The 71,354-nt window shown below is 44.2% G+C and overlaps 1 protein-coding gene and 2 long non-coding RNA genes across 8 annotated transcripts; 2 read left to right on the top strand and 1 right to left on the bottom strand.

Moving 5' to 3' along the window:
* Positions 1-9,185: 9,185 nt before the first annotated feature.
* LOC140654851 (uncharacterized) lies at positions 9,186-14,641 on the bottom strand. Of its 2 annotated transcripts, none has more exons than XR_012043549.1 (3): positions 14,477-14,641; positions 13,959-14,386; positions 9,186-9,541 (listed from the first exon to the last, which is right to left on the bottom strand). It is a non-coding gene; the product is annotated as an uncharacterized lncRNA (long non-coding RNA). The 2 variants fall into 2 exon arrangements; XR_012043550.1 differs by having other exon boundaries at positions 14,298-14,386.
* A 6,213-nt stretch (positions 14,642-20,854) lies between these two features.
* LOC140654850 (uncharacterized) lies at positions 20,855-26,119 on the top strand. Its single transcript, XR_012043548.1, has 3 exons — positions 20,855-21,100; positions 21,889-22,016; positions 23,749-26,119. It is a non-coding gene; the product is annotated as an uncharacterized lncRNA (long non-coding RNA).
* A 10,887-nt stretch (positions 26,120-37,006) lies between these two features.
* On the top strand, positions 37,007-68,142 carry TSC22D2 (TSC22 domain family member 2). Of its 5 annotated transcripts, XM_072866989.1 has the most exons (5): positions 37,007-39,710; positions 52,664-52,737; positions 56,443-56,514; positions 65,758-65,809; positions 66,605-66,744. In XM_072866989.1, exons 1-4 carry the CDS (start codon positions 37,717-37,719, stop codon positions 65,796-65,798), a joined length of 2,181 nt encoding a protein of 726 aa, XP_072723090.1. In that variant the 5' UTR covers positions 37,007-37,716; the 3' UTR covers positions 65,799-65,809; positions 66,605-66,744. The 5 variants fall into 5 exon arrangements, with proteins under 5 accessions (XP_072723090.1, XP_072723088.1, XP_072723091.1 ...); XM_072866987.1 differs by lacking the exon at positions 52,664-52,737 and having other exon boundaries at positions 37,008-39,710; positions 66,605-68,142; XM_072866990.1 differs by lacking the exon at positions 56,443-56,514 and having other exon boundaries at positions 37,008-39,710.
* Positions 68,143-71,354: the final 3,212 nt, after the last annotated feature.

The raw sequence follows: 71,354 nt of genomic DNA, 5'->3' as shown, positions 1-71,354 counted from the left end.
AACACGGAGGAAATTGTCAGCGTTAACCTTCCCATGTCTCTTTTTGCGTCGTCTCATTTGTGCAACGCACGTGTCAGTGCACCCTTTAACGCTGCAACGACGACAGCGGGATCCGAGCCCCCCGGTCCCAAAGTGCGAGTCCCGGCGGGAGCCATGCGGCTGTGGCCAGCAGCGTGCCGGGCTGCCTCCCTCCTGCCGCGCAGCCGGTACGCAGGCAAGGGATAACCGTGAAAAACGAGATTTACAGGTGTGATTTCTGAGCTCTAATGCAGTCTCTCTCCTCACCGTGCGGCTGGCACAGTAAAGTCAACAACACACAGAGAAATTCTACGCGGTACGGTTCTTCAGATCCCTCTGTTGTGCACTGGTTTGCAATGGCTGGGTAATGGATGAGACTGGTTATCAGGAAGGAAAACGATGGAACATAAATCGTGCAAGACATGCGGGTAACATGGCAAAAAAGGCCTGAAAATGACAACAGGATTTTTGTGTGTTTGATACAGCCTGTTAGAAAAGACCCTGTTAATAGCACTGCCTGTAATTCTGCTTCCAGTCAGCTCAGCTTCATCCTCCTCCAGGACTTAGCCTGTGATATTTCAGAAGAACGCTATTAGTAGATCTCAGAAGCGTTTGAATTTCAGTGTGGAGCTGGTACAAGGACGGTCTGGTTGCTCTGACAGTGCTCTCGAAGGCAGAACAACAAGGAAAAAGATCTGCATTTTGCCTTAGCAGACTGGAGCGTGTATTTATACCATTACTGCTGGAGCAGGAGGGGACATGGAATACAAGGAGGGTTTCTGCATGGCTCACACTTTTGTTGTGGCCCCCTTTTCTGCTTGGGAAGCTTCCTTGGTTTTTCAGTGGCATCTGTAGCGCTGGAAGCTGGCAGCAAGTTTCCCACTCGATGTTACATTATGAAATAGTTAATAACATTTTTAGGAGTGGAGGGGAGCTGTTTATAAAGAGCTTTTGTGTCTTTCACGTTTCTTATTTCCCTGTTAGTGTTAGAGTAATTGTATTTGTGACTGCTCGATGAACGCAGGCACGGTGCTACCTGGAGTAAAGCGGTTGCTGCAGGTCTCCGCTGTGTGACCCAACGCGCCGGCCCTGGCTCTCCGCTCCCCGGACAGCCGGATCTCTGGGTGCGTCAGGCAGCGATGACGTACGTGCAGGGAACGCAGAGTTTCTACCAAGGATGTGTCAGCTCCTGGTTCTTGCATCACTCCTAAAATCCTAGTATAATAGAATAATAAAATCCTAAAATAGTATTACAGAGTTTCTTGGGAAAGTTCTTACATGTGTAACTACATGTGTTGATGAATCACACATTCCTTCTGGACCTACAGAAACGTCTCTCTGTGAGAGATGCAAATTCAGCATTCCCAAATGGTGGCACGTTCTTCTCATCAAAACCAAATGGTCTGGTGACAAGAAGGCACCAAGCAAATCCCCCAGATCTGAAGATGTCTTTATCTGATATTCAAAGCAAGCAGTCACGTCCCTGGAGAGGTGAATTCCTGTGTCTGCTCTCCATCCTCTCGGTGCTGAGAAGCTGTCTTCTAAAGGAGCCCAGCTCTTTATCCCAGGAAGCCCCAGGCCTGCTGCGAGGGAGGGACCAGCCAGGCAGGTGGAGGGAGGGCCGGTGGCACGCACGAGGGGCTCGGTGGGAATGAGCGGGGCCAGGCGGGGGGGGAGAGGGAGCAGCTGCCACCAGGGAGGGAGCCTGGGAGGCCAGTGTGAATGTCAAGGGGCAAAGGAAGAAGGCAAGAAATGGCACAGCGGAGGAGAAGGAGGGCAAGGAGGGCAGGGAGGAGAGGAAGAAGGAGCACTGCAGTCTTGGGGTGAGGAGAGGCGCCAAGGAAAGGACCATGCTCATCGTGACATGGAAACTGTCCTCTGTTCATGTTGTCCAACCTTTCAGGCTTCACCACTCCTCTCTGTGCCAAGGCTTTCCCATTCCTCCTCTCCTAGAAGCTGTCCCTCGTCCTCCTCCTGAGCTTACTTACCAGAGCTGAAGGGACGTGCTGTGTCACCAGTCAAATGCACGTCCATCCCTGAATCAGGCTTTTCTTCATCTGTCTACCGCCGACTTAATACGGGCAAAGGCAGAGGAGGCTAGAGGATATTAACAACTGTTGAACCGCCAGGTAAACCTGCTAGTTTGAAAACTCATATAACGGCAGAGTATACTAGGTGTGCAGCTCTTCAAAAGCAAACATCCATTTACAGCAGGATCATAAAAATCTTTGAGGCACTCAACAGCAAGTTGCCTGTGGCTTTTCACCCTTGTATCTCCAGGAGTTATTGCTCAGTGATGGGGTATGTGGTGTTTTGTGTGAACCGAGAGGTAATTGTGAGCAGTTACTTAAATAGCCCTAATTATGTTTAGAGAAGGCTGTTCCCTGAAAGCAGCTAGAATCTGTGAATAAACATATTGCCACAGGTGACCACCTGATCTGTGCATATGGGCCTAAAAAAAGCCAGTTTGCTAAGTTTAAATACCTCAAAATAAAGCTGAGCAGACACCAGACGCCAATAGCCGTGCCTGCTGCGTGCACGTTACCAAAAGCAGCATTGTACAGGGGCTTTGTAGCGGAGGAGAGTGCAGCTCAGGTCCTTGTGGCATTGCAGACGACCACATAACGTTTAGCCAGCCCATAATGCACTCCTGAGGGGACCAGCGGGCTTAAAATACAGGCCTTGAAATACCACACGGACAAAGCAAGATGAAGAAGTGCCTTGGCCCCGTGAACGGGGGGATGAAGAAACCCAACGGCTCATTTAGCTTAATCCTTTGGCAAGCACGCTCGACGTCTGCTGAAGTCCAGCGGCAGCCCCTGCCGTTGCGAGTGCCGCCCCGCGCAGCCGGCCTGGAGCTCCCTGGGCACGGTGGGCACCCGCTCCCTGCCCCCAGCCAATGGGGCTGGGTGGGGGCAGCCTCGGCCCCCACGTTACCCCCTCGTGAGTAACGCGCGGAGGCTGCGAGACCTTTTTGGGGCACCTGAACACATGCGCTTTCTTTCTCTGGACAGGGTCTCTCTCTCTCCACCAAAGGTGCCCACCCGGGGCCAGGAACGTGGCTTAGGCAGCCCCCGGCCCCCCGGCCGTGCCTGAGCGTTGGGAGGATCCAGAGGAGCATCCCTGCTCAGCTCAGACCGGCAGCGCGGTCGCCCTGCAGCTCGGCCGTGTCTCCGGGAGGTAGGACTGGACAGCGGGAGCCCTCCCCAGCCTCCTGGCAAAGCTTAGCGCTTCAGGCAGCGTCGAACCCGTCCCGCGCGCGGGCACCGCCAGCCTGGAGTCTGGCCCTTGGGGAGGGCTGGGACCTGCTCGGCTCTGCCGGGCCCGCTGCCGGCCAGAGAGGTCAGGAGCCCGGGGGTCAGGGGGAAACAGCGACCTCCGCCATTGCTTTGCAGCAGTTGGGCAGTGAGCTGGCGAGGGGCGCTCAGGCGAGCGGGGCTCAGCCGAGGGGGCTCAGGTGAGGGGGCTCAGCCGAGGGGGCTCAGGTGAGGGGGGCTCAGGTGAGGGGGCTCAGCCGAGGGGCGCTCAGGTGAGGGGGCTCAGGCGAGCGGGGCTCAGGTGAGGGGCTCAGGTGAGGGGGCTCAGGTGAGGGGGCTCAGGTGAGGGGGCTCAGCCGAGGGGGCTCAGCCGAGGGGCGCTCAGGCGAGCGGGGCTCAGGTGAGGGGGCTCAGGTGAGCGGGGCTCAGGTGAGGGGGCTCAGGTGAGGGGGCTCAGCCGAGGGGGCTCAGGCGAGGGGGCTCAGGTGAGGGGGCTCAGGGGGCTCAGGTGAGGGGCGCTCAGGTGAGGGGGCTCAGGTGAGCGGGGCTCAGGTGAGGGGGCTCAGGTGAGGGGGCTCAGGTGAGCGGGGCTCAGGCGAGGGGGCTCAGGTGAGGGGGCTCAGGCGAGCGGGGCTCAGGTGAGGGGCGCTCAGCCGAGGGGGGCTCAGGTGAGGGGCGCTCAGGCGAGCGGGGCTCAGCCGAGGGGGCTCAGGTGAGGCGCTCAGGTGAGCGGGGCTCAGGCGAGGGGGCTCAGGTGAGGGGGGCTCAGCCGAGCGGGGCTCAGGCGAGGGGGGGCTCAGGTGAGGGGGGCTCAGCCGAGGGGCGCTCAGGTGAGGGGCGCTCAGGTGAGGGGGGTTCAGGCGAGCGGGGCTCAGGCGAGCGGGGCTCAGCCGAGGGGGGCTCAGGTGAGGGGGGCTCAGGCGAGCGGTGCTCAGCCGAGGGCGCTCAGGCGAGCGGGGCTCAGGCGAGGGGGCTCAGGTGAGGGGGCTCAGGCGAGCGGGGCTCAGCCGAGGGGTGCTCAGGTGAGGGGCGCTCAGGTGAGGGGGGCTCAGGTGAGGGGGCTCAGGTGAGGGGGCTCAGCCGAGGGGGCTCAGGTGAGGGGGCTCAGGTGAGTGGGGCTCAGGCGAGGGGGCTCAGGCGAGCGGGGCTCAGGCAAGGGGGGCTCAGGCAAGGGGCGCTCAGGTGAGGGGGGCTCAGGTGAGGGGGGCTCAGGCGAGCGGGGCTCAGCCGAGGGGGGCTCAGGTGAGGGGGACTCAGGCAAGGGGGGCTCAGGCGAGGGGGGCTCAGGCGAGCGGGGCTCAGCCCACAGGACCCAGCTTCCAGCTTAGCCGCAGCCCTACACTGCCAGGATTTTTGAAAGAGAAAGTCCATGACAGAGAGGACAGACGTGAAGCTGTTTAACGTCTGTGCGGGTTGAAGAGTTCACGGTGACAGCTGAGATAATGCCGGGCCTGGCCCCGGGCCCGAGCCCGCCCTGCACCGCCAGCCTTCTCCTCCTCCTGGAGCGAGCGCCCAGCTGCCTCACCCCACCATTAACCACGTGTGGCTTCAGCGTGACTTAAAATTAACAGCTATGCATAAAATCGGTACATAATTATTATATATTATGACATGGAAGTACAGTAGGTCTAGAAATAAACTCTGTGCCTTTTTGAATTAACCCGGCGGCTCTCTGAACAGCTAGAAAAAAATTCTTAATATTCGTGGTAGTCAGTCACGTTTTCTTCCTCTTTGTTCTGTTTTGATCAGTAATTGCTTTCAGCACTCCTCGTGCACAGCCGCGGGAGGCGGCATGCTCGGAGCCCCGGCCCCCTTCCCCGGGGCACGCAGTCCTGCTGGCAGCGCAGGGGACCCGAGGGGACACCACCTCCTCCGCGGCTCCTCTGGGCAGGTGACGGTGACGCCAATTGCCGCAAGAAGCTCCTAGCATTGCCCTGTACATGACGGGCTCACCTTGTGCGCAGCACCTACCCGTTCTGGCACCAGCCACCCCGCCATCAACCCGGGCTGAGAGGACCCCCCGCCCCGCGCACCCCCCAGGCAGGCGCCAGCTCCTGCTGCTGCTTTCTTCACTGCGGCGCTGGCGGGACGTGTCCATGCCAAAGGTCCTCCTCACCCGCCGCTGGGCCCCCAGCTTTCCCCCTTCTCCTTCGACTCCCCGTCTCTGCATGTTTCTCTGCATCGCTCCCCTCCGGTATCATCCTGGTGTGTCTCTGGCCTTCAGCTCGCTCTGCGGGGAGCCATGCAGAGCCTCTGCTCTGGGAGCAGCAGAGGGATGGGGCACATACCCTCGTGGCACCTCTAGAAGCTGGCACAGCACGGTAAGTTTAAAGGCCTTTTCCGAGGAAATTAGGGACAGGCAGAGGATTGCCGTCGACACTTGGCTACCACCAGCGCCAGCTCCAGGCAAAGGAATGGCTGGACGAGGATGCCACCTGCGGAGGGCAGAAGCCTCACGAGCCCTTTTAGCAAACTCCTCTGATGTCCCGGGGCTTTAACTGGAAACTGCGGCTCAGGACGGCTGGAAAGCTGTGCAAGACAGACAGCGCTGCCCACTCGCTCCATCATTCCGAGCTGGGGGCCTGTCTCCCCCGGAGCCCCTGTGCCACGGCTCCCCGCTGCCCCACGGCCCCACCGCCTCCCGGCAGCGCAGCGGAGACACGAGAGGTTCAGCTCCCAGCACAATGAGGACGAGCTCTGCTACTCAGAGCGATGGCTGAGCTTGCCCAGCATTTAGCCTATACCAGTCTCTTGCCTTGCACACAAAAAGTGCAGGATTCGGTCAGCTTTCAGATTTTTTGATTATTTTTTATAACACTTGTAAAAGAAATCCTTAGGAATACAATCTAAAATACACCGTAGACAAAACTTTTTGGTAGCAAACTTTTAAAGAGATTTTACAGAACTGTTTTAGAGCAATTGTGGAATTACAGTTGAGGTAACTTAGGAAAGAAATATAGATGGAAGGGAAAAAACAGTATCTCCATTCTAATAATAATAAGGTGGGAATGAGAATAAAGGTAAGTTTTAGAGAGATGAGTAATATGTGCCGGAGAGATGAAGGATTGGCACAAGTCCTCTGGATGATCAGAGTTTGTCGGGGTCTTCAGTCGGGGCAGCCCTGGCGCCTGGCAAAGCCATCGCCTGTTGCAGCGGATCGGGGCCGGCTTCAGAAGGGTGCGGAGCTGTGCTGGTCTGTGTTACACAGCTTGCACTCGCGGCTCGGAGGCTTTCACAGCCCTGCTACCTCGCTGCTTATGGCTTGCAGTGACGCCACTATCACCTCGGCTATGGGGAGAGAAAGTCCATTGAACCACGTTGCCTCTCTGCTAAACAAAACCCAGAAAGATGCCGCACACCTGAAATGCGAGGGTTTTCCTGGCAGCTTCCAAACAATCACTTCATTTTGTGCCTGCGCATCACTCGGTGAACTTCCGAGAGAACAGGTGACAATTATGAATCAAAATATCTGGTGTTTCCTTTGCAACCACAGAAGCTTCCAGCAGAGCTTTGTGCACGTTGCAGCAGGCGGGAGAACAGCCACTGTGTGACTCTGTGGTCGGCTAAAAGCTGTGCCATGAGAGGACAGCTGAATCGCTAGTCCTAACTGGGTGAAACTACAATGAAAAACACACAGCACACCAGAACACAGTGACTTCCAGTGACCGTGCAGGCGTGAACCCAACGTGCTAAGGCAGTCACTGCTTAAATAAGGCACTGTTCAGCAGGACATCTTTTCTGACGCTATTCCTGAGACCAGAGACCCACGACGTTAGCGTATGAAAGCAAATCTGTCTCCCAGCTTGTTTACACAGACTCTCACATCCGTGAGCGTCAGTGATGGCTCCGAGCAGTGGCTCTAAATATCCACAACCAGCACCGCGCCCCTCTTTCAGAGAAGTGTTTTGAAACACTCGTCCAGACTTTTCAGCAAGGAGCGACAATTATCAGAAGGGGAATAGCAACGCTAAAGTAGAAAAAAGCAAGCTGCGGTGGAAGGGGTAGGCTACCTGAATCTTCAGCTGCGTGTCAGAGATTTGTCGTGCTCTTAGCGGAGTCTTGGCTACGTTTCTGCAGGCAGAAGGCCTAGAGACTGGGTATGTGTCAATGGCTGTGTACTTCTCATAGGTTTAGTCTCGGGGTAGCAACTGCAGCCATCTCAGCAACGGCAAGGCCACGTGGTGACGAGCTGGATCGCTTAACATGCTTCTTCCCTCTTCATGCATACTTTGAACCCAACCCAGAGACATTTTTTGCTGCCTGATCCTCACTGGGTCCCTGCTAGAGATCAGTCTTGTTTTTCTTCCCTGGCTTCTCTATAATTATAGAGCGTGAAGCGGGTAAATGGGATACAGGATTGCTGCTGGCCAAGTCCCTGTGCTGAAGGCGTGCAGGCAGAGGCAGGGCTGTCCGTACCGACTCTTGTGAAGGACGGTATTCAGTGCCTTAATAAGCCTGTCATGGTGCAGTCGGATGATGATTCATGTGCGGCGGTGGACTGAGCTGCACGCCCAAAGCTCTTAGGACCACAGGCTGCCTTCCACATCACTCTCTCGGAGGCTGCTGGCCCTAAAGCAAGAAGAGACGAGTAGGAGACACAGCAGCCTCTGAAAAGCCACACTTCATAGTCTGGTGTACGATGTAACACAGACCAAACTGCATCAGACCAAGGCCCCTGTTAGTCCGGTGTCCTCTCTCCCAACCCAGCTGCAAGCAGATACCTACAAAACAGTAAGAAAATGGCAAACATATCTATTTTTCCCCTGCTAATCTTCCAGCCTTTAGTATTTTCAGTTCAGGGGATTTTATAAGCTGGTTGTGGTCTCTTTGGTAATTCCCACTGGCTCTGTTCCACTTACTTGTCCATTTTCCCTTGAGTCCCCGAGAAGTTTTTGCATGTTTTTGCAAACGCCCTTTGCAAAGCATTCTGCAGGGCTAGTGCTGCTGCATGAGGAATGACCTCCTCTGATTTGTTTTCGCACTATCTAGCACAAGCTCAAGGCCTGACTCCTGCCTGGTGATGGTCAGCTCATTTTTTATAGGTGAAGCTATAATTTTTTCTAGTTACATCACTTTACAGTTATAGACATTAACTATAATTTCCTGTTGTATTGCCCTGTACTCAGTTTGGCTAGGGTCTTACGCGTTTCTTCATAGTCAACTCTTACTACTGCAATATATTGAAATAAGGGCTAGTAATCTTTAATGCTGTAAGCTGTACTGAGTCAGGAGCTGCTGGAAGTCCTGTTCAGCACTTTCCCTCCGGGGTTAGCAACATCCAAGAGAGTCAAGGCAGGAAACTGGAGGTGGTTACAGCATCACTCATCTCCGTTTAATTTACTGTCAGATGTAAATCAATGCCTTAATCCCACTGTGATAAAAATCTTTATGATCTCTGCAGTGGATAAAGCTGTTTGGTCAGGCCAAGTAACCAATTTTAAACCAGCCACTATAATCCCCTTTTTCACCAAAGCAGGTGATTTTGTAATCACTGTATATACTAGATCCCACCAGGAAATCATTATTCTAGAACGTTAGCTGCAACACTAAATTTACTTTGGACTTTGCTAGAATACATGATGGAGTTGTTAGTTTGCTTCATTCTCGCATCTCAAACTGCACTGACACGTAACATACAGAGCTAAGTTTCTTTGCACTGTTATGTGAACAAAAAAGATGACAGTAGCATCTTTTTCAAGACTGATGAGCAAGCATCTTTACTTAGATGAAGACGGGAAGTCTTGTGGTTAGACACCCACTTAGGAGCCACAGGACTTGGCTTGTTTCCAGTCCTGAACAGATTTTTTTTTTATATTATCTTTGAGCCCCAGCTTCCCCATTCAGGAATCTTGTGAAGTTCAAGTGATTCATATTTCCTAAATTGATTTCTCCCTTCCTTCTATAACCATTTTGGCTGACTAGGCTTGTTCTTCTTCTCTTGCAACAATTAGGTTTAAATATGAGTCAGCCTGGAATAAATCAGTAGCACAGGATGCACTAGCTTTTACCCAGAGAATACCCCCAAGTGCATACATTTAAAGAATTAAAGTTTAGTTGTGGTGTTATGGCACTGTCCACATACAACGTCAACTTCGCTTTTCTCAGCTGACACAAATCTGTCCGTTCAGAAAAGCCGGGGACTCGGCAGACAACCGCCGTGATGACGTTCACGTTCCTCTTGGGTAGGGATATGCAAAGCTCCTGTAAAGGAACGACTAACATGCTCTTCTCCTGGCGCGTTACAGCAGCTTTCCAAGGATCAACGCCTGCGAACAAAAGAACTCATGAGACAAGTACCATGAGCCTCTAGACCCCTCACTTATTCCCAGGAAACTTTATTACTGACATTCATAGCGATGAGAACCTCCTTTGCATTCCTCCGGGCACATCTACTGAAGGATATGATTCAGAGGTGGCCTCTTATTGTGGACAGGATGGCATTTCTTAGCTTTCACAATAACCAGACATTAAAACATAGATGACTGTACCAGAGCAGCCCTTTTTTTTTGAACAGTAATGATAACATTTGGCACATACCTCACATTTCTAACAAAAAGCCCTCATTGCATTACCCCAGAGCAGAGTACAGCGTGTGCTTCCCCTTCCTCCTGATGGGCCCATTTCCCACCACGCTGCCCAGTGCCAGGCAGGCACCTGCAGCGCCTCTGGGTACTGCAGGGGGGGAATACATCCCAGGAGGCTCTGGGCACCGTGCACTCACTCCCTCCACATCAGCAGACCTGGGTTAGTGACAAGACACACAAAAAAATAAGGCCCAAATCTGGCAGGCACCCAGTGCAACCACTGAAGATGTCTGCTTTCAGTAGGTGAATCTGGCTGGCTTTTTTAAGGAACTAAAAATCCTGCCTGGTAGTAAACATCTTAAGTTACCACACAGCAAAAGAAAAAAAAAAAAAAAAAAGAAACCCCAAACATCAATCACCTAGCCAAGTCTTTGGGATGGAAAAATCTTGAAAGCCTAGATGACATGGACGCAGCATGTCTCCTGCCTGGAATACCCGGGAGCGTTTGTTGGTAGCATGCCTGATCGTGTACCGCTGGTCAGAGCCGGGGCCAAGCCCACAGCCGTTCCCCCGCCAGCTGCGTGATCCCTGTCCCTCCTCCGGCTGCGGGAGAAGCAGGTGACGCCTGGGTGGGACAACTGCCAGGCATGAGGAAAGACCACTTACACCTATGGCTCTTCTCCCAGGCAAGGCATAGCTCGTTCCCAGGCGCGAAGCACTGGCTGCGGCCAGCACGTCCACCGCCGCGCTGTGACTGTTCTCAGGAGCGTGCTACAGCACAGGGGGACTGTGAAAGACAATGAAGCAAGTAAGGTGAACGGCACCGAACTTTCTGGGGGGAAGCAGTTTTGGTGCAATGTTGACCACCCATACTTCAGAGTCATTCTTTGCAGCGAGGTGACGTGGGCAGGCAGAGCGGCATTCACGTGTGGGTTGTGCAGGTCCCTTTGGTATGCCACAGCTGAAGCACTTACGATGAAGAAAGGGAGACTCGCGACTCAGTCGCAGGGCTGAAAAGGTGGGTTCAGATCCTGCCACAGCTTTGACTCGCAACCTGACAGACTCCGTACATTTCAAGTTGCAGAACTCCAGCTTTTCATATTTCAGCTTTACGAATGCTAGACAGTGTTTTTGCCACATTTCATCTATCAGATTTCTCAGTTTTATCCACTTTCCATCAGACTAAACTAAACCCCTAATTTTGCTGCCTTTCCTCGCTTGTAAGAGGGTGACAAGGAGGTCAGCTTCAGAGAGGCCTTGTGAAGAGGAGGGTGGTAATAGCTGTGAAGTGCCCTGTCTGGTGAAGTCTCAAATGAAAGACAGGCTGGCTGTGCAAGGCATTATAAAGTCTTTGAAAATTAAGATAATAACAAGGCAGGCCCGTATCTTTTGCTAGCGTGCGAGATTCAGAGTCGCTGCTGCGGAGCAGCATTTCCATGCCAGGAACCTGCACCAGCTGCTACGGCCACAGATCAGCCCTTCAGCTGATACCAAAGCATGGGTTGTGCTCCAGTTCTTGGACTCCTTCACCTCTGTATCACCAGGATTTCTTCAGCACCGTCATTAACAGCTCACACATACCTGCCACACCTTCCAGCACACGCCTCTGCATTCCTCGCCCTCTCCAAGACATGCCTTCTTCATGGACTTGCGCTCTCGGAGCTCACGTTCGCTGTCTGTCTTACTCGTGTGGTCCCATGAAGTGCTGCTAAGTTGCACTCATGGTGAATTTAGCCCACCGTGACCCCGTCCTTGCAAGAACAGATCAAGGGTAGATTATCCTGTCACCTAACCAGTACTTTTTGGAAGTGGTTTACAACTTACATAAAGAAAATAAGTGCTGGAAATACCTGATCTGTAGTGGCAACCTCTGGACCTTACTACACACATAGCACAAGCGAATGTCTGTCACTGAATGCATTTTCGTCTGTTCTCCGAGCTGTGGCCGGATCTTGCAAGCTTTCTCCCAGCCTTTTCTCAGCTTATAAAGCTTTTCCTAACATCTCTTACGTTACCAAGTCTCCGGTTCCCAAGTGCTGTGGATATTTCCAGCTCTCAGAGTTTCTGTGACAGACAGCTCTGTCTTCCAGGGGATGCAGTGCCTGGCAGCTCTGACCGAACAAGCCGGGGGTCACAGCGCTGGCCCTGGAAGGTTCCTGGACTCTGGGCCTTGGCACGGGCCAGCCAAGAAATGATCCCACCTTCCCCCTTCTCGCTGTTCTTCTTACATGGTGCAGCAAATCAAAACCTCAGATCGGCACAACTCCTATTGTTGCTTGATTTGCAGTCTAGAAAAAAAAAAATCAAGCTCCTCATTTCCATACAGCAAGTGGGAACCAGCAGCAGCTGGCAACTTTCTAGCCTTGGCCAAGGGCAAAGGAAATAGTTAATCTATCACTCCTTTGAAACACAAATCTCTGCCTCTTACCAGGGCAAGGGAAGGTCTGAGTCCTTGACTAATGTTAAGGCGCTCAGCTTAGGCTCATTTCATTCCCCATTTTTCTGTTCTACTCTCAAATTTTATGCCTTGATTTTTAGTTTAATCCTTTATTTTTAAGGTTTACCTGGCATCAACTGCTTCTCAAGACTATTCATTCTGTCCATTAATTAGACTTATTAGCTGTTTACCTAACATGTTACCTGATTATAATTAAAACAGTATTCTGTTCCGGAAAAAGAATCTGAGAAGGGATATCTCAAGAGGAGCTCGTTAGATTGGTATGGTAGAGGGGGTGTCCCCAGGCTCTGGGGGGGAACGGTGTCTCACCGGTTACCCTCATTTTCTGCCAGTCCCCTTTCTGCACATGCAGGTCCTGCGGACCATTCGATACAAGGGTGATGACAGGTTAAGGCATATATTTTGAGAACTTGTCTGTGATCAGTAAGACGTCGCTGACAGGTTCACCTCAGCCCCTTCGCAAAAGACCTTCGTTTAGGAGAGGTGCCGGGAAGAGGGATGGAGACACAGGCAGGAGTCGGAGGCCGTTCGGGCGGAGAAGCCCCTGCTGTCGTCCCCGTGAAGGTCTGCAGCCCTGCTGCAGGGCAGGTGCTCCGCCAGCCCTCCCGAGGGAGAACGGCCTGCTGGTGCGAAGGGGCTTTTCTCTGGGACTGACCCCAACCCACGCCTGCTCTCAGGCTGCGGGTTTCTTTCGTTGGTTCACTGCAACGCTGTTTTGGTTTAGGAGACTGACACACCTTGAGATGTGATAGCACTTGTCTGATTACAGCAGAAACTCTTCTGACCACACACCAGGGCAAGGCTTGCCTGCTTTCTCAGTTTTATTTTCTACTCCGAGCTTTGCAGTCTTGCATCCATGCTATACTGGCATACACAAAACTGCACTTTAAAAGTGGCCTGTCTGTTTTCATTGAAAAAAATCCCTCCTTCTGGTATTTTTGCTAGCATCAGTCCCCAGAACACAACCCTGGACACAGGGAACATGTTCCCCACTGATGTGCCAGACAAAAGTTCATGGTTTTGTCTTACTGAAAATGAAGTCTTGATTATTCATGCAGTTCCCAATGAGTCACTCCACACCCTTGAATTATTTCTGACAGATGTAAAATGCCTTCTGCTGAATTCCTACTCCAAAGAGCCTTTTGCATGACCGGTTTCTCAGTGAATGTGAGCAGACTCATGATTTACAGTGCTTCATCATCATGGCATGTGTAATACTAAACATGATGACTAGGGAAACCAGACCCACCTATTTTTTGCCATAGGCTCACAGCCTCCAAAATCTCCTGGCAGCCGCACAAGAGGCCTTCGTGCAGGGCAGGCGTGTGTGCAGGGAGACCCTGTGTTACCCTGCGGATCTCAACACATGCAGGTCCAAGAAAACTGACCGGCTGAGGGTATATGAATTCACTGCAGCGATGACGTGGAGACTGAAGTACTAACCTGAAGGCCTGTTTCTGCCACTTTTCACTTTCTTGCTTTCTCTTTGCTGCCAACAGCGTGCTTACCACTGGCTAAACACTCAGCTGGGGGCAAGTCATGCATGGTCACTGTCCCTCTGTGCGGGCAGTGGAGAGCAGACCTTCCAGCTGTGAGCTAAAGCGCAGCTCTGCTCCCTCAGCCTGCCGTGCTCACCTTACCTCCTTCACGCTGGAATTACACTCGCTGCTGTGTTTACCCACAAACATGGTTGGTACGCACCAGTACACAGTCGGGAGACGCAGATAAACCTTCCTCCACAGCCTGCAGAAGACAGGCGTAGGCTGCTTCCCAAAGGCTCTACGGCTTCTTCCTGAAACGGGGGATCCCCAGGCTGGCTTGAGGATTTTCACAGACCTGCTTTCTCCCACAACGAAAAGCTCTTTTAGGGGCTCCAGCATTGAGGGGACCTCCTCCAAACGAGAACCTCCCCCAAGCAAGAAGGCAGTTGCAGGAAGGATGCCCTGAGGGTACCAGCAGCTCGGAGCTCCCCCCGGGACCCGACGCTGCTCTCGGGTGCAGCTCGGCCACGCACCGCTCCACCGTGGAGCAGGAACATACCCACGGTAATTCAACGGACATTGAGACAATGTTCACGCTGCGAGGGTTAGTCTGGTCAGACGCAGTCGTGACCTGGGACGTGACGCTGCCTGTGTTTCACAAGAAATGGTGTGAGTTCTTGTAACGGGGAGCTCTGCTGAGCAGCTGAGCCTCACCGTCAGAAATCCCCGCTGCCATACCTGCAGGCAGTGAAAGGGGCTGATGCGCTCTCACTGGTGGCTGCAAGCATTTCCATGACGTTCCCTAGCAGACGGCCAGTTCTGGCACAATATGAGGCTGAAGATATTACCCCTGAGAAGTGAGATTTTAGGATGGGATTCCACGTTTTTCTCCTATGGAAATCTCTGTCACTGCAAAACACAACAGCACCCAAAAACATGTTAAGCAGTCATTTTAGCAGTTCCAAAATCTATTATTCATCTGGCTAATTAAAAAAAAAACGTCCTCCCTTCTTTTATTCACAGATGGTCATGATGATACCTTTTTGTTCAATAATTAATCATTTTTGTGTCAGGTTTGACTTGTTTTAGGGAGTTAAACTGAGTGTCTCGTTCAAGGAAATCTGTAATTGAGATCCAAATCTCTGTGCATCTGGGCATCTGTGAAAGACTTCAAGATTTGTGCAGATGACTAAGTATATGCTCTTAAACGTATATTTTACTACCTGAAAGGCATCTACACAGGACGTTAGTAGAGGCTGATCTGTCATCTCTCTGTCTTGTCAGCAGACCCACTGGATTCTGACAGCTGAATAGAGGCTATTAATTAGAACTGCCAGGTTTTGTCAGACTTTTGTCATACTCCCTCGATAATTCAGTCTTATGCATTTCAAGCAGCTGCAGTGGGAACACGACCAAACCTTTTCATTTCCCCCCTAAATTCTACGCCTCCCTTTCTAAGAAGGAGGATTCATTCCCGCAGTAATAACCCTTTGCATTTTGGGGGCCAGCGTAACTCAGTGCTGCGTTAGGGAGTGCCCGGGTTTGCGCTGACTCCTTGGGCTGGGAGCAGCTGTGCAAAGGTTCTGGTATTAACTCCCCACCCTCGTGAAGGTTACAGAGGATAATGCCACAAGTTTTGCAGGAATAAAGAGCCTTTTTCTTGCTTTTCTAAGGAGGATCTATGCTAGAATAAGCAAACAAAAACTGGACTTGATTTCACATCCCTCTGCTCCCACCGCTATCCTCTCTGGAGTCAGTAGCCCCGCTCATGTGGACATACGACGTGCTATAATGACTCTTAGCTATTCATTCTTAAAGGAGAAGTGTTATTTTTGCATGTAGCTATGACCTATTTTTTAATTTTGCTATATATACAAATTTACTCTTCGTAGCACATCTATGAATCCTTTGAAACGCATGTGATGCAGAGTAAATGATCGGACCTTACAGGCATATTTGGAAAATGCCAGGTTTGTTTATTTTACATGTTTATAATCGTCTCTGGCCATGTTATCATTGATTATTTTCCACGGTAGCTTTCAAAGTAATGTTGGTTTGTCTGGATATTCAACATCGCTAAAAATCACTTAAAATGTCAAAGGCAAGAACAGTTGTTCGTTTTTTCTCACCGCTACAGCCTAATGCATCCTTGAACCATGAGCCATCTCGTTACAGCTTCTGAAATCAAAGTAAAGCTAGATAATTTAGAGCATAGCACAAACATATCCTGTAAAGATACAGAAGTATCTTTCATGAATCCAGAGCATGCAAATGGATGGACCTTACAATATCTTCTCATTGTATTTTCAGTACGTGCTTGCTTTTGTTTCAAAGGCATTTGAAAATAAAATTGTTTGGGTTGCGAGATTGGTTTGGGGTGAGATAATAACCTGTAGCCGTAACGGACAGGTCTCTTATTATGCTGCTTACTTTCTAAATTATCCTCATCAGAGCTTTTCCTTAAACATTTAATTATCTCTGCTCCTCTCCACTCCCCAGCCTTCTCTAGGCAGCGGGGACTGAACTGGGTTAGTAAGTAAGTGGATTCTTATGGAAATACAAATCTCTGTTGCTGGAGCAGAAACAACTTTTCCTTCCCTGTAGCTATACCATAGTAATTTTATAAATTTTATTTCTCTGTAAGAGATTATTTTATTTATTGTAGCTGAAGTAATACTAATAAATAATTTATATTTAAGCATAATGTGTACATATTATAATTCTGTTTATTTATTTGCCTGTAGAGCGGAGGAAGGAAACTGATTTATGGAAAATCCAGAATAAGATATTGTTTCAACTGGAAAAATATATTTGGGGGGCACACCACCATCAGGCTCCAAGACACAGCAGGCCCCTGCCCCACTGCCGGCGGCACACAGCCCTTCTGCAAGGCCAGCTCGGACGCGTGGCGGTTCAGCACTGCTCACGTGGTGCAGCAAAAGACTTTGCCACGTGCCTCCCCTGCTTTCTCCTATCCTGGAACATCCCCTGTGCACCAGCAGCAGGGAGCTCTCTCTGGCACATCTTTGGTGGAAGCTCTCTCTGCGCATTAGAATTAATATAATTAGTTATATTAATTAATATGATTACTCGGAGTTTGTCATCTTCTTGTATAGTACAAGTGATTGCCACCAAGAAGTCTGCACCTAAATGCCCCTACCCTAAATGCCCCTGAAGGTATCCTTGGAGCACACTAGGAACCTCAGCACCCTGCTCTCAACTACCTATGCTGTAGACAACCAGAGTTAGACACGCTAACGTCAAGTAAATTCTACCTTTCAAGTCCAGCTTATGCTGCCCGAGCACCCAATTTTATAGGAGAAAACGAGGATATATGATTAGAGGTTGATACCAACTTCTCACTGTCCCAGACTGCAACAGCAATTATTTTGCATGGACAGCTTGTTCCTTCCATGCACTGCTCAGAGATGGATCCTCTTCAGAAACGTAGTCCCTGCCTGAGCAGAACAAAGGGCTATGTCACCTTCTTCAGGAGTAACCCCCGTTCAACTGGGATGCCACAGGTTTGCCTCTGGGGCCAGCCTGAGCTGCAACAGAGCGTGGAGAAGGCTGGTTTCAGGCAAGACAGCACGCGCAGTTGGCGCGCTTGTGAGGGTGCTGACTGCCAGACTTCCATGCGGAAGTCACACCAGGAATGAATGCGTTCCAAAGGGAATTCATGTGGCACCTTCCCGGGGGCTCCCACGGCTGCACGGAGGTGGCTATGGAGGCAGGTAACTGGCGTCTGGGACATCCAAGAGGATTTTCCCACAGCTCACCTGGATTCAGGTGGCAGTCTCTAGAGGCTCCATTGCCCCTCAGACTTTTTCCTCTGAGGCGTCCTCAGCAGTAACTAACGCAGTAGCCAGGTTTTCTGTTCTTGGTCCCTTCTCATGGGCCTGCCCAGGGAACGAGGGACCCTGGTCCACCCTCGGGCCACCTCTCATGTCAGGGTCAGCCTACCTGAGGAGCTTGCTTTTATTCTTGATGCAATGGTGGCATCTCGTAAGACCGCTTGCTGTTAATTCTGCACTGCATGATGCAGTGTACGGGCTAAGTATAATGTTCAATTACAAAGTGGTGTGAATAAGAGCATCTGCCAGTGTCTGCATATATATGAGGTCAGTGGGTTTACATTCCTTCAGGCCAGGAAACAGAGCAAGTGTGACCTCATCCCCATGCCAGTTTCTCCACATTACGAAGTCACCGCAAGACGTGACGACACATTGTTCCTGCTCCGGGAGGACGGGACTGAGGGCTTGGCTGCACTGCTTTGGAAGAACAAACTGGAAGGAACAAACACGCACAAGCAATCTTGAGGTAAGAATGCAGCGGAGAACAAGCACGCTGGTTTTCCCACAGCACGAAAGAGCCGAGCAGTATATACCTCCAAAAAACCTTAAATGCCTGGTCTTTACTATATTTTTACCATAGTCATTCATGCTCCTTAGTAAAACCATACCGTAGTCATGAGGGACTGCAAGATTTTAGTGACCACATCTGCTTGGTTTTTGCCCACCTGGTGGGCAAAAGAGGTCTGCTGCTTTAAAGTGATGTATACGATCCAGCGTCCAGCCCTGCTGATCCGCGAGGGAGAGGAAAGCAGGACAGTGGGAGGCAGCTGTGCAAAACCTCCACAGAGGAATCATGTTTTCCCACTCCTCGTTTGTTATTCTGTGTGGTAATGTATTAATTCCTTAACTAAACTCTTTTGATTATTTTGATAACCCTTACTGATGTCACTCTGAATATTACTGTTATCCTTATAAATACACAATCGTCTTTCTGAAGAAATTTAGCCATGCAGCTAACATGCCCTATGACTTTGAAACCAGTACAGTAAATTCATCAACGGAATTGAAAATAAAATTAAGCTTTGGATGAAAGCTACACTATATACCCCTAAGGCTTATAAATTTGGTCTGGTCCAAGGTATAAATACAAGTCCCCAAAACAAATATCATTCTGATGGGGCTTATGTGTTTCTTAGACAGGACTAGACAATTTTAGAGGCATGCATATGTGTGCAAGTTATGAAGGCATGTCCTGGGTTAAGGAAACAAACGTCATATCATACAGAGGTTTACATTAAGGATGGGAATTGCTCAAAATTGGTATGGGTAAAGCATACCTTTAAATTGTATTCACTTTGGCAACACCCAAAGGACCAGACTCCATCTTGCACGCCTTTGCTCTCTGTAAGCAAGCATGCTGCCACATCATCTGTCTAGAGGGGAAACAGCCCTGCTCCTTGCTCTGAGCCTGGCCAGGGTGCACCCAGCTCTGTCGGGCAGCAAACTGGCAAGCCGATGTCGGCACGGAGCTTGTCCCCAGCAGTGGGCCCTGCTGCGTGTACCTGTAGGGACAGCCATGCTGGAATAGATAATGGAGAAATGTTTCTGCTGCAAGCACACCTAAAACCACCACACGCACGGGTCTGCCGGCGGCAAGAGTAGGCAACAGACAAGAGGGGCTGTAACATGGCACCGTCAGGCTGGAGTAGTCGCATTTACTGAAACGCAAAGCCACCCGACAATGTCTTAAAGGCCTGGATGGTCTTGATTCTAGAAACAGGAAAGCATCCGTTCTCTTCCAATTTAATACAAAAACACTGGACTCTCCTTAAGCACGCCATGTGTGAGAGTTGAAGTTAATGTTGGTGAGCGGCGAACATGCCTCTGACACCCATTTGGATCACGTTTCATTGCAAAAGGATTGTCTTCACAGAGACTGCCACCAATTACATGTTCAGGACCTATTTTCCATGCTCAGAGATAAAGTTTCCTACTTCTTTTTTTCAGAAGCTACAGAGCCTCAATATACTTGCTACCTTTGGGCCCAGCCCTGTAAATCTTGCTCCGATGAATAAGCCTTATTCATGAACATTCTCATGTCATGAGAAAAAGCTTTTATGGAATCATGTTTTGTAAGTACTAGTGAGAAGCTAAGCTAGATAGTACCTAGATAAGACAGTGATGAATACATGATAATCGTTTTTTTGTATTTCTAGCCAGACCCTAACACCCACAAAATGACCATACATATTGAGTAACAAACAAATGAAGAAGTCAATTTCTGAAGACCTATTTGGATAACGCAATTATTCTTTGCAATGCATAAAACTTGAATAGGGCACTGGGAATTAGCAACATAAAAAATAATGATGATGGTGATGAATTTAAAATGCTCTCCAAACAAGAAGTTGAGGAAGTCTTTAGAGAGGTCTTGTGGTGAGCTTGATAAATCTTTCCACAGTTTTTAATTCTGAGTATTAGTTATTTCATAACCTACAGTGCTTACTTAGCAACCGCTACAGGCTATTGAATAAACCATCACGGCAACATACAGCTTTTGCCATAGGCCAGGATCACGAAACTACATGTGGATCATTTGTCATCCTGAATCTGCCCATGCTGTTGTTATTTTATAACTGCAGCTCTCAAGATGATTAACAATGCTGGATATTCACCAACCTTGTTTCAAAAATGGAGTAATTGTGATGTAATGAGATGAAGAAATTCGCTTGATATCATTGAATGAATTAATGTCCATACAAGGATTAGAACACATTTCCTTATTCCTGGTGCCATTCGTAATCCACCGCACAAGAACGCCAAAACCACTTATTACCATTCGCTGTGTTTCAGCAGACTAGGGCATCGAAGGACTGGGCATTAAATCTTCTTCACTTTTCAGGGGTTTTTTAAGAAACTATGTTATGACTAAAAAGAGGACTTCAGCAGCTGGAGAAAAAAGCCCACGATGTGCGTTCTTTCACCATAGTGTTCCTCTCCCAGGCCTACCTCCCCGTTCCCTTACTCCGTCCTCCTGAAGGACCGTGAGTCCAACCAAGCGTTAAGGCCCGCAGTGACATTGCTACGACAGATTTTTGCAGTTCTTGACCCTTGCAGGAACGTAGCACGGAGCCAGCACAGCTGTGATACAGGATTTTGCATTTGTTCCCGTTGAATTGCACAAGGGCCACTGCTCCAGCCTCACTATCTCTGAGTGGCAGCTCTGCACATTTTTTCCAGTGATAATGATTCAGATTGTGGCTTATTGCAACAGGAATCCTTCAAGCACAAAGACAATGCCTTGTTTCAAGGGTGGCTTTGCTTGAGTAAGGACTGTGGTTATTTAGCTTAAGCTATCATGGCTTTTTAGGGACTGAAATTCAGATTCTTCAAAAGCTCATACAGATTCAAGACAAGGATCATATCTACGCAGAGGTGATTTTCTCTACGTATAGAAGTGTGGGTTTTGGTAGTGCTTTTAAGCTTCAGGAAGCCACTGAGGAGAATAAAATAAGAATATACAGCCATGCTATTTTGAAGACATTTCCTTTCTTGGGCCTTTTTTGAGGTGGGTAATCAAATCTTTGGTGGGTAGTTGGCATATGGTTAAAAAAATTGTGGTGAAAAATGTAAGTGTAGGGAATTGAAGCAACTGATATGCAAATCCAGTTTTCATGGATATCCACTGGGTACTTCTCAGGTCCTTTGTGTTACCAGAAGTCAGTTTTTACAGAGTCAGACTGCACACAATTTCTGTATTACTTCCACTTGATAGTGCAGTTGTTCCAGATAGATACCAGCACAATTAAGAACAAGGTTTGTCTTGCATTATATTTAGTGAATCTGGAAGCACTCTTGACATCAAATTTCTTTGCCTCTGTTGTTTTCTTCTAAGCACCTATACAATGCACTATTGTAAATTTTTTAAAAACTCTGCTAATACTCACAAAATTTATAAAAAAAAACATTGCTGAATTACTCTTTTTTTCTTGTTTTAGAACCTGTGAAAATATGCTCATAAAACATATCTTTAACTTTCATGCCTTCCAAGATATTCCGATATTTTTTCTTTGCAACACAGCATGGAGGAGACGGAGGACAAGTGCTTTCAAGTTTACTCATTATCAGAGCTGTGATGTGAGCTTGTAATTCAGGCTCTGTGGCATCCGGGAAAAACTGTAGAATGGTCATCTCTGCCCCTTGTGCCCACCCAGATGCGGTATCAGATTCTGATCGCTTTAATCATGAAAACTTTTGGTTATTATTTGAATTAGCACACTGTCTAGACAGGTTCCTTACAGACCAGAATGTTACTATGCTATATGTTACCCAGCTTTTTCTGCTCTGTATTTGTAGACCCCCGAATGGCTTAACTGACCATCTGTTATTCCTTGTAAACGTAACTTCAACATAAAGGCAGAAGGATTGTCCTGCAGCCGTGACCCCACCATCAGCGCTCTGTCATGAAGCTTCTTCTCTTGCAGGTGAGTGAGCTAGTGCCAGTAACTACTGCAGAGAGGAATTCGTCCAGGCTGGAACAAGGGTCAGCAGGCACTGTGAAGGTGTGGTTTTTCATTTTAGTATTTCAGCAAGATGAGGCTGAAAGGTATTATTAAGTCCAATGATTTACAAAGCGAAAACAGGGTTACAAGGTTCCTATCTACGTGCAACTGGATATGAGTCATGGAAGGAAGTAATACACGTTACACATTCTACAGGGTAAAGTCATATGAACTTGTCACTTGGGGTTTCTTGGCGCATAACGCAAGTCTCTGTCGGGTTCCTGTTGCTGACTTTATTTCATGTCCCATAGCCTGTCTTTGTGAATACTGGCCGAAGCAAAGTCCCAGATATAACTACTGTCTTCAGTTATGCTGGCGTGCGTAAGAATGCTAAACGCACATTCTTGTGCAAAATCTCTAGCAATCTGCTAGGCCAGAAGGCTTTGGCTTGCAGTCCTCAGAGTGCTGTGCTCGAGAACTTTGATGACCGAGCACGAGACCACCAGCTCTGGGAAGCCACTGCAGCTCCACAGAAGTCAGCAGCACTGACCACCAGTGGAGAATCCTACGCCGGGGACCTAGCAAATTTCCTCCTGCTGCCACATATGCAAAGGGGGAAGCAGGAATGAGAAAGCAAATGTGACAGGGAAAGATATAAACAGAAAATGTGGGAGGGAACTGAAAGCCTCTCCCTTCTCCTTGCACAACTTTCTCCAGCTTTCCAAGTTTCTGCTCTGCACCACCTCTGTTATAAGCAGAACCGTGTTCCCCTTCTTGTCTGAGGACACACAAAGAAGTATAGGCTCAGAAATCCTTTCGTAATTTCACACTCAGTCATGCGGTGTCAATGCATCTGCAAAAATACAGATGCAGAAGCAAACTAGCACAACATGTATTATACAATGCACGTATACGCTCAAGATAGTTTACACAATGCCCTGTTTAGCGTTCACAGTAGGCAGGAGATCAAGAAATCCTAGATTTTAATTTTCCTTTGGGCACTGACTTGGTCTGCAGCTTTGAGAGAATCGTTTGCAATTTAGGTTTCAGTTTTATTACCTGAAAAAATTGGGAGATATTATTTATAAGCCTTGTAGAACTTCCAGGAAATTCCCCTAAAATCCACCTGTTAATTACATTTCAACAGAAGGTGAAATGTCTCTGCATACCATTCACAGAAGCAGCACTATAGAAACAGACACTACATGATACAGAAGACATGGCATATTTCTTTTAACAATTGGGTGTACGGTGGTGTTGAAGGCCTGGTTCTGTGAAGTACACTGGAAGAAAAGTGGGTATTTTCTTAGCCACCGAGCTATAGATCAAGAAATTTGAATACGTCAGCATTCTTGAAAAGCGTCATTTCAAATAAATTATTATGTGTACACTGTCATGCTAATTTGAACAGCATGCCTGCATGTGCATTTTAAATTCAAAAAAATCTGAACCACCTTTCTGCTACTTGTGTGCACGTTGATATTGCTTAACCTTCATATTCTTACAGAGCTCACCATGAACTTTCCACATGCTAAATCTATCATACTATATATTTACTTACCATTATAAAAGCCTTTTACCACATGAGTAAATACTGAAATATTTACGCAGGTTAACCGTGATACCGGTCTACACAGAATAAAAATACAGTTCCACTGCACTGTTGTTCTGTATTTCAGCATCATACTCCCACCATTATCTTTGTCTCCTGCAGTTTGTTCTGACCTACGTGTACTCGTAAAGACCTTGATGCTGTGACAATCTTCCAACCGGAGCAACTATGACTGGGCAGAGTCACCCCTAGTATCACCCTGGGAAGAAACTTTGATTCACTGAAGCACAATATAGCCATCAGACCAAGAATTACGCCCTGTGTGTCTTTCACGGAAGGGAACTGCTTGCCGTAGTCACCCTCAGCCAGGGCAGAAGAGAGCAGGAGGTGCCCACCATCCCCCTGTCATTGCTGGCAAGGAAGCCCCCACGCTGAAGCAGCACAAGGGCCACCCACACTCTGACAGTAACATTTTCTCATAGCCTACATCCTTTCCTTCAGAAAACTTCCATTTACAGTTCACGTCTTGTGCTCAGCTTGTTTTGCATTGGTTTACACATACCAGCATTCAATTAGCATGTCTAAATATAAGGACTGTCGGGTAAGGGCCATGCAATTTGCAGGCGAACTTTCCCATCAAGGTGTTTGAGATCTGGAGGACCGCTGCAGACCTTCTTTCAGAATTTTGTTGGATCCACCGCATAGCATTGTGCAACCTGCAATTCTGTAACAGAGAACAATGCTGATTTCGCTTATCGTCTCTGCCCTTTGCTACTGGCACCAGATGAGAAGCAAAAAAATCAGCTCCGAGATAATTAGATGGAGAAATGTCCTAAAACTTAAAAAAACCAGGGGATCTTTGATCTAGACAGTGCCCGATTCATAGTAGGATACGTAATCTGAGTGCCTCACTGAGGGGAAAAAAGTGAGAAACTGAATGGCTTTTATATGGTCATCATAATGCAAACTGAAGGTGCTAATGCTGAAAGACTAGGAAATTCAGAAAAAAACTTTTCCCTTTTCCTTCAACCGATCTTCTCTTTGTATGACTATATCATCTAAAAATTGTATATGACTTAATGCTGAAAAAAAGCCAAAACCTCCTATTCTGGAGAGACCACAATAAAACAAGCTGAGTGAGTCATACTGTACATTACTATGTGCTGGTGAAGGGAGTTATCTGCAGAGTGTGAGCATCAGCCAGTACAAACAAATCCTCTTCTCCAGGGAGGGAAATCTACATCACTCATGGTATTCAGTACTCAAACCCTGTCTGTCTACTACTTAAGTAGAGCAGATGATTTTTTTTTCCGTTTTCAAAGATCATATTAAAACTGAAAAAGAAAACAAATGAAAAATACAGGCCAAATTTGTGCTGACCTAGAATATGGTTATTCAAGTGGTCGAATAACTCCAAAAACGTTTTAGAACCATTCTTAAGGGAACCATGCTTATGTGGGTTGAAATTGTTATTGTCTCTAAAGAGGAAGGGAGAAGAGGTGAAAAAAAAAGAGGTGAATAGACAAGTGTAAGATTTACTAATTCAGAGAGAAATAGTCCATACATTTTCACAGAGCAAATCTCGTTGGAGATCTTGGATAATATGTCGCAGAACAATTGCCAAATATCTCATTTGATTAGGGTGGCCCATTCTCAAATGAATGCATATCATCTTTACAGGTTTGTGACCACAATGCTGAAGCAAAAGGAAATCCTGCGGTGCACTTCAGTTAGAGAGGGATTTACCTCTATATTTTCTACTGTTTTTCCAAACCATGTTTGGTTTTAATATAAATGCATCTGACACTTTTTCTAGTATTTGGAAGAGTATTAAAAGAACCAGTCATAACGATTTGATGCCTGCAACTTCAGGCAGAGTTCAGAGTGATATTTAATCTCTGCACCATCTCCTGCCAAAACCAAGCCACAGCACAATGCCATAGCATGGGAAAGGCAGTAAGAATCCATTATCCTCACTGCAGCTCCAGCAACTGTTATTACATACGTTATGTTTGAACGCTCTGGTTGTGTATTCGTCTCAATTTCAGATCCAATTAAAAACTTCTTGAGAATTCCACAGGCTTTGTCACTAATTCAGGTTTAAGTTAAATCATCAGAAGTGCCTGCACTTGGCTAGCATTTTAATGGAAGAAAAAACCCATGAATCTATGCATCACAGAGTGCAAAGCGTTCAGAAACTGCTTCTTCACGGTGACAGACACTGCTAAAACTTGCTAAGGGCTTGCTGACACCTGTTTCCAAACTGTATTTTGATGGGAATACTGCTTGAACAAGGATTTCAAGCTCGATTCCTGCATTTCATGTATGCCTGCCAGTATTAATTTCAGTTACCCAACTCTGTACATTTTTAGTAGAGAGCAATACAACTTCAAGACTTAGTGCCACATGATGTGTGTACTGTTCAGTAAATATATCCACAAATAAGGAAGTCATAATGTTGCTTCTAATTCTATCACTAACTAAACAACCATATAAGAACTGCACTTTTTGATGTCACAGAACTACTTTTTTTTTGTAGTACCAATAAATGTATTTGTTTTTCCTAACCAAAATTCGATTGTTTCTTTTTTATGGCTTTGTACGTCATGCTACAGTAAAACAGCAACTTCCTCTTTTGAAAAGCAAGGACAGCAATTAATTTTCTTACGCATCAATACAGAACTGTTACTAATAAAATGGCCTAGCCCTTAACTTTGTTTACTACAACAAGGCAACCACTAAGGAAAAATATGCTCAGTGACAAAGATTTGGCAAGCCAGAAACCATATTTTGTTTGCATGTTCTCAGCACGTTACTATTTACTTTTTGCAACCATTTACCTTTACATTAATGTTTACGACATGTCTGTTGACACCAGCTACAAAAGAAAGCCAGCTACCACTTTTCCAACTAGCACTTTATATACTGATCTGTTTTAGAACTACTGTAAATGCTAATGGATGGGGAAACAGAGAGAGTACTAAATTAGGGGACTAGTTCTGGTGGTGTAAAGTTGAAATACTGTTTTCTTATGGGATACTTCTTGACAATGCTGTACCAGACAGTGCCTTTCTGCCCGCCCTTTGATCGGGTTCCTGATAAAAGCCTGTTACAAGCTCGCTCTGTGACCTTCCAACTGAGCTTCTGAGATCCACAACTACTATTTTGGGAATGGCAATAGCTAGCAGAAATAGGGTTTTTACTGCATTACAAACAAAGGGAAGAGCGTTAGGGACAACAGCGGTGGCAGTAACAGCAGGGCAGGTATGTCAAGAAGGGGAAGACTCCCCGGGCCCCCAGGGGCAACTTACCTGGACCTGCGTGTTCAAGAAGCCGTGCTCGCTGCCTAAGTAGTGCACACGCAGTGCTGGACCCATCCCGCTTACGCTAGCCTCATGTTGCTGACACCGCTGCTGTTCTTTACTTTCTGGCCTCTGTCCTGACGTTACAAGGACGTGGTCAGCTGCAGCACTGGGAGACGGGACGTGGGTGTCTGGGTGCGCATTGCACAGGTCAGCGCCACTAACAGTAGCACTGCCACAAGATTTCCCTTGGGATAAAGCCAAAGACCTAACTCCGCTGTTTCTGTACCTGTTTTGTACCTACGGCATGTATCGTGTATATCCTTCCACACTTAAACTTGGCTGCTGTGATGTCACGTTTGCTGCAGAGCACTGCTAGCATTGTGCAGCCCATCTACTAGTTCGCTTCAGATGCTGTCAAATTCATTCCAACATCAGAGAGAGTGTGACTGTGGTTGGAAAAAACCCAACCACCACCCCTCTCTTTCTGTAGGAGGGAGTCACTGAGTCCTGACTACTCCCCACAGAGACCACAGCTCCTCTTCTTGGAGACCACTCCGTGTCGATAGCCTTTAATGACTTTCAGATGCCTTAACAGAATATAAGCCCCCGAAAAAAAATACTGTATGGTCTTAACTTGCAAAATTTACAAGATAATTGTTATCCATGTGGAATGACTTATTTATAGTGCGACTGAGAAAAAAAAAATCCTCCTCCAAATGAAAATGCTTAGTATATCACTGCTTTTTGCAATGTGTTACTAACAAGTTTCCACACTATTTGACACCTTCACGACAATTCCACTGATCAAACTCCTAATGCAGAATCTGTTAGGGCTTGCCATGAAATAGGTGATTATTATGGAAATCATAGCGGTGATTTTTTTAAAGTATTGTGACATTTTCCATTTAACCCAAAAGTAAGTTTGTACCACTTCCATCAGTTTACTCTGACAAGCTTCAGAATATTCACTTCCCCAAATGTTCTGTTTTCTCATTTTTCTCAGGCTCCCGAGTCAGAACTCCAGAAGTGTTTTGAATTTGCAACACAGATATAAACTGAGATCACTTCTTCAGCATTAATGATGAAGGACCACAAATTGCGCCTGTTCTTTTAATCAAGTTTATAATGGAAGTGTTCCATTATAAAATAAAAATTACAATACAAAATGCAGATCATCATAAACAGGTATTGCTTGTCTACTTCTAACACATTTATTTTTGCTGAGTAATCTCTCCATTTCACTGACAACTCTGTTTCAGTGGATTTCAGTGGGACTACTTATGCAAGTTTTAAAACAAAATTAACAGCAGAAAAACTGAGACTTATGTGAACAGAATTTAGGTTGATCTTCGCCACATCATTTTAGTGTCTGACAGCATGAGTGTTTCAGTAGGTGCAAAGTCACAGGCTTTTATAGTACCTGTACAGTCTGATGAGAAAAGCCGGAATTAGCCACAGAAGTATTACTTTTTTGTATACTTTTTGTATACAGCTTCCATCTGGGGCAGAGAATCCATCAATCCACTATCCACTACAAGACCAATATTTGTGTTTGTTTTTGTAGAAAAGTTGCAGCTATTGCGGAATGTAAGTTTTATGTAGAATGTTCATGCAAAAAAGGCCAGGGAACCAGTTTTGGCTAATCAGTATCCCACATGATATGCTAGCAATAGATCTGTCAAAAATTACTCAGAACCTAAATATGTAGAAGTTCCCACACACCTTTATTTATCTAGCTCTAATCTTTGCTCTTGAAAGCATGCTTAACCAGTAAAAAGGGGAAGAAAAGGCATTGCGCTTGTTGAAGTGAAACGTGAGGGGCATAGATACGGGTTCACCTTTGAACCTGAGTATCTGACATACTTGAACCAAATTAATGTCATCTCAGCTAGTTAGAGAGCACAGACATCACCATTCCAAACAAGCAGGACTCCCTGGAAAGTCTATTTAAATAGGCTATCTAAATATTATTATTATAGAGTTGCAATCGCTTTAATGTCTACTCCCTCAACTGCTCCCTCATCTTAAAAATAGACGATCTTTCTACTCCACACTTCCTCTTACTCTTATGCTACAAATATTACATAAGGAACTACACTTTAGGACCTCAGTACTGCAAACCGATCTATAACTATAGATCAAGTCATGCCACCGGTTATTTAAAGTATCTGACCAGCTAGCTGAAATTTGTGTACGTTCCCTTTTTGCTTAGACAACATCCAATGTTAATTAAAAAAATAAATGCCCTGCCATTATTCATGCTTTTAAAACTGAGAGATAATTGACATAGCTGGTAAAAAACCTGAATAATTCTTTATACACAAAGTAAAGTGATTACTTACTGCTCAAAGAAGAATTACTCAAGACAACGAGCAACCTAGATTCCAGGAAATCCAGCAATGAATTATTGAAATGTCCCATTAAAATACACTCATGCCAAACAGAAAGATTTAAGACATACAAAGTCTATCGAAGAGACGTGGATTTTCTCCACTATTAGTCTTTACTCAATATGAGCTTGAAATATGAGAATATGCTGCTGTACTCCATGTAAGATATCTGAAACCATTCACATTGCTCTTTTAACTAGGTTAAATGAAACCTGATCTGGATTCCACTTGATCATAAGACTGGAATGCTGAAAATGCTGTAATCTATTTATACATCAGATTGAAGAAATTTTGTGTGTCTTTAAATTTCATCGCATTCCAGTGTATTAACTAAATATTGACAGTTTACAAACTGTTCCGTGTTCAAACTGAGAAAGAAAAGACAGACCAACCTGACTTCTTTATCCTAGAGCCAGGATTTATTTCCTGGCTTTTAAACTATGGACCAAACTCAGGTCTGTTCTATGCCTTCCCTAAAAGCGTTGTTCCTGCAGCAATAATTCATTGCTAGTGCCAACACATGGTAGTTGCCTTATAATGACTTCAAAATACATACTTATTTTCAGCATCAAGAGTGTACTACAACCCCAAACTGGATTTGCAGCTCAGATTTCACTTATACTTCTCTTCTTCTTCTGCCTCTAAACCACAAATGATTCGAAATACAGCAGAGACCAAGGTTGAGAACAACTACGTAAATGAGAACAGCCAAATCAAACGGATGAAAATCACACAGGGGCTTACACAGCCCAGAAGTAATGGACAATAACTGGTCTATCAACAAACAACCTCAGACTCCCTGGTGAAACAGCACTCTTTAGGCAACTGTTCCATATAATGCTGTAATTTCCCTAAACTGCTCACGATTCTTTAGGTGTGCACAATAGTCTTTGAGACGTTATGCTGAATAGAGGAGAAGTCCTGGCCCAGACTGCTCCCAGTCAAACAGCACAATCGGGTGCAGCACAAGAAAGTACGGAAAAAGTAAAGGTACCCATCATGAAGAAGGGCATAGTATTCTAAAGACCTGTGCGCTGATCTGTACAAATGCTCATCAACATATCTCAGTTAAGTAAAGCACAGCTCCCACTGACATGTAATGGGTTTTGCCATTGACTTGAAAGGGGTCAGGACCAGGCTAACAACAACTGATGAGATTTCATAACGTTTATTCATTTCTATTTGCACTTTAAATGTGCTTCCAGGTGTGTAAGATTCCATTTGTTCTCAGTTGTTGGTAATATTAATTTTTTTTTCATTAGTTGTTGGATTTAGTGCCTATTATTTTCCATATAGAAGACAATGAACACTGCAAAGACCAAAAAAAGCAATTTTGTTAGGGTCAGGAAAGAGGAAATTTCCATGCTTTTTGTCACATGAGACTTTAAGAAGAGCCTAAAGCTAAATACTGCAGCTACTATTTGCTGGTTCTCTTGATAGTTAGTGGCCTTTATAAATGCAAAAATCCTACTTAGACATTCAAGTAACTCATTTACCCTTTTCTATGCCCTTCTTCCCTCCAGCAGTCTGTAACCTGGAATTTGTCTTCCAGATCTTGCAGTCAACGTCCTGCAGCTTGAAATTCAAAAGGACTTGAAATTACCATTGCATCTCAGTTGGTTTGAGACCATTTGTGGTAATTTAGATGAGTTTTAGAAACAAGAAGAATTTGGATAAATGTCTTACTGTCTAGCACCACTAGTTTAATAAAATGGAAAACGTACAGTTTATAGTGAAGGAAAGGAATTTCTGATATTACTGTTTATTTTAAAATTTAAGATGTTCACGCAGGATCTTGATACAAGAGTCATCTGAAAGGGAGTGCACTCTTAAAATACCAAACTGGTAAACCTCAATTCACATACGTGAAAGTTTAATTTTTAGTAACTCCTGAATTTCTGTTCAAATTTGAAAAGAACCTAGTGATAAATGAATTGCTTATCACTTGTCCATTACCATGCCAGTACGTTACTATTTCTAAGACAGTATCGCGTAGCCTGACCAAAATTCAGGTCTCAATACTCAACACACAAAAAAAGGCAGGCAGAGCCCTGAATACTTCTCTGGGTCTGCAGACCAGGCAGGCTGATAGATGGGAGAGAAAAAAAAAGAGGCACAAAGAGGGAAAAATAACTTGTACAAGGCCACACGGCAGATAAATACCAACTTAGGTGTAAGACTGAAGTTAAAAAACTAATCCCCTGAACTTTTCCTACTGACTTCCACACAAACAATTTCAATCTGGACTCCTGATACTTGGGTAAATGCCCTATCTGCTGGATCACACTGCTTCCCCAGGCTAGTTTTTAATCTTCAACAATAATCACCTACTGTTACTGAAGGCCAAGAAATTTGAACCCGTGAACTCTAGATACCAATAAATAGTCCAACTCCCTTTGATAATTCCTACAGCTTTCTTTTAAAAAACACTGTACTTTTAATGTTATCATTAGGGATTTTCAAAACTTTAAATTTCCATCTACACCTATTAAGATACATCTTTACACACACATGCATACATCTCTAGATGTGAGCATGTGTGTGCCTGTGTAAACTCCCTAAGTGTTTAGGGTTTTTAATGTACAGCTTTTATCCCTGTCTGAATGATATACATATTTAAGCTACGATCAGTGGGAAGGACCACCTTTTGCCTGTTTAAAATCATATAAACAAACAAACAGAACATTTTAGTACCATTTTCACTGGATACATATATGCAGTCTGTGTTTGAGTCTTCATAGCTTACCCTCTAGAGGAGCTTCTTTTTTGATCTCCTATCATCTGTGATAGCATTTCCGTGACAGGTACATGTGTTTTGCATGACTGGTGCATGATCCTTAAATGCCAAAATATGTGAATTCACCTGCAGTTCCCAAACAGTAGAACCACAAGTGTGGAAAGCCGCTAACAGCTCTCACTGCTGCTGAAACTCTGTCACGGGATCCTCCTAGTGAAATGAGTGATGGCAGGAGGTGATGGAGAGTGCGGAAGAATTACACAAAACTCTCTGCCATCCGACGTAGGAGCACTGAAAAGGAGCCTGCTGCCCTCACCACTGCCTGCTAAATCTGTCCTTGCCAGATCTCGAAAAAACAGGAACACACACACAGAAACCACGAGCGTCCCAGACAGTTGACACTCACAGAAACTCAAACAGGAGTCATGTGGGAATTTCCTTTAACTAACTGTGGCACATGTTTTTCTTGAAGGTAAAAAAGGAATACATACATGCTTGACACTTAATAAAAATATCAGTATGTTTGTGCCCAACATACTAGAATATTGTTCAGCACTAATTCAACCTTGCAAAAATATTATCAGTGTAATGCTGCCAAGGCCATTGTGTGGATTATTTGTGTGTATCTTGGCTAACCTGGCCACGGGCTGTAGCAATTTTTATACTTGACTTTTCAGAAACCTTTCTGGTTTAGTAGTGAATCAGTTTATCTTGTTCATTCTTGTTCCTCATCCTTTCCCTATTTTACCTTTTATTAACTTCCCTTTCTCCTTTGCTAGACCGTGCTAAATGTCAGCCAAATAGCCCATTCCTCATTACATTTTAGGTTACGTTAAAATATTCACATATGCACAGTTCATGAACGGCGGGGTTAGCAAATGACTGTTTCAATCTGGGATTTAGAAGTTTATAATTTCATATGTTAATTTATTCTGAACCACAACAGCAACAGATTAATGGATTCTAAAATAGCATCTTTGCTATTTTAAATTTCAGACCTAGCTAAATTAGGAGACCACTCTACTAACATGTATTTTCATACACTGAAGTAATATAGTAGCTGCATAAAAATGAGAAGAAAATAACTTTTCATTTTGGTTTACTGCACTGTGAGGAAAAACATCTGTTCTTACAGCCTAGCAGCCTACTGTCCAACAGCCTCCTGGTAGTCGTTCAGTGCTGAAAAAAGTGTTACCCTGTTACAGGTCTGTGTACCTATATGGAGGGAAAGAACTTCATCCCACTAATTATGTATCAGTCTCCTTCCTATAATAATTTTGAAAGATCACTTGTAGGGGCAGGTCTAGTAGAATAACTTCTGCCTCTGTTTTTAAGGCTCCCTTGCATGTTTTTAAAATGTCACTTCCTGAGGGAGGCTTTTTTGATTTCATGTTTTACTGAGACGAAATACCACACACAAATCCAATAGTCGATCAATAAGAATCTTCACAACTACCTTATATCATTGTATATTTAAAATGTACTATTTTAAAGCAAAGAAAATGTTAAACATTACAGTTTGGGGAAGACTGTGCCACCTTGGCTTAGGATAAGCAGTCCTCCACAGACTGCCTTATTGACTGAAAAGCATTTGTTGGATTGACTCACTCTTACGTTCTGGCATCCTGCATCTTTCCACCGATATGCCTATTATTTATCTGTGTGGGGACAGTGTTTTTAAAATGTATTCCTATCCAGAATGTTTTTATCGTATGTTGTCCTGAATGTATTGGATTAATATGCCCAAATGCTTTCCATTTGAAAATGAAGACATTAAAAAAATCCGTATACAAAAGTTATCTCAAGTCTTTACTATTTCCTGTAGCTAGCTATTCCTCGCCCTTGTGAAATTTTCTCCAAAGATTATCATCATAATTTATAGAGGATCTACGCCACATACAATCCCAGCTGCTTCACCTCCCTACAGCTTTCATACTAACCTGAAAAGCCCCCCAGAACTCCTGCCAACCTCATTGGGATCTGCGGTGTAAACAGTAGTGCTGTATCATACATTGCATTATTGCCCATCTTCGGCCATATGACTTTCCCTCGGCTATTTAATCCACCGTTGTTGTGACTAATTTAAAAACTCCTAGACACATCCACATGCTGCCTGTTAAAATTAAACTTAACTTGCCAAAGCAGCATCGCCTTCTCTGCTCAAATACAGAGTTCCATTCTTTTATCAAATTATACTTGGTTGCCTTGCAGAACAAGGAGTCACAGTTCCTGGGCTAATGGCAGGTCTAAGGTCTAATGCCTCATGTCCCATGCCAAAAATACACTTTTCATGGACATAAGACACTTCTTAGATTGAAATACAAAGTTTTAACATTGCAATTTGGTATTAAGATGATATTACTCATTTTTAGAGATCTTGTACTGTGTACATTAAATTTCCTCTCTGCAGTGAAGAGGCTGCAGGAAACAAAGGATTGCATGTTGGAGAGAATTTGTTTGGGAAGGAGTTTGGGGGATTGCCTTTATTCCCTCTTCAAAGTCAGGGCTGGACAGAAAAGATGAATTCTAAGAATGTAGATTTGATCAGAGGGCTAAGAGATGGCAGTAAACAGAAGATAAAGAACATGCTTTATCCTCCAGTGGGTACCTGGTAGAAGCTGCTCCAGGAAGTGTTGCCTGACAGAACTCATGTCATATCAGGAGCAAACACTCCTGTGTACCAGGAGGAAATCCAAGAATTACAAATGGAGTTCAGATGGGAACTCAAAATCATTAAGGAGGAAAAAGGATGCCGCACAGACAGTTTATCACCTCCTAACATAGGCAGAATGAAGAAACTCTAGAAGGCAGACTTAAAGAATACGAGGACAGGAAATAGTAAGGGATGAGCTAGTACAAAGAGAAACAGAATCGAAAATAAGGTTCATACTAGCATAAAAAGAAGTAGGCAGAAGACAAAGTGCCAAGGAAGATTAGAAGAAAAGCAAGTCTTGGCACACTGTATGCGCACAGGCACGGAAACCAAGGATGTTACACACATAAGGAGAATTCGCAAGGCACCACAGAACAGAATGCTTTACCGAAGGCAGAACAAATGGGGTATAACCTAAGATTCAGGACTCGAAAGAGACTACCCGGTGTGTGTGGCAACAGATGAAGGGACAGTCCTCTACTCAGAGTACACCCAGAAAAGCTGGGGTTTGTTACTCGGCAGGACATAAACTGTGGGACATGGACCTGAGGCTAACCCCACTGGTTATCTTCTATGTTTGGTCAACCACCACTACCAGACTCCCACTGAATTATACCAGAGCGTCTTCACCAGGCTGGCGAAAATGATGGCAATGCTCAAAGAAACGGAGACTTGGGTGATCATCAGAATTCTTTCCTCCCTGAGAAGAAATGAGGAGGTGTGACAGCAAAATGAAGACAGAAAGTTCAAGGATGGAGGGGCTCTGACCGCTTGAAATATCTGATTAATGGAAGATGCTAATGACATGAACAGACACTTACCCAAACACCTCTTGCAGAAATTTTCTGGAATTGGGGCTAGCATGATTGATAAGAACTTCAAATTAAAGTTGAAAAAAGAAAAGTGGAAAGGCTTTTGCCAAAGACTCGTGTAATTAGCATGCCTGATTTTAATGGATAAATTTACCAAGGTGGCTCATGCCAGATTAACTCAAAACTCTGTTCTAACTCAAAACTCTGTTCTAACATAAATGAGTTCTTACATTGTTCATGCAGTAGGTTTAATCTCTGCTGAAGCTAGGGAAGTATTTGGTATGATATCATATTGGAAAATATTACTGAAAACAGATACAGAAGAGATGGATTAGCATGCAGAATTGCAAAATAAATCATAACTTGGCTCAACTGTCGCATTTACCGGGAACAGTTGAACTGGAGGGAAGCTAGTAGTGGGGATCTTCCACTTAGAACTGGTCTTTAAAGCACTTTGTGACCTTACACAAAAAGCCAGGACGGGTTAATGGTACAGTTGCAAGGTGTGACTGTCAAACCGGGATCAGATTATCACACAGGAACACCCTAATGACATTGGTGGCTGGAATAACATTATTATATTCATTTCTTTTGTTGACTTGCGTATCGTATCAGTTGACTTGCGTATCATATCAGGGATTTATGAGAGGTGAGCACCTGAAGACACCACAGGTGGGCTCCTTATGGTTTGGCTATGAACCACCAGTATGATGTAGCTGCGGGAAAACGACCAACATAAGAGGACCTAGGAGGAACACAGTGGAAAGAGACACAGCGACGAACCAGTGCTACAACGCGATACCAGCAGCGCCTCACTGGCAAGCCTGTCCGCAGTACTGCTCACTTGTGAGAGCGATTGACTCCAACTGCAAATCACACGGAGCAGGGCTGTGCGAATGGCCATGGGAAAGAAGGCTCTGGATTAGGAGAAATAACCAGAAATCGGTTACCTTTATGAACATAAAACAGTGGCTAGAAACTGGCTGTAAATAAATGTAGCCTGGATAATATGATTATTTTGATAATTAGAGGAGTGAGTTTCTGAAATAACTCGCTATCGTGTCGGGGCGATCGTCGTCCAACAGGAGGGATAAACAGCTTAAATCCTGTCGCCCGTCGCTTGACGAATTTACGGCCCTGCTGCTCCACTGATAGCTCTCCGGGAGCAACTGCGCATCAGAAACGTAACGCAAAAAGACAAAAGAGACGCCTCTGCCCTGGGCCTCCACGGGCGCCCGCCCGCGCTCCCGAGGGGCCGCCCGCTCTCCTCAGGCCGCGGCTGCGCGGCGGCGCGCGCGGGGCGCTGCGCACGCGCCCAACCGCCAACACGGGCTCGCGCGCCCGGGAGGGACCAAGCGGAGCGGGGACGGGGGGGGGCGGAGTTGGCGGGCGGTGGCACATTCCAAACAGCCACCGCAGGCTCCGCTTCCCTCCCCCCGCCCCCCGCCAGCTCCGGCGGGGCGTGACGTCATCGCGCCGCAGCGTCGGGGGGCGTGGCCGGCGCCCTTCCCAGGGTGCAGCGCAGGAGAAGTTGAGCCCCATCTTGGGCGCAGGGAGCCGCAGTCGGAGCCCGCGCTCCCGGGGCCGGCGCGGCGCAGCGCGGCCCAGCCCAGCCCAGCCCAGCCCAGCCGCCCGCGCCCGCCCGCGGAAGGGCCGCCTCGCCTCCTCTTCCTCCTCGCCGCTGCCGCCGCGCCGGCCCTCCGCCCCGGGGGGTGGGGGGGGTACCTGCGGGGCTCGCCCGCGGGCTGGTTCCGAGCAGGATGCGCCTGGCGCTGGTCTCCAGGTAGAGCGCGGAGACAGGGCGCGGGGGGGAGACGGGGCCGCCTGGGCCTCGCCCGGCCGCCGCGGGGCCCCTCGCGCGGGGCGGGCCGCGGGCCTGCTTCTGCGGCCGCCGCGCCCGCCCGGGGCCCGCGCCGCGCCGAAGCCGGCAGGAAGCCGCGGGGCGCTCGGCCGGCCCCGCCGCGCTCGGAGCGAGGGCTGCGGCGGGGAGGAGGAGGCCCGCGTCCCGGCCGCGGGAGGAGGGCTGCGGACGGGGAGGAAGAGGAGGAGCCCCGCCGCCCCCCGCGCGGCCCGCGGCCCGCCAGCGGGAGCGCCGCGGCCCGCCCGCCCGCCGCAGGAAGCAGCCGGAGGATGTGCGGTAGCGCCGGGGGTCCGGCCGGCACGCCGTGACAGCCCGCCCCGGCACCGCGCTCGCCTCGCCCCGGCTGGCGGAGCCCCTCCCCGCGGAGGAAACATGTCCAAGATGCCGGCCAAGAAGAAGAGCTGCTTCCAGATCACCAGCGTGACCACGGCCCAGGTGGCCAGCAGCATCACCGAGGACACCGAGAGCCTGGACGACCCGGATGAGTCCCGCACCGAGGACGTGTCTTCCGAAATCTTTGATGTTTCCCGAGCCACCGACTATGGCCCTGAGGATGTCTGTGAGCGGAGCTCCTCCGAGGAGACTCTCAACAACGTGGGTGAGGCCGAAACTCCTGGCACCGTCTCTCCCAACCTCCTTTTGGATGGGCAGCTGGCTGTGGCTGCTGGTGGGGTGGCTGCAGCTCCGCCAGCTGTGGCCCCCAATGGGGGTGCTGTGCCCAAGAGCTCCGCTGTGCCCCTGCCAGCTGCTGCCCCTGGAACTGCCGTGGCGGGAGGCAGCGGTGCTCAAACCGCCTTGCCCTCCACAGGGCCTTCTGCACCTGCTGCTCCTGGGACGATGTCTCAGACAGTGGCTGCTGCGTGCAGCTCGCGCTTCAGGGTGATCAAGCTGGACCACGGTACAGGGGAGCCCTACAGGCGAGGACGATGGACGTGTATGGAGTATTATGACCGGGACTCAGATGGTGGTGGTGTCCTGGGCAGGACTGGAGATTGCATTCGGCACAGCAGCACCTTCGAGCAGGCTGCTCAGGAGAGGGACAGTGGCCTCGGTGCCACAGGAGGTTCTGTTGTGGTCTCGGCTGTGCCAGTGTCGGCCCATGGCCCCGATTCTATAGCTGACAGTTCCCTGACTGCTGTGTCACAGCTGCTGCAGACAGAGAAAATGAACCAGTCCTCTCTACAGCAACCTAGTTTTGTCATTGGGCAACAACAGCAGCCGCAACAACCCATAGGTGGGGCCATGCCTCAAAGTACTGCTCAGCCTATGTTTTCTGGGGCTTCGGTAGCAAATCAGCAAATGATGGTGCCACAGCAATCGCAGCCACAGGTAAATACGCAGGGTGTTGCGCAGGCTGGACCCAACGGGAAAGGCATGGCACCTCCAAATGTGACAATAGGGCAGCCAAGCATTCCTGTGGCACAGCAGCAGGTGCAGCAGGCAAACATACCAGTGACTCAGCCTCAACAATTTGCTTATTCTCAGTCCCAGATTCCACCAGTGCATCTACTGCCGACGCAACCTTCTGGTCAGACCGAATACATGCAGCACATGACAATTATGCAGTCTCAAGGAGCTATTCAGCAGGCTGCTACAGGCTCTGTTCCAAGTACTGTGGCTTCCAGCCTTCCTGTGGGGCAGGTGACCGGCCAAAATCCCTCACCTGTGGGAGCGCCAGTGATGGGGGTGTCAGCCCAGCCTGGCGAAGCAGTCGGACAGGGATCAGGATTAATGCCGAGTGGCCAGGCACAAGCTAGTCAGACTGCCATTCCGCAACCAGGAGGTGTGGTGCAGCAAGGCATTGGACATACAGGGGTTGTGCAACAGAAATCTGTGACTCAGCATCAAATGGGTGGAAGCAGTCAAGTGTCTGGAATGCCTGGTGCGCCCCATGCCGTGGTCTCTGGAGTTCAGAACGTGCCTGCGGTTGTGCCCGGTACAAGTGTGCCTAGTGTGTCTACCACCGCTTCTGTTACTATGCCAAATGTCCCTGTTACGCTGGTCCAGTCCCAGCTGACTAGCCACACTTCTGTCAGCAGAAGTACTGGTGTTGTCCAGCCACAGCACGTCGGACACTCGTTAATGCAAGGCACGCCTAATGTACCTGCAAATCTGCCACAGTCAAACCTCGGACAGTTTCAGACTCAAGCTCAATCCTTAGCAGGCCAGATTGATGATACTAGAAGAAAATCGGAACCCCTACCTCAGCCACCACTTTCTCTTACAGCTGAAAATAAACCTCTTGTGAAGCCTCCCATTCCAGACACTCTAGCAAATCCTCTTCAGTTACCTGCAAGTACTCCTATGAACAGTCTTGCCAGCTCTATGTTTGGCATATCTATTCCTGTTGATGGTGATGAAGACAGGTATGAATTATTTTATAATGCTATAAAAATACCTTTTCGTAAGGGAAACACCCCCCCCACCCCGCCCCCAACTTTCAAGTTATTGTCAAGTAGTTTTTGTTTTTGTAAGTTTGTATTTTTGGAAAGTGGTACTAAAATTTACTGGGGCTACTTTTTTTTTTAAGAGTACAAAACATAGCAAAGTGTTTAGGCAAGTAGTGAGCCGTACTTGTTCTTCTTAGGCTGTGAGCGTGATTACTTTTCTCTCAAGACAGGGCAGAAAGTAGCCTGAAAGCTGCTTAATGCACAAATAATGTGACCTTCTCCAAGACTGAAAACTGTCCTTCTGCACCTAACTACTCAGTATGCGAGGAAATCTGTTCTGTCCTTTCCCCTGAACGCATTGTAAAAAACACTGGAATGACAGCCAGGTTAAAATGGGTTTATCAACTCCACAGTATTGCAGTGTTATTAAAAACAGAAGTGTAGTGCTACCTTAGGGCCATCAGGTGAGGTATCTTGGAAAACTTAAAGGCTTATAACACAGGTTCTTGATTTTTATCCTGCTGTTGAATTTGCACTGTATAGTATCAGTTAGTAAGGAAGGTACTTGCATCTGGATATGAATTTGTATCCCCTAACATAGTGAAAGCTCTACAGATGATGGTCTTTTGCATTGAATAAAAAGGATGCCGCTTACTTGAGCGAAGTTGTAGACACAGTAGAAAGTACAACCTTACAAGTTTTATTTATAGGAAAGCCATTTGGAACTACTAGTTGTAACAGAGGTGTGTAGTATGAGCAGACTCATCAAAGGACCTGAGAGAGGAAGCGTGTCTGTGACTTACTCCCATAGGCTTGTCAGACTACCCTGAAGGGTAGCGTGATGGCTAAAACTGTTCTTAATTGACTTCTTTGAGAGAAGACTTTCAGGGAAGGCAGTGTTTGAGTACTGAATTAATGTCATTAACGTTTACTGTCAGGATTACTACAATTTGGAGGAATAAAGTACATGTGGGTTATACCTATTTGTATTTTTAAAAATAGGAGTAACACCATTATTAGAAGGTCTGATGTGCTGAATTTTTCTGTAAGCCTTTCCTCACCTTGGGAGAATACCAGACTTTAAGATAACACAGTCAGTGTTGCTCAGAGTGCCTTTTAGTAAAGCTGCTGCCTATGTGGGATTAGGGTGTAGTAGATGGAGAAGGTACCTCAAAGATAAATTGGTGTTTGGAGAGTTAAATCTGCAGTAATGCAGGCCTTGTGCTCACTGGAGCTTTGGCTAACGCTGCGTTTGAGATAGTAACTCTGCTAATGCCTTTATGCAAGCAAAAGCTGTGCTGTAGAGAGTTGCGCTAGTTCTGATTAAAGTGGTAAAGAACTTAAAAGTTAAATGGTTAAAATTTTCTAGCAGTTGTGCCTACCTTAAGAGGATTGCTGACCCAGCTGACAAACTCTTCTTTGTGCAAATAAGGTTAGATTTCAAGCTGGTAGGGGGTTTTTTTCATAGCTCAGTATATTATCAGAAGATGATTTATCTTGTGTTTAATCATTCTGATGATTAAGGAGTCAGAAAGAAAGGAATGTATTTTGCATTTGTTTTGCATAGCTTCTAATACTTAATATTTATATAAATTGTAGTAACAGACATGATTATCTATGACAAATTAATAACTTTATACAATGATAAGGAAAAACTTGTCCTACTTATTCAAACCTGTAGGCTGCTTTGTGTTGCACACTAGTAAGGCGGTTCTTGGTACTCTTACCCTGAACAGTGATTTTTAAAGTTGTTTCTGTACTCTTGTCTTTGAACTTGAGCCACCTTGCAGCGTTGCTTCACACATTGCTTGTTTCTACATAAACTTTTTGAGAAATTTGGCTGTGAGAACTACGAGTAAGAAATAGGAATGGACTCTAAATGCAGAGCGCTCTTTTTTATGTGCCACGTTATGATGTTCAGTAGAGAAACTAACTTGTGGTTATCTGAAAAGAAATGCGTACTTCTCGGTTGTCCACTTCTGCAGTGGGTGATAAAACCTTGTAATTTGCTGAAGTGGTACGCTAAGCAAGGAGCTTTATGGTATGTGAGAGTCTCTCCCAGCTTGGAATAGCTTTCTTTAGTAGTGATACTGATAAGCAAGGAAAGCTTACTTTAAGCAGGCCTAGACTTCATACAAAGTAGGTGATACAGAACTAGTAGATCTAAGTTTATTCTTTGCTCCCCTCAAACAGTATCCTGACTTCCACTGGTTTCACACAGAGAAAGGAGAAAATAAAAACCTAGCAGCTTGTTAAGGCTGTTTTACCACTTTGTTTTTATTTGCTTTACTCACTGAGAAGGCTTTATTATAAAACTGTCTCCTGCTTGTCTGCTGTTCTCTTCTTGCTCCTGCTTTTTGCCTTTTTCCAGCCAGTTAACTTACGCCACTCCTCCCATGGGGTTATGCCCAGCTGCTTTATCTACTGAAATCGGTGGTGAAATAGTTAATGAAGACCTTCAAGTGTCATCAATAGGCTGAGGGTTGACACTGATAAAACTAATAGGGCACAAAGGGAGTTCACACATCATGAGTCACTGTTTCAGGCTGCGTGCAGGTTCAGGAAGTTAACGCTTGGTTTTGTTTAGAGTTTGCTTTGTGATCATAAGAGCTAGAAACTTGTGGAAAGCATTTTCCTTTTTTATCTTAATATGTGTAACATACGGGGGGGTGGGGGGGGTGTCAATGTGTTGGCAGGTGTCTACATTTCTTCTGACACCTTCAATTATATTTAAATATTTGTACGTACTTGAAACTTGTGTAGATTATTCTCTTATAGTCATCTTCTAAAATAGTGATTCATCAAGGAATACTGTATAGCTCTGAATATCCTGGCTTGATCCAGTAAGTCATTCACCATTCTGAATATGAAGAGGAACTGTTTTAAAGGTAAAATAGTTTAGGATGGGAATTCTTTGAAAACAGAATGTGAGAAATACAGTAAGTACAAGACAAAGAGGTCTGAGAAAAAAAGCTGATCAGTTCCCATCTTTCTGCAGAAAGTTCTTTGTCTTATGACCTGCTGTTTTAAATCAAACTACATCTAAGATAAAGGTGGAGGTGTAAGGTTATGTAGCCTGATATATAGGCAGATGATATAGAACTATGTATCTGTAGATGTAGAACTGACTTTTTTGCAAGACATTGCCTGAAAACCTTTAATTTCCTGTTCTGATAGTCCAGTACACTTTTACAGTAGTCTAGGCAAAACTGGTTTCTTGCATTGATGTGATGAATAATGAAGAATCAATTAATCAAGAAATCTTATCTGGAGGGGAAGAGAGGGTGGGTAGGTGGTCCAAAAGAATTAAAAAGAAAAAAGCTTTTGGCATGTCACAACCTTCCTTTAAAAAGCAAAGCTGTTTTTTTCACTTGATGTGTCTACATTGCTAAGCTCTTAAAAAGAGAAATATGTTCTGTGGAAGTTATGAAAGATCTACAGCATAACATAGTTTTATTTTCTTTTCCTCTCTAAATGTGGCTATGAGTAGAATAAACTGCAACAGTATTCAAGGATGGAGGAAATAGTACTCTTATTGAGGCAGATGTGAATATTGCAATCCACTTTGAATTTGGAGTCTGACAAATACTATAAAAACACAAGTAGAACTGGATCTCAGGATTGCCTGGACTCTTTGCTGGACCCTAGCAGCAGTACTAATTACTGTGGATGCAGGGCAGTCAGAGTACCTGAGAGGATTTCAGGATGAGTGTTTGTCCATTTCTCCACTCACCTTTATGCCCATGTATACACAAATTTGTAGTTGTCAAGCATAATATTCCAGCTGGCTTAATAACCTTAATAACTTTATTTTGGCTCTTGGGGGGAAAAGAAATGTGTTGCCTCTGTTAAAAGAATGTGACTGAGAGCTTGTTCAAACCTCCTGCATGTTTGGCAGACTTTCGGGGCAAAATATTACTAGGCATGTTGGAAAAGGAGCAGAGTATAGATCATTTTCCAGAGATAGCTGACCAGCTTGAACTGTGCAGGCTGTATTCCAGGAACGCTAATGAATGGCTGCAATTGTGAACTGTCAACTACAGCAGCTAAACTGTTGAAAACCTGATTGTGCAGACCTCTTCACAGCATATATCCGCTCAGCTAAATCACGTATTCGTATAGTGTACTAACTGTTGATAAAACTGAGCTCTTGAGACCATGTTCATAATATCAGGACAGAACTGGGCATGGGCATTAATGTAACTTTGATAAGGGTTTCCATATGTATTGCCCTAGATGCATATTTTATTGTACTCCTAAAGAAAAAAGAAAGTATTCTGCAAATACGTACCAGTAAGCAATACTTGAATTGCATTATTATTGAATACTGCCCCTTTCTTCACTTTGCTCGTAAACTTACTAGAGATTTGAGCTCTACTGCAGCTGCAGGCTTGAATGTTTTCAGCTCTCCTCCTGAAGGATTGTGTTTACGAGCGTTTGTAGAAGCAGGTGAGAATGAAGCATGGACAGACATGCTCCAGTCATGAGTGCCTTCAGTTCGACAGCCAGAACTACAGCATTTGAAAAACAGTTGAGATAGGACTTCTGAGGTGAACATTACAGTTGGTGATATCAAACAATGGTTAATGCAAACCATCCTAGTTAGGTGTGTTCGCTTTTTGCTGTACTTTCTGTAACAAAAATTACATAAGGTAACTCCAGCACCACACCAGTTTCTAGGTTATGGAAAACCTATCCTGCCATGCATTCAGTTTTTGAGTGTTACAAGATACCTAAACAGAAGAATGGGGTTGCTCAATTGACAGCGCTGTTTCCCAGTTTAAACATTCAAATGTCTTCATTAAGGAGGAGTCAATGCATTCTTAAAATTAATGAGCTATAAGTGTTTCAGATGAGAGAGTTATTAAAAGGAGGAAAGGGGGAAAATACTTGAAAGAAATTCACAAAGTGAAATGGTTCAGTTTGTTTTAAAGACTGTAGGGTACCAGCTCTGACATAAATGGTTCTCTGTGCCTTGTACTCCTAAGTGTTCTGCTCAGCTGCTGTGGGTTAATTTTTTTCTGCTCCCCTATAGAAGAGTGCAAGTGTTCCACAGTCAGCTTATTTCTGAATGCTGTCTTGTATGGTAGAAATAACAGCATATGTTTCATGGAAGCTTTTTTTAAACTTCTTGTTAAAAGCTGAATATTCAAGTATTTTGGTTTTTTGAGCAGGCAGGACTCCCAAACGGCTGTCAGACTACTGAAGAGCTGAAATTTCTCTCAGGCTGTGCATTTTTACAGGAGGTGCTGATAATCTTTTATGACTTCAGGTGATGCTATAGTAAAAAGGAATTGTTCCCTGTAACTGTAGTGGATATTTGAATATTGGCCTGTTGCATGTTGAGGCTATATATTAAACTTTCAGTTTTAAAGCTGGTGATTAGCAGCTTCTGTTGCTCATGGAAAATGCAAACCTTGTTTGTACTTTCTCTGTGTCAGCAAAGATTCCATAAGAAACTTCTGTGAGACTCCTCCTGCTAAAGTACAACTGGTTTAGTTCTGGTAGATAAATCTAGATTGTCAGCCACAGGTGTCTGCTTTTATTCCTATATTTGACAAAGTGTAAAGATAGAAGTATTTATAGTAACTGCTAAAGCTACTGTCTTCTGAGAAGGTTCTCCAGACATAAAAGGTCACTTGAAGTGCAGTGTAAGGTTGTATCTTCATTCCTCTTCTTGAAAATTCCTCTATCTTTAAACTTCACGCTTTATAAATACAAGTGTGTACTGAGTGCTAGTAAATTCTTTGTGTTATGGGATAATCTATTTTTACTCATGCAGGGCAGGTGAGTTACTCAGCCACATGAAGGACATCTGGATGCTTCTCTTTTTTTGTCATGCAAAATAAAATTATTCCAAGAGGTTTTTTGTATATAGCTATTCTCCCTTTGAAGCTAGGAGTAATGCATTTGTATCGTGACAGCTTGCTTGAATGCTTTTAGCAGTGCAGAGAGAAGGTAGAAGTATTAATTAGTACTGTAGAGAGGTGTCAGCTGTCTGTCACAATGGCAACTGGCATGTTTGTCAAATACTCATTAAAGATTACAAACTGAAATAAGGATCTATGTCAATAGCAGAAACTAATCACAGAACGGTTGAGGTTGGAAGGGTCCTGTGGAGGTTGTCTGGTCCAACCCTCTACTCAAGCAGGGTCACCCAGAGCCAGGACCATGTCCAGATGGCTTCTGAGTGTCTTCAGGGATGGAGACCACCACCTCCCTGGGCAGCCTGTGCCAGTGCTCGGTCACCCTCACAGTGGCAAAGTGTTTCCCGATGTTCAGAGGGAACCTCCTGTGTGTCAGTGTGTGCCCATCGCCCCTGGTCCTGTCACGGGGCACCACCGGAAAGAGCCTGGCTCCGTCCTCTTTGCACCCTCCCTGCAGGTGTTTGTGCACATTGATGGGATCCCCCTGAGCCTGCTCTTCCCCGGGCTGAACAGTCCCAGCTCTCTCAGCCTTTCCTCACAGGAGAGATGCTCTCTTGTGCCTCCGTCATCCCTGTGGCCCTTTGTTGGACTCTCTCCAGTATGTCCGTGTCTCTCTTGTACTGGACGAGCGCAGCTCGGGACACAGTCCTCCAGGTGTGGCCTCACCAGTGCTGAGCAGAGGGGAAGGATCCCCTCCCTCGACCTGCTGGCAATGCTTTGCCTGATGCAGCCCAGGATACCGTTCACCTTCTTTGCAGCAAGGACACAGTCCTGACCCTTTTATTTCTGGGAGGGGATGAGTGTGGTATGTGTGTGAGGTGGCAATGGAGAAGCATAGAACGGATAAGAAATGAGATACTGGTTTCAGTGAAGTATCTGAAGATTTTGTATTTGTCTAGAACAAGTTTAACTTGTCTGGTTTACTGGAGGATCGAGTGATCAAAAATGAGGGTTAAAAAACCCCTGCTTGCTTCTCTGTCAAGTTATTTCAGATATTTTTGTAAGGGTGTAGATGACAACTCCTGAGAATGTCTCCTATGTAGAACACTTTGGTGGGTGCAAGAACCATAAATACCTTGACCAACCCTACAAATGCCTTTTTAAAAATACTGTTTCTTTAAGCCAAGCATAAGCTCTCATACTGACAGTGCTTTAGTTAGAACTTCAGCTGAGTGCAGACTGGCGTGAAACTTGAAGAATTGTAAAGAACTTGTAAATGGTGTGGAAAGGCAGCCAAATACATTTATAATATACTATGTAATAAACCATGCCATACATGGTCTGAGTTCTCATATGTTTCTTAAAAGCTAAGTATTTAATTTAAAATGTTTGCTAACAGATACTTTCTTGACCAATATCAAAAGTAAGGACAGGTGGGATTTGACTGAGTCTGCTTGAATCTGTTTTCTCCACTTGCTTTTTTCCCCACAGATAATGAAATACTTTGTTGTCAGAAAAACAGGAACCACTTGTATTTATAGATAACTGAAATATCTGAAACTGCTGTACTGCACCTTAGTGGAGGGACAAAAAAATCTCATTTTGGGGCTGTTTTCTTTGAAGATGAATACTCAAGCCAGCTGTTCCACTATGCAAGGCCGCTTTCACCAATAATCACAAGCAGCTTTCCCTTTCATCAATAGATTTGAGGAAATCTAGCTTTGTGGGCAGAGCAGGCGGTAGGAGCCTAATCCTCTACAGTAACAGGTTCATACATATTAATAAATGCCTTTTTCTTTACCAGCCAAGTTGTGTAAAAGTCAATATTTTTAAGAGTTTTGACATCTCTTCCAGATTTTTGTATGTATAATGCAATACTAGCAAATGTGGATTTTTTAATTCAGAAACACGGAATTTCTGTTGGTTTTTACTACCTGCTTTCATCCAGCATATTAGGGTCTGCTTTTTAAATGCATTCCAAGCTTGCTCCCTTGAATGGGATAATTTACAGAAGAATAATATGGCATAGTGATGTTAACTGGCCAATTACAATAGAGGCTGAAGGACTCTGTCCTTTCAATAAGTTGTTTTTTTTTTTTTAAGCTTGTCTCAATTCATCCAAACATGGATAATATTGATGGGCCTTTCTGTGGCTTTTCCTGAAAGCTGCTTAATAGTGGCAAGAATCCCTGATGGGGTCAAGCAAAGACTTTCTGCATTGCCATTAAGTTTATCAACTTCTAATCTATAGTTGTTTCTCTTTGAAGATGTGATCTGCTGCATTTTTTTTTTCTTGAAGCTAAGCTGTGAACGTGAACTACATTGGCTTGTGTCTTCCCTACAAGAACTGAAGGTTAACTTTGCCCAGTGAGAAGACAAGTCGTTACTATGAGAAATCTTACACTCGTTACGTGTTTTGATTTGAGAACAGAATCACTCAGATTAGTCCTTACGCAGTCTGTAAGATTATGTAATTAAAATTCAGCCTGAAAACCATGACAGCCTTCACAAAAAAGCCTTCCTTTATTAGCACACAGTGTTTTAATAAGCGTATCCGTGACAATGCTGTCTGCAGGGAGGAAGAGCACGAAGAGTGTTGATTACCTGGCTGGAACAGAAGTACTAGTCAGGAGTGAACTGAGGGTGCACCAAGTCTGGCTTTGTTTGGAAAGTGGGAAGATGGGATGTAGAGGATGGAAAAGATCATCTGCAAGTCCTGAACGACCTTAAAGCTGTTACAATTACAGGATTGTCTACTATGCAGGACTCCTGAGGTTTGGGGACCAGTTTCTGGGACCTGAGAGAATTGGGACCTGAGAGAATTGGACCCTGGAGTTTTGAATTGCAGCTGTTGAAATCAGAAAGAAGTAAGAAGAAATTTAGAAGATGAGCACTTGCATTGTTCTTTCCATAATTAATATCAAATAGTCATATCAGAATTTACTATTTGAACTCCAGCAAAGCTCCTTCAGAAATACTGAATGATTATTACCTAACACAGTTACTGACTGCTATTATTCATTTATGTCTTAAGGCAAAGTGCCACCATTTTACTGATCCAAGACTCTATGAACAGGAAGCATGATGTCCTGCTGGCCTCATTAATTTTCGCCAGTATAGGTAACCTTTAACTCTTTACAGAACCTTAGACTCATACCTTTAAAGGATGTAATAAAATCAAGGGAAATGTTGTCTCATTTTTCATGTTCCCATGCTCTACTGATTTAGTGGCTACCAGAGACTTAAAAGGCAGAAACTACACAGTGATGTGAGTCAGAGAAGGCTTTAAATTACTAGTAGCAAAACTTGGTAGACTTAAGTGAATAACTAGGTGCAGCTCTACCTGAAACATCTAGGCTGGTTAGCTTCTGTAAAGCAAATCTTTTTGAAACGCCTGTGCTAATGAATGTTTTGTACTAGCTGTTCTCTGGAGTATATAGTAGAAGAAACTATCCTGATTTTACAGCTAGGAACTTTGTCTTTGCAGAAGACTTGTTGATACTAAATTATTGTAACCTGTTAAGTGAGTTTGAATTTAATATTGTGTCAAAATGCTTCTTGGTTTTTTAGATCACATTTTCATAATAAATAGTCAAATCCTTTGGGGAAAAGAAAATAAAACTTGCTGTTATTTTTATCAGATAACAATAAGTATAGAAATGAAGGTAGATCACCTTTTGTCTCAAATCAGTATCACCTCAGGTCTGTCAGATCAGTAAAGATATGAAATGGCATAGTGCATCTGCTCTAATTTGGTACAAGACTGTTAAAGGCTTTGAGTGAGTTTTAAAATGCAGTGGTGAATCAAGTATGAAAGTGTTCTCTGCGACTATTCAGTGGTGGGGCAAGAGAAGAAATTGTTGGCATCTCTCCTGTACAACTGAGGAGAACGCTGATTGTCCTCCGGCGAGGGCATGTGGCGATACCAGTGACTGTGCTTTGTTCAGGGTGGGCTGGAACATTGGAGAAGCTTCCAACTGTTGCTCACTAAATACTCAGATTGTTCACTACATCCCTCTGGTTTGACCATTATTAATGTTGATCTAACCTGCTCTGTCCGTGCTGCATTCTCATTACCATTTGTTGTAAAAGTGGTTCTGTTCTTTTCCCTAGCATTCATAGGGACTAAAAAATGTTACCGGTGTCTTTTTTAGAGAGCCAGGCCCCCAGAGCAGGGGACAGCTGCTGCCAGCATCTCAACAGAGCAAGCAAGTGATCAGTGAAATGCCTCTGCCCGACTTTCTTACCCTGCGCACTTGAGACAGTCATCTCTCGTTCACTTCTCCTTGTAGTCAGCACAGAAGATTATTTTCCAAAATCCTCTTTTGAGAGCAAGGCAAAGAAAGTATGGGGTACTGTTCTGATCCTATGGCAAGGAGGATGCAACTCTGGTAGCAAAGTCTAGTTCTTTCTCTTCTGATACCTGAAATCCAAACATCAGGAGTTTGAGATGCAGCTCGTTGAAATGGAGCTGCTGCTGTCAAACTTTCCTGTCTTATTCCAGGTAATGTGTGCTGCTTTAGTTCTCTTAGTAAAGTTACCTGAAGGTGATTTTCATCGTTTCTGAAAGTGTTGGGAGGGATTGTGTAGTTTGTTTGAAAGCAGCTGAAACTGAGTGCTGGTGCTGCTGGCACTGTCTTGCTAATGATTGTGGATACATCTCGGTGTTCTTTCATCTCCTTCCTCCTGAATTCAGTTACAGAACTGCTGTTAAGCATGTCCTAGTTTGGTGATTTTTAGCACTTAAATTTGTATATCTCTTGATTTTCCGGTGGAGATCAGTTCCGTGTAGTATGCTTTCTCTGTACTGTTATGGTATTTTCATTTAGAAGTAGCCTGTGAACCCCTTAAAGCCCATCATGGTGGTTGAGAGCCACTGTCCCAAAAACTGTCATGCAGGCTGCTAATTGAGTCAGCCTTTCCTGTCATCTGTAGCTAGAATGCGCCTAAAACTGAATGCAACAGCATATACTTCTTGCTGGTTTTTCAGGGTATATATTTCAAGTATAATGGCTTTAAGGAGCTACGTGAACAGAATATGTAATTAAACACAAAACTTAAGAGCTTTAATCTTGAGATTTTTTTTTCCTGAATTCCACATTGACTTCCCCACATTTAGTCTTTGTCAATACTCTCCTTCAAAGCTTTGTACTCCAGTTAACTCTGTTTTGTAGGTGGAGTTTTATGAAATAAAGCTGATTCAAAGTTGCAGTTACTTTAAATAGAAGGAGAGATAAATAAAAATGTGAAATGTCTTTTAAAAGAAGAGGGATGGAGAAGGAATTCTGTTACTAGTGTAAACATAATCTTGAAATGCCATAAACTCTACTGGGAGTTTCCTGATAAGCTATGATCAAGTGATTGGAAAACCCTTGGGTCAGATCCTAAATAAACCATGCCAGGTGTTTGGGTTTGGAGACCAGCTGTAGTCAGTCTTCATTGCAGGTCATAGCTGGTAACCTAGTTCAACATGGCTTTTTACTGGTGATCAGCAAGACATGTAACTAGAAACTAGCTTGGGTTTGAAATGCTTCTGGATAATAATACATCCAATCTTTTATAAACTTTAGAAACTAAGGAGAGATTAATTTGTTGTCCTTTAGTGCACATCAGATTGGGCAGTTGATGACTCTACCTTCCTTTTTTCTTTTGATGTCTTGATTCCTTGTTGATCATCATAATAAACACATCTGTATATGCTGATAGTTCTCTTAAGTAAGCTCAGACTGTGTGCTTACCATCAGGTCTCTTGATTGTTAAATAATAATTCTGATGTTGCATAAAGGCTAAATACTTTTATTTGCTGACTTCATCTTTACAGTATTTTTGAGTCACTTCTTTCTCAAAGTGTTAATTCACTTTTGGCATACTGTAGAAATAATGTAGATGTACAAAGTAACATACTAGCATCTTTTCTTTGATAAATGTGGCTGAAGAACAGTGTTTTATTTACAGGCATACTGTCAGGCTCCTATAGCTTTCTGTGCAAAGGATAGGAAGCTAGAAGCTTGCTGTTGAATTCCCAGTCCTAGTGATGCGTCACTGTATAATTTAATGACCTTACTTCTAAGACTAGGAACACCAGAATAATGGATGTTTTACTGATACTTTCTAATCTCAAACTTGGTGCTTCAGTATGAGCTTTGTCTGCAACTAAGAAGAATTTTGTTTTACAATGGTCATTTTTCACTTTCCACCAAAAAGACATGAACTGTACGGTTGAACAGAAAGGCTGTTTGATTTCAAAGTATAAACTAGCCTCTTTCTTTGCTCTTTTCTTTTCTATTTCATAGTTAAATTTGGTTCCTATAGGAGTTGATCCTATTCAGAGGCCGAACTTCTGCTTTAAAGTTCTTGCTAGTGAGAACCGTGAAAGATGGGCCTATATGGGCTGATCTGGAGATTTAAGAGCCTGAAATCTTTTGGAGCAATAACGGCTTGATCTCTTCTAGAATGATAAGCATGGGAATCCCACCACTTCTGTAAGAAGTCTTTTCCTTGCTGTTTGTGTGGAAAACAGTTCTGATGTGTACTTCGAACTTTATTTGCTGCAATTAAACCCTGTGATGTTTGTGCTGTACTTATACCTAACAGGTATAAGAACAAGTTTTCTTCTCCTTTGTAGATACTTTAAACTATGTGAAGTCTGTAACTGTCTCTTTTTCATCTCTTTTAAATGCTTAGTTTTCTTACTTAGTGATTCTGATTATTGGAAAAAAAATTGGAATATGACACATCCTCTAGTGGTCTTACCTGGACTTTGGTAGGCTTACATCCTTCTGGAGAGTTGGTATCCAAAACTGGCCATAAAATCTAAGTTCAGGGCTCAGAAAGGCCAAATAAAACAAGACTTCAGTTAGTATGTGTACATCCTGTGTAAGAGGAGTATTGCAAGTTTGACGCCTTTGCAAGATTTTTATTTTTTAACTTCTCTTTACATTCTCTTCTGTGGAATTGCAGTCAGCTACTCACTCCATGTTTTGTACTTGTGCAGCTGATTATTGCTACCAGAACGTAATACTTCATGCTTATCCTTATTGAATTGCATCCTTTTTATTTCAGACCATTGCTCCAATTGGGCAAGATCTTCCTGAATTCTATTCCTGCTGTCCAGAGTGCTTGCAGATCATCTGCAGGTATAAAGATAGTCTGTACTCCACTGTCCAAGTCATGGATTAAAGTATCCTATATCACACTCGGAGGAGACCCCTGGAGAGCTCTGTTTGATGCATCCTTCCACTCTTCCACTGAACCATTGGAGAGCCACGTGTACAGAGTAGTTATCAATGGTGGACCCGCTTTGTACAAGCAGTGTTCTTACTTATAAAAATGTCATGCGAGATGGCGTTAAAAGCTCTACTGATTTTACAATGTGATCACATCTTCTGTGTTTTTTCCCTATGAGGCCTGTTAATTTTTCTCAGAAGGAATTTTTGTCTGACGTAAGCTTCTGAAAAGGCCATCCATGTTGACTTGCTGCTGTCTAGGTGATGATAAATAGGTGGTTCTGCTTTGCTTTGGTTTTCCTCTGAGGTATTGAGCACGGGTTGTCTGACCTGTTGTTTTCATGTTCTTCAAAGACAGGTGCTTAGGCCTGTTTAATCTTCTGAATCACTGCTGTTCTCAAAGTTAATGAAAATAATAGTCAGTGATATTGAGAGAGAGAACTGTCTGAGGTGCTCTAGCGTGAATTTTTTTATTCTGCCATCTTTATTCTTGGGAAAAAAAAAGTGTGTTATTCTTCACGTGTTCCTCCTCTTGTTGCCCGTAATTGCTGATGTTGGTCAGTAGTTTGAAGATTGAAACATAGCTTCAGCTATGTCATGAACAACGATGTTGCTCTCCTCCTTCAAAGGTAGTAGCTGGAAAAAAGACATCTGTTCAGCAGCCTCTGTATGCCAAGCTGATACCCAGCACTTCCAAAGCCAGTATCGTTATTTAAACTAAAAGGCATTTATTTGTATACTTGAAAATTTGCCAGCTTTCATGGGCATGGTTTCTAGCAAAGCAGAGCTCTCTATTCTAGAGTTTGTGTTCGACATATGCTTGTCCTGATTAATGGCAGTGGGAGGATACTCTTTCGAATATGAGGTGAGACTTTGGATGTGGTTTAGACTTCCCTTTTGAAGGGACAACATGAAGTTTCAAGTATTCAGAGAACCGAATAAATTCGCATCCTTTAAATTTAGATCAAACTTCTGGTGCATGAAGACTGTTGTTAGAAACCATAGCGTTGGAGTGTGTTGTCAATATTGACGTTTGTGAGCTTTTAAAGGAAGTAAGTATGGTGTGTGTTGTAGGACTTCTTTATGGAGACATGGCAGCGTTTTTTACCAGGTGAGATACAGTTTGAATGTTTAAACGTGCTAAGCTAGTTGTCTGTCATAGTCTCTGGGACTGGAATCGAGCCTCTCTGTCAGGAATACCTGTTCTCTCACCAGAGGCGGAGGAAGAGAAGTGCCTGGTGTACCTCCTGTGGAAGAGGGCGTGGGCTCTCGTTCTCTGGTTCAGCGTCAGGGACATCCCCTTTCTGGGTGGCTGTTGGCTCACTGTGTCAGTCTGCCAACGACTGGGACTGAGTCTTGACCTCTCGTACCCGGACGTCTGCCGGGGAGGGGACCTGAGGAATCTGCTTTTCTGGTCCAGGCTGTCCCTACATTCAGCTGAGGCAGTGTCAGAAGGACTTCTGGTGTTTCAGCTGTGACACAGCAGCAGCAGGCTAGATGATACCACTGCAAGCCATTTTCTCAATTGTTTCTGCAAACTGAAAGGAGTTTTTAGTAATTTTCTAACCTTTTACTGTTTGTGGTTAAAAATAGATGCCTCAGCAGTCTGAAATGCAATCGTATTAGTTCAGACCTGCACATTAAGCATCATTCATGTTACCTCTGTGGATTTGCTTTTCCTGTTTAGGTAGCACACATCCCAGCCTCCCCCCCGCCCCAAGTTAACATCTTGCTAAAATATAGCTATGGAGCAGAAAATGTTCTTTTAGTTGTCTGAAGTAATGCAAAAGCAATTTCAACAGCAGGGGATACAAATGAGAATTTAATGAGAAAAAACTTTTTCATACCTTTCCAGATACTTGCTTAAGAACAGTACAGGAATCTATAGTGTATAGGGTATAAGTATAAAAATAGACCATGTGAAATACATGCTGTCTGGTTGTAAACCACAACTTTTTATACCTAACAATAGCAACGGGGTTTTATATGCTGCACGTAAATTTATCTTGGAAGTTAAATTACTTTCTATTTACAGTCACTTTCTGAGGAAGAGCCTTTTTACATACTCTTCACAGACAACTGAATTAGAAAGAAGAGCTTGGGCGTCATCCTTCCCTCCAACAAAGGAATGGAATTTTTTTTTAACAGGCAGAGTGGTGAAGGTGGGAGAAGGAGTGATAAACGCGTCAAACAAGTGATTTGTGATCATTGCTGATGCACAAATAGTGTTATCCTTGTGAGGTTTTTGGTATACATCTGCCATGGGAATCAAAGTACTTTAGATAGTGTTTTGTTATGGTGCCGCTTCTGTGCTTTTTTGGTCTTGTTTTGTTCTATGATTTCAACTATACAGTAATTGTACTTAAATGGAAGTAATTAAATAACTTGACAGTTGTTTTAAGAAGTATTCTTGCCATAAACTTAGAAAAGGGATGGGCACCTGTGCTTCTAATGTTGGTATAAACTTCTAATTTTAAAACTGGCTTTAAAAGGAATTTGAACTAATACTAGCGTTTCTGAAGATTTTTCAGCTAAGCTGTTGCATTCACCTCGAGGGCTGGTATAGCTGTACCAGCGTAAGGTTGAACCGCAGTATTGATAAAAAGAGTTTCTAAGCTTAAGTATAATGCTCTGAGACAGCCACTAGCAGTAGAGATTTTTGACTTTGTGCTTCATCCAGTATCTTGTTAACAGTAAGTGTTCAGATGAGACTTTGGAGAATTAAGATCTTCAAATTACACTCTTGGTATAGTTGCTATCTATGGGGCAAATGCGTGCTGAACGAGGAGGGTCAGGCCGTCTCAGGGGTTTGGCACCGGTGATGGAGTTTGTGCCGTAGTGTCTGGTTTTCAGCCAGATTACTGGAGCCTGTGCTGAAGGCTTGTGAGCCCCAGGGTGGTGGCTAGAGCACTCCGATTTACTGCTTGGCAAAGCACCTCCAAACAGCAGCTGCCCTATTTATTGCACATCAAGAAGGGGAAGCACGAGGATGACTGACAACTGCTTACAAAGTTAGTGATATTTTAGATTCCACTTTTCAATTTTAACTTGATCTGGTTTTCAGTTGTCACTTATTCTGTAGTTGCTTGAATGTGGCATATTTAACTCTGACTTCTAGGTCCTCTTGGAGAACTCGTGTGTTTTGAATATAAAGTAGGGTGCTAAGTAGAATAGAAATACTGAGTACTGTTTGCAGAGACATTTTGTGAAATATGAAAAATGTGAAAGGTATCTTTTGAATTTAGGTATGTATAGCATTAGAGTGGTATACAGCTTACCTATATGAGATTGTCCGCATGATGCGAGACGTTTCATTAATGGCTTTACAGTTGTCTTTTTACAGTAGCAACTTGAAATAGCATGAAAATCCACGGGGCTCGAGGATTACTTTTTCTTTTTGAATCAGTGTGTCCTTACTGGAAACCTATAGAAACACTAAGGCCTTTCAGTCATTAAACTATTCTTTAGGCATTCTGTGAAGTCTGTAAACTTCTGGACATAAATTTAACCTGTCTGGACAGCTAATTTACTTTGTAATGCAGGTTGAATAAGAGAGTTAGTATTTTTATTACGTACCCATTTTCAATATGTCTGTTTGATTCTTGGATCTCATAGGAATCCGTCAACTGCATTCTACCAAGCGTTCCATTTCAACAAGTTACGCGAGTCAAAGACCTTCTGGGATAGGTATGAATGCTTAAGTATGGAATGCATACGTGCTGAGGTATGCATGAACAGCTTCGCTCTATGCAAGTTTCTCGTCATTTTTGTTTGCACAGAACTGCTGCTTGTGTTTAGAACTTCACATGGGACTTCTGCAGCCTGAAGGTCTGAAAGCACTCATGGGAGTGAAGTATTCGTACTGAAACTTACTAAGTCTAAAATATTACATTACTTTTTTCTTCCTCCTTCCATTATGCATGTATTATACATAATGTGTAAGCTGAAAGAGTTTAATGCTACTCAGCTACTGGCTGACCTGCACTAAAATATTTACAGCTTCCTTTTCCAAAAAAAGGATACTTTTTGGCATTGTGGCTATTGAGTCCTATATCAGAAAACAAGTTGTAAAAATGTTATATTTAAACGCAGCTTTGGCAAAGTTGAAATCTTCCGGTCTCGAAACCAGGAAAGGAAGCTTTCTGGCTTGCTTTCATTCTGCTTAAGTAAAGCTAGATGGGGAACAAACGTGAACTGTGACAAGATACGAGGACGAAGTAAACCTACTAAGTTAGCATTGAACTCATGGCGAGAAACTGCAATGAAGTGCAACAAAGTCATATCTCTTACAGATATGACTTGTCAGAGATGCATTACTAATTCATCAGTAGCTGCAAACTGTTTCTTTCCTGCACTTTAATGATTTTGAAGGGGGGGTGGTTGTCAGCATTAAGTTGAAGTCCTAGTGATTATGTGGCTTCATGCCTTGTGATGCTCTGGCTTGTCACAATACTTCTGCTTAGCAAGCTCTCTAGAAGCTATTGAAGTATTGATAACAATTTCATCATTGTACTGGCTGTATTTGACTTGAGAGGCTTTTCAACTTGCAAAGCTTAACTGAATCCTTTAAAGTTTGCTTGGCAAGAGTTTGTATACCGTACAACGCTGATGGTTAAAAGTAATGCTAATACATCCTGCTCTGTGTTTTGCTGAAGTGCTAGCATTAGGCTTAAGTTTCAAAAGCACATCTTCCTTTTCTAGCAGAAACTTGTACAAATTTGCATTTTTGCTTTAAGCTCTGGATGATGCCACTTTCCTGTATTTATGGGACAGAGTTGGTATTTAGGTTCCAAGGACTTCATTATTTAACTGGAATAAACTTCAGGGCCTTGAATACAAATTTGCTAGTTAGACCAAAAGCTCACTTTAAGGTCTAGCCTTCATCTGTTTCTCTATTTTCATGTCTCTTAACTTGAAATAATTCTTAAGATGAGGAAGCTGATTCAAAAACCCTAAAATCAGATAATTAATGATTAAGATTGAGGCTTATGTACAGTGTCTGAAGCAAGTACTGGAAGAATGGGATATAGAAAAACATTAAATTCAGGTAAAAGAATGTAAACGGCTTCCTTTTAAAACAGTTTTGCATCTTTGCTGTTGAACACTTTGTGGTAAAAACAAGTATTTGTAAAAATATAGAAGCAAATTCATTGGATTGATGCAAGTTTTAAACTTCTAATCTGTTCAAATTCCAAAGTCTTTGACCGGGTTTAGCAGGTTTTGCATTTATAATGCAGTTACTAGATTTTCTTAAGATCACGTTATGTAGTTTTGCTTTACTAGATGACTGAAACTGAAAAGCTTTCAACAATAAACTGCCAGTGAAAACCTAATGGAGGGAACTTCAAGGGCATAGCCAGTAAAGCCAGTTCTGGGGAGCACTTCACAGGGCCGGGGTATGGCGGAGCTCAGTTGTGTGGCTCTGCCAGCGATGTGCATCCCGAGCGACGCGTGTGCTGGCAGCAGCGGGACGGGAGGCTGGCGGTGGTGCCACGGTAGCTCCGCTCTGCGTAGGCGAGAGGGCCTCTGGTGCAGGTGGGGATCTGTTGTCAGACCTGAGTAGTTTGATAACAAGGACGGTGGTTTGGGGCTTCTTTTGTGATCTCCGGTTTGTGAAAGAAATCTCTGCTGTGAAAATGATAAGCTTGTCCGGTTTCCTCAGAATACCTTTGTTTTCCCATCCCAAAACGTGGGGGTTAACACACTGCAAAACATGAGGATCTTAAGCCTGCTGGCAGTAGACTCTTTAATTACATTTTGCTGCTCCTTCAGAAGTAGTTTGTGAACCTCAGGGGCTTGAGTTAGGAGACTTTAGTATAAACATAATAGAAAATCTTCCTCTGTAATTTCAGTATTTTTTTTCTGACATACAGATTGTTCTCGTATGAGCAGCCATCTCTTGGGACCATTTGAAGTCAGCAAAGCTAACCAGCTAAAAGCTAGTCAGCTATTGCAATAGACAGTAAAAGATTGCTAAATTGCTCCAGTAAAAGAGAGACTTGTTTATTTTTCACTAGCACACCATGGCAGGGAGGAGTGCTGGTAACATTCAAACCATTAAATATTAGTGAAATACTAGTTGTTACTGACACGTTTGCAGGAAGCCTGCAAATGTTTTTCTGCATAGTGTTCACATAGGTGTTGCTAAGGGCACAAGTCTCATGGGTCTGTCTTTTCAACTGGCATGGTTACTGAGAGGATTAAGAAGGGGGATAATAGCTTCTTGGCATATTCACGTGAGTCTGGGTGACTGCTCTTCTGTGCCTGGATTGCCTTTGTATGGTAATAGAGCCATGGGAGCTTTAGTTGGGTTTACCTAAAACATAGCCATTGTTGGTGAACTTGAATTTAAAGCAGTAGGACTTATGTTTCCATTGCATTTTTGTGTGAAGTGTTAAACCTTCACAATGTAAATTAACTCAAAATGTGGATTTTCTCCCCACATTAGCACCCAGATAAATGTATTCTAAGTGTTGCTGGTGAACATCTTTCTTCTTATGTAAATGTGATGAATTAGACAGCATCCTCATGTGATGGATTTTGCTGAACTTCCATTTCCCTATTCCATGCCTTTCTGTTAAATGAGATGCTCCTCCTGGAGACAGGAGAAAGTCAAGGGTTACACATCTCCCACTTTTTGATTGTAGCCTTATCTGGAGGTTCTTTTATTGGTGAAACTTCTCTGATTTGAAACTAAAAGTCTAAAACTCCATGTGAAATTTAAAAAGAGTCTTAGGACGAGGCTGACATATCACATAACACACTGATCCAGTCAGTGTTGTGGTTAACGTGTTTCTTCTTGATGCTTGCTTCTCGTGGAAGTGGTGCGCAATGTGACTGTCTTCATGCATAGGGAAGAGTGTTTGGTTCATTAGTGTAACTCAAAAACTTACCAAAACTATGAAGGAGCCACATTTTTCTTTAATGTAAAAAACATCCTCCCCCCCCAACCCAAAAAAACCCCACCAAAAAACCCCCAACCAACAAATCCAAACCGATTCAACTCAACGTCTTGGTTTTCTGAAGAAGTATTTTGTCTTTTACAGAGCTCATGCATTGCTGCTAAGATCAATTATGATGTTGTATTGAATAATTGATCTTCAGAGTTTCATGTAAAACGGAAGAAAACGTAACTGTCCTATGGAAGTAAGTACTTCTCTGTTTGACGGAGGAGCAGACTAACGTGGAGCTTAAGTAGACTTTCAGGGAAAGCCAGGCACCTGCCAGCAATCCTGAGGCTGCGAATTCACTGCCTCAAACTTTCTCACATTCTCATGCAGCTTTGATAAAGAAAAATGATGAAAATCTGAAATACTTGCATAGATACTCTTTCAAGGCTGGATAATTGATCGTATTGGGGAGCGATCGTATCATAAAATCTCATAACTGGATGGAGGCTAATTAAACATTAACTGTTTCAAGTTAATAAAATTAACTGTTTCAAGAATAGACAGGGTTTCTCTGGACAGACTAAACAGCTAAATAGTGGTAAGACATGAAGAATGGCTGGTTAAACGACTACAGTAGCTCATAACTGAGTAAACCAATGAGGGGAAAGAGTAAATTAACACACTTACTGTTTTAGTTTGTAGTTCACTTGTGAGCACAACAAATGTGGGAACACTTCAAGATATCTTACTGTTCCTTCCAGAAAGGTTGCTTGATAATTTGATTTAAAGCAGTAACAACAAAAGAGCTAGAAGAGCTAGGGGAGATCAGTTGGTTCAGGGATATCTGTCTGAGACTGCAGTGTATAGCATCTTTTCCACTTTAACCTAAAGCAAAGTAGATCTAGTGCTTTAGAGGAAGAGTTGTCTTACGGAGGCTATTGGACAAGACTCTTGCTAGCATCGGTGTCCCCTTTTGTAGTCTGTTCTGCAGACAGTCTTTTCCACTCCTGCAGAATTAGCAGTGATAGGTTTTATGTATCTACAAGCATGAGGTGAATAGTATGGTAACTCTTGTTTAAGAGCTAAAATTTAAAAGAAATATTGAGAGCAAGAAAAAGCAAGAAAACTCATGCATTCTGGCAGCCTTTTGGGGGGTCGCTGGCTGCTAAGAAATTCCTTGGGAAAGTAGTATGCAGATAATCAGTAACACAACTGAATACAGAATCTGGTTTTTGTTACTGACTAAAAAACCTGAAGCTTCAAAATTAGTTTATGTCATCCAGTCAGTAGGATTTGCAGTCTCGTTTAAATGTGAAACGCTATTACCTAGTCTAGGACTTGACAGTGCCAAAGTAGGGCTGTTTATAACTCTCATTCCTAATGCATCCAACGTTGGCGTAAAATATGCACGTTACCAAGGACTGTGGGATCTCTAAAAATGAACCACTGCATTCTTTTTTTAAGCATACAGAGTGAATTAAGCTGCAAATGCCTTTATTTTGAAGTTTGATTCCTAGTCTTTCTACCTAGATTTCAAAGTGAATTTTGAAGTTGAGAACATGTCTCTTAGAAGGATGATAGTTATATCTAAAGACATTAATGGTGAAAACACCAAGCTGAGTACAGTGGCGCCTGTTGAATTCACCACTGAAATAGATCTTGGTGCCTACAAATGTGAGGTGATGTGAAAGTTAAATTTTCCTCTAGCCATTAACAAGTTAACATTAAGACATTAACCTTTTTTGCTGTCTTCTGATCCACTTATCCTCAATTTTTCCATTAGTCACTTACTTTATTAGCTTTCCCATTCTGTGAACAGTGTTGTTCAAGTTTTGGCATAGTCTATGGTAAGTAAGCTTTGTTGAACTGCAAAACTATGCTTTACAAAGAACACTTGTTTGATCCTTGAAAATACAGATCTTACACCATCAAGTTGTACATTGGTATGTTGTGCTAAGAGGGCTACCAAACACTTCTTTTAACAATATTATAGCTTGTTGATCATACTGTGAAACATCTTTCCAATAATATCTTACCATACTCTTGGCATACCATGTCTCCATAGGAAAAGCTTTGCAGCAATGCAGTCAGTTATACCGAGGCTTTTAAGAATGCGATGCGTTATGATCGCTGTATATTGTGTAACATGTATTAGAAATCAGACTTGCGCTTAGACTTACCAGTTCTCTTCCCATTTTCTTCATCTGTATGTACATGATTGTCCAAGACACTTCTCTCACTTTGTTTGCAAGACATTTGAAACAAAAAAAATTACAGTGCTGTTCTTGAGTTGTAGGCATATAGAAGAAATATACCTAAAATACAACATAAAGAATTCCGAGGTGCAAGCTGTAAGTACTTGATAAACCACTTTGTTCCAAACACTGCATACCTGACTGTGAGCTGTAACTAAGCAGTGGTATTAGCAGTCAAAATCTAGTTTTCCCCTTGGTCTTTCAAAGTAAAATGTGAAAAAATTACATTTAAGCCACTAGGATTTTTTTAAACAATCAGAATTAGGATTTCTCAGACTAAATAGAGTTTTGCCTATCTGTTGTGTAAGGTAGAAAATGTTGGTTTTACCATCCATCTCTGGAAATGGCAAACTGTACTTGGTAATCTTTGTCACTTTTGCTGACTATAAGTCTTGTCTTGTACTTGATGGGCTTCAGAGTGATCTTGGTATACCAATATAACCGCTTTTTGGTCACAGCCTTCACGTACGTAACCTTAACTTGGAGGTCCAAGTCAAACTGCATTGTTCTCTTAAATTACAGTGCGTATGTATGGTAGCTAGTTGGCTGCAAAAGCTCGGTTTGGGGGGCAGGGGAGAAGTTTGCAGTTACAAAAAAAAATATATGCCTAATGCATCCCTTTCAACCGCTTATGTTACTTGATGTGGATTTCTGTTTATGTATTACAGCTTTGACAATAATTGTCAGACTCCTGTAGTTCCTGGAGCAATCAACTTTGTCTAAAAGCACAGCATAGTAATCGGTCTTTTTTTGTAAGAGCTAAACAGTGTTTTTCTGCTTCTAACTCACAAATTTGCAAGTCGGGGCATTGGATATGCAGTGGACAGTGCACTCACAGAACATATCAAACTCTTTCCAGTTATGACATCCAAAAAGACTTATTTAACAGATTTTTTTTTTTCCTTGGCCTTTTCATAAGGACTGGATTGTCTCTATAAATCTCATTCTGCAGCCATGGGATAAGATATTTTCATGCAAACTGGGATTTGATATCAACAGTTAAGGATCTGAGAAAAATACAAAATGTTAAGATTTGGCAGCACATTTGGACTGTACCATAAGAATAGCTGGCACTGGAGTACTCTGCTTCTGAGTGTCTCTCGGGAGCTATTTGTTGGGGGGAGCACTATAACATGAATAAAGGACAGAATCATATGGGAATTGTGCTAGCATAAAATCTAACTCTCATATGCTTTTAGAAAGTGAAATGAAATATTGTCATCAGGATAAAACTGCATCTGACTAACTGAAGGCTGCTCTGTCAGGGTGGAACTTCTCCTGGGGTGGGTGGGCGGGCGGTGGTCTGCATGGTCCTGGACTCTGCCTGCTGGAGACGAGCAGGATGGACACCGGGATTTGTGCAGGGAGCAGGGCTGGAGTCCTGACTCGGTACTTCGATAATAGCACAAGCTGCTCTGGGGATAAGGGCAACGAGAATTTTGAAATGAATAAAAGTAGTTTGTATAAACTACTTACTGCTTTCAGCACTGTCAGTATCACTTCAAGTGTAAAACAGGGGTGGGAGAGTGATAGTTTCTCTGGCTGCATTCAAATCACGCTTACGGGGAGGGACAGTTCTTGTACCCATGTTGTGAACGCTGCACTCATCTAAAAGGCAGACAAGAATTTGGAGCACAAGGTGCAGCATGGGAAAGGTGCTTCTGCAGCATGCCATGAGTTTCAGGTGATTAAGGGGAAGACTGCCTGTCTTCCACTTGAGAGGCTTTTTCAAGGAACTGATGGAATGCCTTAACTTTGGTGTAGTGGACTATATCTTTTAAATAATCACACTGCAAAATAGTTGAAACAGAAATAGAAGAACAAAGTCCCAATCTCAAATTTAACTAGAAAAGTATTGACAAAAGGTGTATAATTACGCTGTAAAGATGCAGCAGCAGATCCCACTACAGAGTGTGCTCTTTGCTTTAATTTTGGTCCTCTTGGCTTCATCTCTTCAGAGCTGCCTCACCTGACTGCTGGAGTGGTGTTCATGAAAGGCTGTGTCGGGGAGATGGAGCAGGCCTGGGGATTTCAGTGACTCTTGAACACAGACATTTTTGACAGTTTCAGATAGATCTGAAGCATGTTAATTCAAGATGGAAAGGAATACTTAACCTTGTCATGAATTATAAATACTTTTTATTCTGAGGAGGTTTACCACGAATATAGCTTGAAAGAGACTTAGAAGACAGGAACAATTTTCTTGTGAAATGGGTGTTTAGCACTTCTGGTTTAGATTATTTCTAAATTGAACAAAGCTCATAGAGGCTGTTACTTCCTCAGTCTGAAAAGCTGATTCCCTCTACTTGTGAATGCTTGGTGCTGGGTACTGACAATTCTTGTGAGACTTGTTAAAATGGATTTCTCTACATAGTGTCATATTCTTTCAATAGTTGAGCTTTGTTTCGTGTATGTAACTAATACTGCTGAGCATATTGCCAATACTCATTTTAAAAAGCCTTAAGTATCTTTTTCTTAACACTTGGTTTCAGTGAGTGTTACGTATTTTCAGAGAGGCAAGTTTCCAAGCGTGACTGCAAACCTTGCATTTTCCTGTATGTTAACTTTTTTAAACGTAGCTGCACACTGCTGATAGCAACTTCCATCGCTGGGGAGCATTATCAGTAGTTATCACTGGCAGGCCTGGTAAATAGTCCAAGAACTGCGGTCTCGTGTCAGACACGGAGCTGTGGAGTAAAATCAGGCCACTGAGACCTAGTATGGGAGGGCAGGCATGGAGAGTACGGGACCGACAGCTTGTGTGCGGATGGAGCCTTCTGGGGCTGCTGTGGGGCTGCTCCTCCACTGCAGCTGGCGGTGCGGGGTGCCTGGTCCGACTCCTGGGGAGAGCTACGGCTCCTCTCCAAACGGAGAGATCCGAGTGCGAGAGAACGAGGACACCCCCAGCCCCCCGAAATTCCGACTCCAGAGAGTTACGAGTGAGCGACTGGCTTGTGTTCCTGTATTGTGACTTGAAAACAGACCAAAAATATTAAGGGCTGGATTGCCGTAACCTGGGAAGTAAAGATGTAGTTCAGCATCTTGTTTTGCACAGTAAACGCACATTCTTACAGTGATGACTGAGACATTTTGTTGGACTGTTCTGCACAAGTGTGTCTTTGGAGCAAGACTGACCCTAACTGTAACCAGCCAACCGCAGTGCATTTCTTAGACGTTAAAGGTGATCCGGTGAGAACTCACTGAAACCGAGTAGGTGCGCTCATGGAGTTCAGGCTTTGGTCATGTCTTACTCTTCTGTTGACTACTGCCACTCAGTTGCAAAGTTGTAAACACGGTGCTGATCCAGAACTTTTTAACGGGAAAGCAGTCTTCAAGTAAAGCCAGAGAACAAATGTTATAATAGGTTTGGTTTTTTTCTTCAGTGCTTTATAAAAGCAATTTAGCAGAAATAAAACTGGAGGTAACGACCTCATTAATATCCCATGAATCCCTGTTTTCCCCCAGTGGAGAAAGCTGAAAAATGAGGCAAGGAATCAAAGCGGTTAATTTACTATTTATTCTAATGCATTTTTCTGGTTATGGGTGTCATAAGCATAGTCTGAGGAATTACAAACTGAAGGAGCAGTGTCTCTTAAGAGCTCTAACTGTACTGGGCAATACAAGTGTGTGTGGGGAACCCCCATAACGGTGTGCTGAATTCTTGAATCTGAAGCTTTAGCCTTCCAGTGAAAGCATGTTCTAGGAGTCCTGCTGGTGCCGATGGGTGCATAGTTTTGACTGAATGATACAGTAATACTCACAAAGTTTTCTCCTTATATTTACAGTGCATCTGGTGCAAGCGTTGTTGCCATTGACAACAAAATAGAACAGGCAATGGTAAGTAAAAAATAAGTTGTTCTTTCTAATAGGATTAGTGGTTCATCACTGAACATATTGTATTGTGTCCAGCTGTATTGTGTTTCTGTGGGTCTGTAACATCCCTTCAGTCAGGTCAGACTGAGACCATCATTTGAAAAAAGGATTTTCTGTATCAACTATGGGATGACCACAAACCATGATTGCCTTTACTGTTGGCCCAGAAATGTTCTTAAATGAATTTTCCTACTAATGTCTGTGAACAAGCTGATTGAACTTAAAGGGGTGCTGAAAATAAATAGCGCACTTAAGTCTTTTACTTTAGCGAAGTTCGTCACTAGTTTTTCTTAATTGTTACTTATGCTATGCCATCCTCGACATTTTGTTCAGCTTCAGTTACATCTGTTTGATTTTTGCTTCTGCTGGTTTAAAGGCTTTTGTATTTCTTGGTTCTCGTACACCTCAGTGCTTGGGTCTGTGTAATGCCGACCTCTACCTCCAGGTCAAAGCTTCAGAGCTGATGCTTTCATTCTGAGTAGCTGGAACCTAATTCTAGTCCGTGTCTTCAGCGTAACTTCAGCATAGAACTTTAATGCTGCATGCTGGAAACAAAGCTTTTGCCACTTTACGGTGAATAAAAGGGCTAGGTTATTTGCTCTTGAAGGCTAATTTATTAATCTAGTTTTAGTGACGACTGCTTTAGTTTTCCAGGCTTACCACTTACTTCAGTGAAAGCAGTAAAATAGTAAATCCTGGGGCTGGAGTGGAATGAAACTGTTCTTTCACTTGGTGTAACTGTTAACTTGTTCTTCACAGGATCTAGTGAAAAGCCATTTGATGTATGCAGTAAGAGAAGAAGTGGAAGTCCTGAAGGAACAAATAAAGGAATTAGTTGAAAGAAACTCTTTACTTGAACGAGAAAATGCACTGTTAAAATCTCTTTCAAACAATGATCAGTTATCCCAACTTTCAACCCAACAGGCCAATCCTAGTAGCACTTCACAAGCGCAAACAGTGATAGCACAGCCTCCGCAGCCAACGCAACCTCCACAGCAGCCGAATGTCTCCTCAGCGTAAAGCTTTCTTGCCTCCTTTGAAAACGAAAACCTGAGAGCAGTCTGTCCTTGTGTGCCACTGATGTTCTTTCCACTTTATATGAAAGCAAGTAGCCATGCTTCTGTTGTGTGTTTGGCCTTTTCAGTATTAGACAATCATTCTACAAGAGCTGTCCCTCACTGGTATATCATGAAGTGTGGTTGGTGTCCGTTGTGTCATCAGCGCACAAGGGAAGTCGTAGGAGGAGTTGTTAATGCAAAGAACGCATTTGCTTGGTGTGCAGGAGTGAGGTCTTTAAGAGCTTTGGTGGCTCTCCAAGGTTTCCATTTCCCGTGGATTACTTTGAGCCTTGCTGCCTGGTAAGAAGTAACAATTCATCTTAAGAGCCACTGTTCTTTCAATATAAGTAACATTTGCCTACATTAGTTTCATTTATTTGTTTTATTTATTACAGGGCTGCTATTTTCATAATGTACATGAACAATGTCACAGAACTTTTTTAATTTTTTTAAATAAATGTATGTATCAGTAAAATGATAGATGGGATTGCGTTTAATAGATAAAATGTTTAGGCAATAATTGAACAAAAGAATCCTGGCATATTTCTAACACTAATGGCAATTTACCTTTGGTATTTATTTACGGTAGTAAAGATCCAGCTTGAATGTAAATTTTGTATAGAGTGTAAGTACGAAGACCATAGTGCATCTGTACAGGTAGTCACCAGTTATTGTGATATAATAAATAATTGATGGGCTATTTTGATGAAGAAAACTTTGCTCATTTCTGTTTCTACTTTCTAATAGAGAGAAATTGCCATGATTCCTCTGCTTTTTGACATTTCGTATAATTTTTTTTTGGGTGGGAATAAAAAGCTGTGAAATTGTTCAACCTACTTTGTAACCAAAGAAGCAAAGCTGTGTAATTGAGTTTTTTTATTTTATAATGCACATTCTTTATGTATTCTTATTTAGTGTTTTCTCATTCACAACTTTCTTTGCTGTCTAGCATGATCTGCATGACCTATAATCTTTGAACCACTTTCGTACCTCATGTTTTTATCCAGCACTCTTATTGTAATATGTAATAGTCTGTGAACAATGTCAAATAAAAAAGAAAGAACAGCTGGTGTTGGTGGAGCTGAGCTAGTGTGCTATGCACTAGTTGTTTAAAAAAAAAAATAAATGAAGTGAGCCATCTTTTGTTCATTTAAAATGGTGTTTTGAATTTCGTATGCAGAAAACGTTTTGTTACATTGCAGATTTTAATGTATTTAATAAATGCAACATGCAGATTAAGTGCAGTGTATACTGAGTATTTAAATTAAAAATGTACATTTCATAAATACAGTTTCAAGAGAGACCATCATTTGTGTAAACTAATGCAGTGTGTCAAATTGATGTATAAATATATATATTTTAACACATTTTCTGAAATTAAATGGCAGTTTTGTTGAATTTTTTGGCTGTAGATGTTGTTACAGTGTAACTAAATTCAGTAGTACTTTTTTTCTTAACCAAATGGAGAAAGGTAACTTCAGTGAGCCAGTATTAGAATAATGCTGAAATTATAACTGCTTCTCTTGCAACAGACTTTTTTCTTTTATTCTAGGAAAAGCATAATTCTGATGCTGTCAGTGACCCTATTGGTTTTGGTTTTGCACGGATATATATAAATTAACACTTGGCTGCGTGCTGGGATGTTGAAACAGTTTGGCATCTCGGTGTGTTAAAACCAAGAATTTGCTTTTGAGGACCAGCCACAAGTGCGAACTGCGCAGCGTGCCCTCCCCGGCAGGCGGCGTGGGCGCAGCTCCGAGGCCTCATCCCGGTGCGCTGCAGTCCGGCTCGCTCTAGTCCTGTACCTGGTTTGTCAGGTTGCCTGCAAATGCTTGCTTCAATATCTTACCCTTGTATATGTCTGACTCTGGTCAGGTTTGTGTTAGGTAAAACGAACCAAAAGCAGCAACACTGGAAACTGCAAGTTTTGGTGTCTTCAGATCTCAGGGAACCATCCTTGTCCTGTGTTCTGGAAACTTAACAGCATCACGCCTTCCTGGTAAGCATCAGTTCACAGCACAGTTCAAAAAAGCCGTGTGTGTGTGTGTGTGTATATATATATAAAAGTACTCACTGAAGTAATACACTCAAATGATCTTAACTTCACTTGTGGATTGGTGCTCTTGGCCTGCTATAAGCACGCATGTATACGGCTGCAAATCCTTTAGTGAAAGAAGAGCTTTGCATGCAAATTACGAAACAAAAGATTTCAGTAGCTAAGTGTATTTTCCCTCCAGAGTGATCAATAGCTTGCTCCAGCTATACAGTGAGGATGTGGCTGGTAAAGTAAGTAAAAAGGGGCAAATTGGGGGACTTCTGGGAACAGAAGTCCTTCAGATGAATAGTTGATTAAAACTTTCATGGAGGGAACGCTGTAACTGTCAGTTCATTCTTAAGGACTGAAATAGAAAGGAGACATTTGAGGCATGGGTGAAGTTGTTAATGTCCTGTTGATGGTAGAAGCAGAGAATCAAGCCGATGAGAAGGCAGCCCTAAGCGCTTCTGCGTTCCCGTGGAGCTGGTGTCTGTGGATCTCCTCTCCCTCGTGTAACGTTTGTGACCTTGTTGTGTGGAGTTGTCTTTGTGCGCGCTCTGCTGCACAGATCCGCTTACACACGGGTGCTCTGGAGAGGTTTTTTTTCTCTGAAAGAAAAAAGCATTTAGTAAATCTGCTGAAAATAGGGGGTGAAACAAAGATTAAACTGATCCTGTTACAAATCCTTTGTTTGATTCACTTCAGTCCTGTGGGGTTTGGTTCTGGTTTTTGGTTTTCGTTTTCTCCTAGTGGTAAGTTGTATTCAGCCCTAAATGCCAACTCAGCTTGCTGTGCGAGAGCACTATAAAATGGCAGAAAAGGGTCTTTGAATTGCTGCTGTCTCTTCCCGAGAGGCAGTCAGAGGCTGCTGCCTGGGGAGAGAAAGGAATAGCAGTTCCTCGACGTGAGAAGATCATCTTGATGTTATTAAATGTTTGATTTCAGAGAGGGGGGAAGAAAGGCTTCTTGACAAACGATCGTGTTACCGTCGGGCTGTATTGGCTGCTGTGCTGCTTTGTGCCCATGGTGTCAGCCAGCTTCCCGCTGCTGTAAAGCCTTTCTTTGTCCTTACGTGTGACGGCACCAGCCATGTCAATCAGCCACCCGTCAGCGTTTGCATCGCATGAGGCTGGGCGACGAGATCTGCGCTCCCCGCGCCCGGGGGTCTGGCTGGCGCTGGCAGCCGTGCCCGCTGCTCCCTGCCGCTCGGTGTCAGCTAACTGCTTTCGGGTGCTCTTTTGGGAAAGGGCTGTGTTTAGGGAGCTGTGTGTGAAAGCGAGCTCTTAAGATGTGATGCTGTCCTCTGTGGGAAGCCATGCTGTTGCATGTGCCTGTAATACATGTCTTTGAAATTGTTCCATAGCTCCAGCGTGACAGGTAGAGAAGCAATTCAGCTACTGGACTTGCAGTGCTTTGAAATGGGGTTGACCCTGCGACTGCGTGCGTGCCTGGCACAGGCAGGAGGGAGAATGCAGCCTTGGGGTCTCTGCGGCAGAAAGCACGCTAGAGCTGAAAGGTCTTAAAGCGGTGGTGCTTAGCTTTGTCGTGGCTCCGAGAGCCCCTGCATCTCAAAGAGGATGTGACAGAACATGCAGGGACAGGCTACAAAACCCGCAGAGGAAACGCTTATGAGGAGAGCCTGAGAAGGCTGCGACTCTGCCTGGAAGGGGAGTAGGCTGCGGGAAGGCTGACACAAGCAGCGCGGGGAGTCTCTGGAGGAGGTGACGGGCGAGGTGAGCACAGAACTGTTATTCACCAGATCTCACCTACAGGGAGCGTGTATTTTTTCACGTAGCAGAAAGTGAACTTTGGAGCTGGTTGCCAGGGGATGTTGTGGGGGCAGGTGCGATGTTCTAAAAGGGGTGAGGCAAATTCTTGGACAGCGGGTTGATGAAAAGGGATGTGCCCTCTTACCACCCCTACACAACGCTGCCGGCTGTGAGGAGAGGAGCAGGAGGGGAATGAGCTGTAAAGGATGGCTAAACTTGCCTGTCCTCCTTCATAGCATCTCCTACTGCTGCTGCTCGAGACAAAGCACTGGGCTAGTCGGGGCCTGTCTTTTCTGAAAAAGAGCTTTGCTCTTCAATAACAAATTCACAACGTTTTGTGGTCTAAGGTAAGATTTTGGTCGAGCAACAGTCTAGCACATCAGCCCCCTCGAATTTTAGTTTGAGCAAGTTTCATTGCATTTCTATTAACATGCCCCAGAAAGGCGAGTCACCCGCATTGCTGAGGCGTGGGATGTGGCAATTCTGAGTTCCAGTAGCCAGTACAGTCTTTTTTTTTTTTATTTCTGCCCCCTCCATGAGCACGCAAGTGCATTTATTTCTGCTCACACCGTGTGATACGCTGCTTTTGTGAATAACAACCGCTTTTCTCTTTGTGGACAGTCTGTGGTCATGTTAAAGGACCACGA

This window comes from Ciconia boyciana, chromosome 7, assembly GCF_034638445.1.
Source record: "Ciconia boyciana chromosome 7, ASM3463844v1, whole genome shotgun sequence".
Classification (NCBI taxonomy): domain Eukaryota; kingdom Metazoa; phylum Chordata; class Aves; order Ciconiiformes; family Ciconiidae; genus Ciconia; species Ciconia boyciana.
The sequence above is the reverse complement of the archived record's forward strand: the minus strand, read 5'-3'. Positions and strand labels throughout refer to the sequence as shown.

What these genes read in the sequence shown, in the direction of transcription:
- TSC22D2 (XM_072866987.1), top strand. Translation starts at nt 37,717, where the DNA reads ATGTCCAAGATGCCGGCCAAGAAGAAGAGCTGCTTCCAGATCACCAGC. An exon ending in TCAAAGACCTTCTGGGATAG is followed by an intron (nt 56,515 to 65,757) that starts GTATGAATGCTT and finishes TTATATTTACAG; the next exon opens with TGCATCTGGTGCAAGCGTTG. An exon ending in ACAAAATAGAACAGGCAATG is followed by an intron (nt 65,810 to 66,604) that starts GTAAGTAAAAAA and finishes TGTTCTTCACAG; the next exon opens with GATCTAGTGAAAAGCCATTT.